This window comes from Pelodiscus sinensis, chromosome 20 (assembly GCF_049634645.1).
Source record: "Pelodiscus sinensis isolate JC-2024 chromosome 20, ASM4963464v1, whole genome shotgun sequence".
NCBI lineage: Eukaryota > Metazoa > Chordata > Testudines > Trionychidae > Pelodiscus > Pelodiscus sinensis.
This window is the reverse complement of record NC_134730.1, coordinates 8964512-9035494: the sequence shown is the minus strand read 5'-3', so window position 1 is coordinate 9035494 and position 70983 is coordinate 8964512. Positions and strand designations below refer to the sequence as shown.

At 51.4% G+C, this 70983-nt stretch overlaps 2 long non-coding RNA genes and 1 other non-coding gene across 12 annotated transcripts; 2 read left to right on the top strand and 1 right to left on the bottom strand.

Moving 5' to 3' along the window:
* Positions 1 to 7385: 7385 nt before the first annotated feature.
* On the bottom strand, positions 7386 to 11630 carry LOC142819169 (uncharacterized). Its single transcript, XR_012896963.1, has 3 exons — positions 11251 to 11630; positions 10317 to 10499; positions 7386 to 8739 (listed from the first exon to the last, which is right to left on the bottom strand). It is a non-coding gene; the product is annotated as an uncharacterized LOC142819169 (long non-coding RNA).
* Positions 11631 to 23456: 11826 nt separating this feature from the next.
* On the top strand, positions 23457 to 42014 carry LOC102455398 (uncharacterized). Of its 10 annotated transcripts, XR_012896789.1 has the most exons (7): positions 24232 to 25256; positions 25412 to 25523; positions 31807 to 31931; positions 32082 to 32147; positions 33504 to 33579; positions 36626 to 36989; positions 37298 to 38177. It is a non-coding gene; the product is annotated as an uncharacterized LOC102455398 (long non-coding RNA). The 10 variants fall into 10 exon arrangements; XR_012896788.1 differs by lacking the exons at positions 36626 to 36989; positions 37298 to 38177 and adding an exon at positions 23457 to 23685 and having other exon boundaries at positions 25096 to 25256; positions 33504 to 33627; XR_012896786.1 differs by lacking the exons at positions 36626 to 36989; positions 37298 to 38177 and adding an exon at positions 23459 to 23648 and having other exon boundaries at positions 25096 to 25256; positions 33504 to 33627.
* Positions 25634 to 25815, top strand: LOC112546335 (small Cajal body-specific RNA 16). Its single transcript, XR_003090013.1, has one exon.
* Positions 42015 to 70983: the final 28969 nt, after the last annotated feature.

The window sequence follows — 70983 nt, the reverse complement described above, 5'->3', positions numbered from 1 at the left end:
AAACATAATTTAAATAATTTAAAAACAAGTTAAATTTTAAAAATCTGATTTTCTTCCAAAAAATCACCAGTTTTTATCCTTTCCACACAAACATGCATTGACACTAGCACTCATAAGTCCTCTCAAGGTGAAAGACTCTCTTACCTAGTGGGCACAGGCCCAAAACCTCAGCTCTGGAATCCCATTTGTTTAGGATCCATCCACACATATTACCACTGATGCCTCCCTCACAATGCAGGGAGCTCACATGCAACATCATATGATACAGGATCTCTGGTCCATGACCAAGCAGTTTCTGCACATAAACATACTGGAACTCCTGGCAGTCCGGTACATTTGAATTCATTTCCTTCAACACGTTGTATGCACTACAGTTAGGTACTCACAGACAACGTTCCATGCATGTTTATATAAACATATAGGGCACATCTCGCTCCCCCTCCCTCTGCACCTCGCCCCCAGCCTTCCCTAAGCATCCCCAGCCCCACCCCAGAGCAATGATTTAAATGAAGCATGTACATTTTCATTTTATTTTTAAAAAAATAAAAATTGAGGTAAGGACCTGAGCATCGCCAGGTAAACCATCTAGTATTTCATAAAAAGATACTGTTATGGCAGTAATAAAAGGGAGTGCTTAATCAACCATGGGAAGAGAGCTATTTTGTAGGTATATTGCTTGGACTATTTATATTGAAATATTTTGAGAGGAGCTAACTTTGTGTTACCTTGATACATGCTGATAAATCCCATATTACTGCACAAGTCAATGTGTCAGGTACCATGCAGCACGAGGAGGGGTATCAGAATCAGAAGTGTAGACAGAAATGTAGACACAGATATTGATTTACTTCATATTAATGGAGTAATCTATCTCTGAATCCTCCCTCTATATCGATTTAATGGCTGTGGATATCTCCTTCCGAGGCTTTTTTTAACCCATAGTTTTCCAGAATGTGGATGTTGTTTTATAATAAATCATACTTTTTTTCTATTTTGACAGAAAAGTAGTCCTCACTCCTTTCCCAAATCTATTCCCAACATTTTTAGGGCCACAATGACATAAGTCACCCCTAGAAGAAATAAACAAAAAGGGGCAAAGGAAAGATTAGGTGGTTCCCTGCTATCTGCACCCCGTTGGGAGGTAAGTTCCTTGTCCATTAAGCAGGTTCCCATTTACCCCACTGGTTAAGAACCTCTAGTTCTGTAGAGTCTCCTTGCACACGTTAGGAACCTGAACATATTTTGTCTGGCCAAATGAACACTGACCTTTTTTAGCAAATCACATGGAAATGGAAAGTATTGGGGTAGATTCTTTTGATATTGTAGAATTTATTGTGTAATTTGATTCCATTTTAAAATACATTTTCTGTATTCTTCTTTCCCTTCCCTAACATTTGAGGGATGTGTGTATGTGTTTAATCACCTTTTTCATTAAAAAATCACTCCACTAAACTTCCTTCCTTCCTTCAAGAAGGAAAATGAAACAAGCCATTCAGCAGAAAGTGTTGGACTCCTACTGAAGTCTAAAACAGTGCAGCTAAACAATGCCAAAAGGGAGAACCAAATTTGTTGAGCAAAAAAAAAAGAAAAAAAAAGGTTGCTGCGCCTTTAAATTCCCGTGCTCCCCGCTCTCCCACCCCCACTAGACATGGCAGGGAAAAGGTCCCTGTCGGCATTCCATCCAAGAAAAACAGAAAATACCGGACATTTCCGGTATCCTGGAAAAGCGCTGCAGTCTAGACGTAGCCTCTATTTGAAAATGTTGGCCTTAAGCTCTCTGTGCCTCAGTCCCCCATCTGCAAAATGTAGAGAATATTTTCCAGTTGCAGGGAGTGGCATGAGGTGCATACAACATCTGTAAAACACAGGGAAATCCCCTGGTTCTATTTTAAATTGCTCATGAATTCTGTAAGATGCAAGTGAATAAGCAAACAGCCCTTTTGCTTTTCTCATGGGATATGTCTACACTACAAAGTTAATTCGAACTAACAGACGTTAGTTAGAATTAACTTTGATAGGCGCTACACTAGTGATCCGCTAGTTCGAACTTAATTCGAACTAGCGGAGCGCTTAATTCGAACTAGGTAAACCTCATTCTACGAGGACTAACACCTAGTTCAAATTAAGCAGTTCGAATTAAGGGCTGCATAGCCACTTAATTCGAACTAGTGGGAGGCTAGCCCTCCCCAGCTTTCCCTGGTGGCCACTCTGGGCACCACCAGGGAAACTCGTCTGCCCCCCTCCCAGCCCTGGAGCCCTTAAAGGAGCACAGTCTGGCTACGGTGCCCGTGCCAGATGCAAGCCTGCCAGCACCCAGCCAGCAGACCCTGCACCTGGCATGGCACGAACCAGCTACCTGCTGCCACCCAGCCCTCCGCCTCTTCCCGGGACCAGGCTGGCAGCTCCCGGGAGCCTGCCCGGGTCCACAAGAGGCGGGCGCCCACCTGGTCTAGTGCGGAGATTGTGGACCTCATCCACGACGTCCGCAGTAGGCACAGGAAAGTGGACGTCTAGGGCAGGATAGCTGTCAGCCTGGCCACCCAGGATAAGGTTTGCATGAAAATCAAGGTGGTCCAGTAAGACCCCCGACCCTGAGCCCTGAGCTTAGAATGGCCGTACTGGGTCAGACCAAAGGTCCATCTAGCCCAATAGCCTGTCTGCCGACAGCGGCCAACACTAAGTACTCTGGAGGGGATGGACCGAAACAATGACCAAGCCACTTGTCTCGTGCCATCCATCTCCAGCCTTCCACAAACAAAGGGCAGGGACACCATTTCTACCCTCCATGGACCCAACCTCCATGACTTTATCTCACTTCTCATTAAATTCTGTTCTAGTTCTAGCCTTCACCGCCTCCTGCAGCAAGGAGTTCCACAGGTTAACTATTTGCTTTGTGAAGAACAACTTTCTCTTATTAGTTTGAAGCCTGCTACCCATTCATTTCATTTGGTGTCCTCTAGACCTTCTATTATGGGAACAAATGAAGAACTTTTCTTTATGCACCCTCTCCACACCACTCATGCTTTTATAGACCTCTATCATATCCCCCCTCAGTCTCCTCTTTTCTAAGCTGAAAAGTCCCAGTCTCTTTAGCCTCTCTTCATATGGGACCTGTTCCAAACCCCTGATCATTTTAGTTGCCCTCCCCTCTTCCACCCTCTCTCTTTCCCTCTCCCACCTCCTTTTCCCAGTCTCCCTGAGTTTTGTTCAATAAAGAGAGTTTCTATTTTTGAACACATGTGTCCTTTATTTTTTACATGAGGAAGGAGGGCTAGGGAGGGGTAAATGGAAGGAGGTGAGGGAAGAATGGGGCACGAGCCCCCGATGGGGAGGACTGGGGTGGCTCTGCGGGCTCCTCGGGATGGAAGCTCTCCTGCAGCCCCCCGATTGACCCCCCCACCTCGGATGGCAGCCTGCGGTAAGTGCAGCCGGGCTGATGGCCGAGTGCTGTGATGTGCTGAGCGTGGGTACTTAGGGCACTCCAAGCCAGGACTGCTTTGCTGTCCCTCATTGAGTTAGACAAGCAAGCGGGGAACCCCTGAGAACTGTCTGTCTGGGGTGGGGGTTGGGTCCCTTTAAGCGCAGCCCTCAGCTAGCCTGAGACATTCCTGAGTCCTAACCTGATGCCCTGCCGGCACTGCTTCCGGCCATCCTTAACCCTGGTTCAGGGTCCACTCAATGTGGATATGCTAGTTTGAATTAGCAAAATGCTAATTCGAACTAGTTTTTAGTTCTAGACGCGTTAGTTCGAATTAGCTTAGTTCGAATTAACTAATTTGAATTAAGTTAGTTCGAATTAGTGCTGTAGTGTAGACATACCCATTGAGATTTACAGGCCTTTGGTGTGTTATACAGCTAGAAGCCTTCTGGCATACCTGAGAACTGTAGGATGGGGTTGCGGGTAGGGCGCTGTAGTGTAGACATACCCTTCCAGAATAAAATAAAATCCATGGCTGCATCTAGACTGGCAAGTTTTTCCACAAAAGCAGATGCTTTTGCGGAAAAACTTGCCAGCTGACTACACTGGCCGCTTGAATTTCCGCAAAAGCACTGACAATCTACTGTCCAAAATCAGTGCTTCTTGCGGAAATGCTTTGACGTTCCCGTTCGGGCAAAAGCCCTTTTCCAGAAATGCTTTTGCGCAAAAGGGCCAGTGTAGACAGGCAGCTAAGACATTTTGCGCAAAAGCAGGCTAAACGGAAAAAAGCCCTATGGGCACTCTGAGGCTCTGTAGCCAGGATCAGCTTCCCGGACTTCCTGGTAACACGAGCCTCCTTAAAGCAGACGCAGGCTACTGAGGTCACCAGGCAGGACCCTTATTCGGACCTCAGGACTGAGGTCTGCCATGTGGCCCCTGTGTCCTCAGCAGCCACCCCACAGCAGGATAGCAGCTCCAGGTGGGGATCAGGCACCCGCACCCCCAGCGCAGGAGGCCCCCAGGGCCGCAAACAAAGGGCCCCATCCTGGTCCTCAGGGGAGCTGGACAGCCTGCTCGACCTGTGGCAGGAGGAGGAGGCCCTCCACGAGACCCGCTACCGGTGCCGGAACGCCGACATCTTTGCCCGCATGGCCCAGGCGCTCGCCCAGCAGGGCCATCCAGCCTGGACTCTCGAACAAGTCCAGGCTAAAGTGAAGGAGCTGTGCATGGGCTATGTGCGGGCCAGCGAGAGCCAGGGGGCAGGAGCAGACACCTGTCCCCACTATGACCAGCTCCATGCCAACCTGGGCGAGCCAGCCCTGCAAGCCCCGGACGTCCCTGTCGACAGCAGCATGCGCCACCCCCCGTCACCAGGACCACTGAGGCAGGGAAGGAGACAGCAGTGCGTCGGAGGATGAGGCCAGCACTGCCACCCTGCAGGCCCCTCTGGCAGCGCTGACATCTCCCGCGCATCCTCGGAGGCCGGGAAAGGATCCACCGGTGAGTCTTGCACTTTGCCCTCCCAAGGTTGGGGGGAGGGAAGAGCCAGGCACCCGGAGGGGGGAGGGGGAGAGCATGTCACTCAGGCCACGTGAGCTGCACGCTGTGTAGCGTTAGGCAGGAAGCAGCACGTGCAACCACGTACAGCCTGGTGACGAAGCGGGATGTGGCCGCGGCAGGCAGCTCCAGGGCACACCTGGGACCATGCTGCTCTCACACATCCGGCAGGACTAGGGGGAAGGGTGGATGCCGGCTGGAACCAGCCAGGGCCCCAGGGACTCAGCCCAGAGCCTGTTCCTCTGCAGGGGTGCAGCACACAGAAAGGCACACTGTCCCATGCCTGGCTGTGAGGCCCAGCCAGCTGCTCTTGGGTAAACTGCAGCATCACAGTCCTGTGAGCATGGCCCTCACTGAGCCCCTCGCCTGCTCCCGGTGCCTTGGCTGGCTCCCTGAGGGAAGTCCCCACTGCGACCACACATGTCCCTGGGCTACGTGTGTGAGGGATAGCGGATTGGGCCGCCCCTAGGGCCACATGAGTTTTGCTGCAAGGATGGGACACTCCCCAGTCACTCTCCTGGTTCTGTCCAGGAGATATCCCACGCGATGGGGATCTGAGAGCCCAGACCATGTCTGCCAGATGTGCTCCCAGGCACTGTGTGGGGATTCATCTCGCTCCCTCTCAAACACCAGTGATTAGCCCAAAGCCTCACAGCCTCCACTGGCAGGGAGTTCCACAGCTTAACGCAACACAAGCGCCCTCCCGCCCTCCCCAGGGTCAGGACACAGACCGGTGGTTACAATACATAGAGGAGGACCCTACTCCAGGGGCGGTCCTCTTTGCAAACAGACAACACGGGGGGTGGGAGGGAACCGAGTGGGCCCAAGCCACACTACTGTGGTGTCACCTGGGCTCAGGGGTGGAGGGCATGAGGTGTGGGGACAGTGGCCGGGCTGCCTGACTGACCCATCCTTTCTTCTCTTCCCTGCAGCGGGACCAAGCACAAGCCGGGGACCCTCCAGTCTGGCAGCAGCAGCACCCCCAGATGCCCAACCACCGAGGCAGAGGCAGAGGCAGAGGCTCCGCCACCGGGACCAGCTTCTTCAATGCCATGTGCAGGCCATCGAGCACATTGAGGCTGCAATTACACAATGCATCGAGGGGGACCTGCAGTGGCTCCAGGAGGCCTGGGGCGCCTTCCAGGCCCAGTGCACGAGGATTGCCGACTCCATTGCCACCCTCACCACCCACATTGGCCATGCCGTCCACTATGGCATGGCCTTGCCCCACGCCCCCACCATCCCTCCCCTAGCACTGCCCCTGCCACTCCTGCAATGGCCCCTCCTGCTCCTGTCCCTACCCCTCCTGCTCCTGTCCCTGTGCAGCCTGCCCCTCCTGCTCCTGCCCCTCCTGCTTCTGTCCCTGTGCAGCCTGCCCCTTCTGCTCCTGCCCCTCCTGCCCACCTCCCCATGCAGCCTGCCCCCCATGTCCAGGTCTGCCCCCGCAGGAGCAGTCGCAGGGGCCACCCCTCCGAGGAGTAGCTCCTCCCCCTCCCGGTTGAAGGTCCCCTCCCCCTCCCGGTTGAAGGTCTCCTCCCCCTCCCCCTCCCAGTTCAAGGTTTCCCCCTTCTTCCCCTCCCAGTTCAAGGTCTCCCCCCTCTCCCTCTTGTAAATAAAAACATACACGTTTTTTTCTGTTGAAAACAAAACTGTGTTGGTTATTGTGTTACTTGAGGTAACTTAAATAATTGATTTGAGATGCCAATTAGCCAACTAAATGTAAGATGATTACAAAATGCGGACACCAAATACCACCAGTCTATTGTGGGGAAAATCCAATAACTCCAATTGTGTCTAAAGAGGGGACTGTGCAGGAAATCAAAACTCTCTAAAAGAAAACTGCTGTAAGGGTTAAAAAGTTTTCCAGACCTCTCTCCCTGTAACAGAGAGAAATCAAATTAACTCTAATCAAGACCCTTACAATGCCTCCTATCTCAAGTTCATGGATACTCCTAGTCTGTCACAATTTTGTCATGTAAACCCTTATCTTTGTCACAGTTTGCCTTGTAGACTCCTCCACTCAAGTTCTCATGTGGCTTTGTGTACTGTAAAAACTTACTTCTAGCACTCCTGGGGTGAACAGAAGTCTCAGAGTACTTCTGCTGAGACTTTGATATGTTAAAGAAAACAATCAACAACTGAACTGTCTAAGCATTCTGTATATAGGATCCCTGAATCTGTCTGTCAGTGCTGCTTCACTCTTGGAAGTGACAGCCTGCATGCATGCATCATAAAGTTTTCTCTTCTAGGTTTCTCTCCTGCCTCACTGATTTGACCTCCAGCCTCGGACCCTTCTGGGGGCTCTGTACCCCAGGGGAGCGAGATTTCCCCCTCATCTATCACCAGTCGTTCCTTTAATTGGTCATTGGTTTGTCGCGCATAAATAAATACTGACACTTGTAAGTAAAATTTAAACCACAAGACTATATTAACATAGATAACAAACAAGCAAGAAAGGTTAAAACACAAACACAAAGATTATGTACATAGTCTAGATGCAGGGACGATTGTAGTGTTGCTGGCGACCTCAATCCTTTGGTCCTTCCGGGCCTCGGAAGAGGAACAGCCAGGAGTCCCTCAATGGAAGACAATGCCAAAGCTGGCAACCTCAATCCTTTCATCCTTCCGGGCCTTGGGAGAGGAACAGCCAGGAGATCCCTCGAAGACGACTGGAATCAGGTACGCTGACTCGAGCCTTCCGCACGAACCACGAATCCTCTTCCTGTTCTTCAGGACAGCTCGGACAGGCGATGGTGGCCTAAAACCTAGCCTAAACTAAAAGAAAAACCCTAGCTACGTCCAACGCACCCGACGAACATGCACAATGACGGCCGATATGCTTCAAACCGACACTGCCTGACGAACAGTCACGACGATGATAGCTAATTTAACTAAACCTAACTAAAACAAGTATAACCAAGGTTGGTTTGTTGAATGCAGTAAATGTACAATTGGGAGGTAAGGGGAAGGGAGGGGGAAGGGTAGAGGATGGGAGGGAGTTGTAGGGGGGAAACCGAGGCGACCCTATTATGGGGCCTGTATGAACATGCCCGTCCGGGCATCTCGGATGCGCACCCCATCCTGGTGCACCTGGCGGATGGCAGCTGTGTGAGGCTGTTCATAAGTCTGTGCCTTGGCTGCCATCCGTGCGAGGAGGAAGGCCTCCCTACTCCGTTGCAGCATGCAGCACGTGGCCGTTACCTCCATTGCATTCCGCTCACCCATCTCGAGACGGGTGAGCAAACAACAGAAGCGGGCTTTTAAGCGGCCGAAGGTGCACTCCACTTGATTCCGGGCACGGTTGAGGCGGTCGTTGAACCGGGCCCGGTTCTGGTCCAGCCCCCCATGTAGGGCCGTATTAGCCAGGGCAGCAGGGGGTAGGCCGTGTCCCCGATGACGCAGATGGGCATAGGCACATCCCCGACAGTCAACTCCCACTGGGGGAAGTAGGTGCCTGCCTCCAGCCTGCGAAACAATCCGGAGTTGCGGAGGATGCAGGCATCGTGTGCCCTGCTGGACCAGCCTGCATAGACATCCAGGAAGTGGCCCCTGTGGTCCACAAGGGCCTAGAGAACAATTGAGTAGTACCCCTTCCTGTTCATAAAATGGGCTGCTCAATGCTCCGGGGCCCAGATGGGGATGTGGGTTGCATCCAGGGCTCCCCCGCAGTTGGGGAACCCGAAGGCAGCGAAGCCGGCCAGCGTAGCATCCACGTTGCGCAGGCGGATCACGCTCGGGAGCAGGACATTGATGGTGTGGACGACCTGCAGAAGGGTGCAGAGAAACACAGGGGAACACATCACTTAAGGCAGAGGTGAGTGTGCGCTCCCTTGGTCCCCCCCCCGTGATTCCCTCTGTCCTCACGCATACACACACACGCACACACGCATGCACAAACACACACACACCAGGGCCCCCTCGCCCTCTCCCCCCACCAGCAGGCCTGTGCAAGGAGGAACAGCCCAAACCCCTGGGTGACCCAGCCTGGAGTCTTGGTGACCCAGCCTGGACACTGACGGTGGATCTTCCCACCCCGAACTGGTGTGCCACCGATCAGTAGCTGTCCAGGGTGGCCAGCTTCCAAAGTGCGATGGTGACCCTCTTGTTGATGGGGATGGGTGCCCGCAGCCGGGTGGTGGCTCTCTGGAGCGCAGGGGCGAGCCAGGCACACAGCTCCAGGAAGCTCTGCTTTCGCATGCGGAAGTTCTGGAGCCATTGCTGGTCGCCCCATTGCCCAAGGACCAGCTGGTCCCACCAGTCGGTGCTGGTGTCCAGGGTCCATAGTGGCCTCTCCACGGTGGGGTGGGGATGCCACAGGGATGCCATGGCCTCCCTGGTGAGGGAGTCCAAAGCGATCTGTGCCTCCTGCTCCTGGAACAGGAGGGCACCAGCCTGGAGCAGCAGCTGCAGGCACTCCAAAATGGCCAGCAGTGGCCAGAGCAGACACATGGCCACCCCTGGCTCCATGGCAGACAAAAGAAAAAAAAAACAGGAAAAAGCACTAGGTGGCAAAAGGGTGGTGTCCAAAAGGCAGAGGGCAACCACCAAAACTGCTAGGGCTGTCAGTCCCTGCAAGAGGTCCTAAAGCACGGAGCAGGAGACAAACGGCTGTCCAGCGAGACCCCTTTAAGCACGTGTCTGAAAGGAGCTCCAGCCCCCACCCCTGGAAAGGGCTGGTGCCCTTTTGCCTTCTTCAAAATGGTTCCGGGCTTCTGCTTTTGCACAAAAGCGCATCGTTATAACGATAACTCCATGCCAGTCTAAACGCTCTTTTCCGCAAATACTTTTAACGGAAAAACTTTTCCGTTCAAAGCATTTGCAGAAAATCGTGCCAGTCTAGACATAGCCCATGCGATTATACTTACAACAGCCAATTAAAATGTTCTCCCTTTCTACCAACTGTAGAAAGAAAATACTGGAAATGTTTGATTTGTATGTATTTATTCTTTTATTGTTCTATGAATGTTAACAGAAATCAATACAGTCCTTCATTCTGAACTGCATTGCACATGTGATAAGCACAATAGAATATGAGTTAGGGTTGGAGAATCAAACTGAATTTTTATCCCGAACCCTTGTTTTGCTGGCTCCCTTGGGATTAAGTCGGATTTCTACACTGATTTCATTGCATCTTTTGTGTGTGGGGGTGGTGGTGGTTTCATTAATCAGACCTTGCACTGACTGAGGCAACCCCTCTGGGCAATCTTAACAGATACTGCCTGTGGGAGTATGGGAGAGGGGAGGAGGGCAAATTTCACTAAGAATCACTGAAGTTGCAGGGAACTTCAGATAATTAGCAGTGAATGTAAATCCCCAAAGCTGCATATACAGTGTACTTCACCAGTCAAGAGGCTCAGCTGTCTCCAGTAAATACTCTTCTCATCCCTTAAGGGCATCTGCAGCAGGCGGCGCATGATTAATTGTTCACGTGTGGGAGGATGAGAGCAGAAGGTCTGTCTGGCAGAGTTTGTGCTCATGAATATTCATCGGGGGAATCTGAAACAGCTGGGAAGCATGTTTGTATCTGGAGAAGATGCAGATGGAGTTAATGGGGCAAATGAAATGAAAGAAGTTAGATCACGTAGACACTTTTGTGTGTTTGCATCATGGCAGTGGTTACCTGGGAGGAAAATGTTGGTACTTCTGGGGAGGCAGTTGCTGAAAACGGAAGGTTATTTATGAAGGCCATTATTGTTAACCTTTGGTTCGGAGATGTGATGGGAGCCTCAAGGGTTAAAGCTGACTACCCAGTGAAAACTACTGGATGATGGTGAAACAAATTATTTTTATTAAGTGGAATGATTTTTTTTTTATCAAAACTAACAATTAGCAAATAGTTTTTTAAACTAGCAATTGCCCAATGCTTTTAAAGGGTAGAAAACCCTAAACTTAGCTGTACTTAACTAATTACAAACTTATTTTATTACAATTCAACTATACCAAATCACTGTCTCTAATTTGCTTAACGAAAAATACAAAAACAAAGCCAATATAATGATAATAAAAACTCCGTCCAAAGCCAGCCCCTCTATGGTTATTTTAGGACAGCTGGTGGAGTTAGTCATAAATCTACTTTTACAACTTAACGACTCCGGGGCTTCTATTTCTAACACTTATATTTAACCTAAATACAACACTACTATACAACACAAAATTATACAATTTACACAGTGTGGTTAACAGAACTTAGACACGCTTTACAGAATTACACAGTGAAATTAACACAATTTAACTATTAATTAAACCAATAACTAATACATTTAAGCAATACTTACAAATCCAGAAACGATAACAACACAAAGACACACTAGAACTCGGAGCATGCTCAGGACTCGTGCACCCCTATATTTGACTCGAAGGGTGGGGAGGCAGCCTCAGGGTGATCAATCCTTTAGCCGGTCAAAAAAAGATACGTGCCCTCAATACACGGAACTTCCGTTGAACAAAGGGGTAGAGGGTCTTTTATACAAAAATTCGATGTCTAATGCCATGCTAGGGTCTGCATTTGGCAGGGCCTGATAGGCTAGTGATGAGGTAGTATGACTATGCTGCCCTATAGGAATTTTTGTGATCCCCTCGTGGACAGGACCAGATGGGGCATAGTTAGTGTGAGACAGTTGTGTTTTATTACCCTATGTTTACTTTTTCCCTTGCCCCTAAGACCGGTCAAGCTACGGTCAAATGAGGCTTATCTGTAAGTGCAGCTAGGCACTATCTAGTCATGCTCACCTCCCTATTTTATGATGCCTGTGAGTCTCAGGATGCCTGTAAGGTCAAATTCCATTCACAAAAACTGCATTGCGCTTCCCATGCTCCTCTGAGTATCTGGGTTTTGTGTGAGGGGCCTTGTGTGGCAGGATGGGCTATACGTGAAGGCCGTGGCCAGAAAAAGCCTGCTTTACAACAATTATATGTCAAAAGAAGGGATGCAGGCTGAATATAAACAAAACCTTCTTGAGAGAACTAGACTGTGGGATTGCCTCCAAACGAAAATGCGGGAAGCCCCATTCCTGGAGACGTTTCAGACTAGGCAGGGCAAACCTCAAATGTCATATTGAACCAAATTGCATGTTTTTGTGAGTGACCAAACTGTGCAAGGTGCCCTGATCTAAAGACTGAAACACTCATATAACTACAGATAGACCTGAAATAAAATCCTCTATAATCTGAACAGCTGGCCTACGTTTGAAATCTGAACCTGTAGTTGAATATTGTAAATGATCTCTTTACAATATAACCTAGATTCAACCAGCCCAAAATTTTTGGAGGTTTGAAATCTGGAGGTGAAGTCTGTGGCTTGGGCCCATCACAATTTGTCATGGACCTAATGCTCCTTTTAAGGTGTTAGGGGAGGACCCTGTACTGAAGAGCCATATCCAGCCTTGCTGTATCCAAGCATGCACTAACTAGGGATGAATGAACAGGTTTGAATAATTTTTAAAAAACCACACGTCATGCAAAATACTTGCAGAACCCGTATCCATTTCTAGAACCAAAATCACTCTGAGGCTGGCTATGTCTATATTGACAAGATTTTGTGCAAATACTCTTTAACGCAAGAATTTTTTGTGTTAGAGTATTTAAATAAATTAGTTGAGATTGCCTATCTCCTAGAGCTGGAAGGGACCTTAAAAGGTCATCAAGTCCAGTCCCCTGCCTTCACAGCAGGATCAAGGACCATCCCTGACAACTTTTTGCCCCAAATGGCCTCTGCAAGGATTGAACTCATAACCCTGGGTTTAAGCAGGCCAATGCTCAAACCACTGAGCTATCCCTTCCCCATTGTGCAGCTATGCAAGAGCATCCATGCCAGTATAGACTCTCTCTTGCGCAAGAAAGCTCCGATGGCCATTTTAAACATCGGGCTTTCTTGCGCAAGAAATTGATGTTTCCTGTCTACACTGGCCTCTTGTGCAAGAACAGTTGCACAAGAGGGCTTATCCCTGAGCGGGAGCATCAGAGTATTTGCTCAAGAAGCACTGATTTTATACATTAAAACGTCAGTGTTCTTGCGCAAGTACTTGCGGCCAGTGTAGACAGGTGGCAAGATTTTGCACAAAAACAGCCGCTTTTGCGCAAAATCTTGCCAAAGTAGATGTAGCCTGAGTGTTTGAAAGCTTCAATATTTTTTCACATCTGGCTTTTGATTGTCCCCAAAAGTCCCAGTCTAGTCATGCAGAGTCAGGAAGTTCAGATAATTCTGAAAATCTTCAGCGAAGTATGTGAACATCTTGACTCTTCTGTGAGCTAAGCCCAAACTGCAGACATGGGAAGCTTTGTGCTGACCTGGAAAGCTAAAAAGAAAAGAGAACTTAGTGGAGCGCTCTTGGCATATTTCAGGTGCCTGCTGACCCGCCTCGACGTGGGGAAGTACAACATCACTGAGGCGGTCTCAGCATGTTGTGTCCTCCACAACATTGTGGAAAGGATGGCGGAGGCCTTCCTCCCAGGGTGTATGGCAGACGCCGGCCACAAGGAGTAAGCTTTCTAGCAGCCAAGAGCAGCTGCCATCTGATAGGCCCGTCAGGCCGGGATGAGCATCCAGGAGGTCCTGAGGGAGAGAGTCGCTCAAGGACCCCAGTAACTATCCCCAGGGCCTCCCCGCTAGGGGCCTCTGGCTTGCAACCCTATCCCTTCCCCACCACAACCCCTCCCTTCGCCCCTTCCCTGACCTCTCAATAAAGACAGCTGTTTGGTTTTGAACAAAACGAAGTCTATATTTATCTTACATTAAGAAAAGGTGGGCAGGGGAAGGGGGGCTTTGCTCCGCGTCTGCCTGGTCTGCTGGGAGTGCCCCCCATGGTCTTCTGGGCCCCCCCGGTCTGCTGGAGGGGACCCCCCAGCAGACAAGAGAGATGCGGAGCAAAGCCGCGGCAAGAAAAGCCAGGTAAGCGAGAGGGAGAGGGGGCGGAGCCCGCATGCAGATGAGCCCGGGGGCTGGCGGAGGCTGCCAGGGAGGTAGGGAGGTGAGAGGGGCACCGCCCAGAGGGCCCCTGGCGCCCCACCACCACCCAGGCCTCCCTGCTGCGAAGGAGGGGAGGCTGGAGGAGGCGCGCGGGGTTAGTGAGTCGGTCGGTCTCGGTGCGGTTGCCGTGAGCAAGGAAAGGGCGGCGGGCGGTGAGCGAGCAGGCAGGACTTAGAAAATTTCTATTCCCCCGCGCTGGGGGACGTCTTGGGAGGGGGAGAGTACATCTGTGTGCGCCATGAGGTGAGGCAAGGTAGGCCTTTTTCCAGGAGAGGGGAGGGGAGGGAGAGCCTGGCCCCGGCCCCGGCCCCGGCCCCGGCCCCGTTTCTCAGCCTTTTGGCTGGGATGGAGTGTAGTATATAGTAGGTCTGTCTGTTCTGGCTTCAGGGTAGGCTTCTTTCCTTCTCCTTTACCATCGCCGTCACCACGGCATTGCTCCGCATCTCCCTGGTCTGCAGGGGGTGCCCCCCCGGTCTGCTGGGGCCCCCCATGGTCTCTTGGGGGGCCCCCCAGCAAACCAGGCAGACGTGGAGCAAAGCCGCGGCGAGAAAAGCCACTCCGCGTCCCCCTGGTCTAATGGGGGGAACCCCCCAGCAGTCCAGGGAGACGCGGAGCAGCTTTTCTCGCCGCAGCATTGCTCCGCGTCACCCTGGTGTGCTGGGGGTGCCCCCCCTGGTCTGCTTGGGGGCCCCCCCGGTCTGCTGGGGGGGACCCCCAGCAGACCAGGGAGACGCAGAGCGGCTTTTTTCGCCGCGGCTTTGCTCCGCGTCTGCCTGGTCTGCTGGGGGTGCCCCCCCTGGTCTGCTGGGGGGCTCCCCTGGTCTAGTGCGGGAGCCCCCCCAGCAGACCAGGGAAACGTGGAGCAAAGCCGTGGCGAGAAAAGCCGCTCCGCGTCTGCTTAGTCTGCTGGGGGTGCTCCCCCTGGTCTGCTGGGGTGGCACCCCCAGCAGACTAGGGAGATGCGGAGCAAAGCCACGGTGAGAAAAGCCGCTCCGCACCTCCCTGGTCTGCTGGAGGGGAGGGGGAAGCCAGATGTGCCACCTCGGGTGTGGGGACCTTGTCTGAGTTGGGCCTTGGTGGGTCCGGGGAACACAGGGAGGTGGGCAGGTCAGGGGCTGGAGCTGGGTCGGGGGGATAGGGGGAGGGGCATCACATGGGGGGCAGGCAGAGGTGGAATGGGCAGCACAGGGGGAAGGAGGGTGGTAGTCGAGCAATGACAGCAGGCAGTGTGCCCTCATGCCACACATGATGGCATACATGCTATTGCACTGCTGCATGAGCTAGTGCCATGCATGGTTCTGCAACTCTGTGTCCTCACGGACCTTCTGAGCCACGATCTGCTGCATGTTGTGCAGGTCTTCCTGGACCTTGGCATGAAGTCTTCCTGGACCCTGGCACGCTTTCAGGTCCCCCAGGCTCTGGTAGCTGGCTCTGGTGGCATGGCTCTTCCCTCCGTCCTGGCTGGTCCAGCTGTGGAGAACACAAAAGGCTACGTCTACATTGGCCCCTTTTCCGGAAGGGGCATGGTAATTTTTGAAATCGCAGTAGGGAAATGCGCGGGGGATTTAACTAGCCCCCGCGGCATTTAAATAAAAATGTCCGCCGCTTTTTTCTGGCTTTTAGAAAAGCCGGAAAAGAGCGTCTACACTGGCCCCGATCCTCCGGAAAAAGCGCCCTTTTCCGGAGGATCTTATTCCTACTTTGAATTGGCAGTGCGCTCAAAAATATTGGCATTGTGCCATTTGGAGCAGAGATCCTGCAATGTCTCCTCATTGTCCCACAGCTCAAGGAGAGACAGGATTTCCGCTCTGGACCAGGAGGGTGCCCACATCTTGGTCCCCCTGGGTGGGTCCTGGGACCCCTGCAGCTGCTCCCTGCAAGGGCCGAAGGGCCTCAGAGGGCTTGTGGCTCCGCCATGGGTGGCAAGGCCTGTGGCAGGGAGATCTGCATGGTGAGGTGCTGCTCTCAAGCCAGCTTTTTGCCATAAGGCTTGTCCAGGGTGCCTGCAGCTTTAAGAGGAGACAGGAACTATAGAGTTCTGATTAATTTGGACAGAGTGGCCACCGGGGCACCTGTGTTATTTCCTGGAGGCCTCTTCTTTCGGAAAAAAACCCTCCTTCCCATCTACATGTGCCTTTTTCTGAAAGAGCTCTTTTGGCAAAAAGGCTTCTTCCTCCTAGACAGAGGATTACCAACGCCAGAAAAACCCCTCTGTTCTTTCGATTTACATTCAAAAGAATGCAATTAAAGTGTGGAAATGTCAGGTTTTGTTGGAAAAATGGCTGTTTTTCTGACAAAACTCTGTAGTGTAGAAATCCCCTCAGTCTAGTTCAGGGTGCCTACAGGTTTGGTTCCCATATGTGACTTAGATGTTTAGCTTCTTTGCTTGGTTTGTAAGTCATTCTGAGGCTTGGGTGGGAGATAAGTGTCCAGACAGATAGAGTGAGGCAGCAGTGTACATGGCCAGAGGCAGAAACAGGCACTGCAGGGACTCTTACCCTGAAAAAGACACTGAGGGTATGTCTACACTACAAAGTTAGTTCGAACGAACAGATGTTTGTTCGAACTAACTTTCATAGGAGCTACACTAGCGCTCCGTTAGTTCGAACTTAATTCGAACTAACGGAGCGCTTAGTTCGAACTAGGTAATCCTCATTCCACGAGGATTAAGCCTAGTTCGAATTTACTAGTTCGAATTAAGGGCTGTGTAGACCCTTAATTCGAACTAGTGGGAGGCTAGCCCTCCCCAGGTTTCCCTGGTGGCCACTCTGGCCAAGACCAGGGAAACTCGTCTGCCCCCCTCCCGGCCCCGGACCCCTTAAAAGGGCACGGGCTGGCTACGGTGCCCATGCCAGGTGCAAGCCTGCCAGCACCCAGCCAGCAGACCCTGCACCTGGCACGGATCGAGCCACCCACCCGATGCCCCCCAGCCCTCCCCCTCTTCCCGGGACCAGGCTGGCGGCTCCCGGGAGCTTGCCCGGGACCGCAAGAGGCGGGCACCCGCCTGGGCTAGTGCGGACATCGTAGACCTTGTCCACGATCTCCGCACTAGGCACAGGAAAGTGGCCAGCTAGGGCAGGAGAGCTGCCAGCCTGGCCACCCAGGAGCAGGTGTGCATGAAAATCAAGGGGGTCCACTGAGACCCCCGACCCTGAGCCCTGAGCTTAGAATGGCAGTCCTGGGTCAGACCAAAGGTCCATCTAGCCCAGTAACCTGTCTGCCGACAGCGGCCAACCCTAGGGACCCTGGAGGGGATGGACCGAAGACAGTGACCAAGCCATTTGTCTCGTGCCATCCCTCTCCAGCTTTCCACAAACCTTGGGCAGGGACACCACTCCTACCGCCTGGCTAATACCACTCCATGGACCCAGCCTCCATGACTTGATCTCACTTCCCTTTAAACTCTGTTCTAGTTCTAGCCTTCACAGCCTCCTGCAGCAAGGAGTTCCACAGGTTGACTCTTTGCTTTGTGAAGAAGAACTTTCTGTTACTAGTTTGAAGCCTGCTACCCATTCCTTTCCTTTGGTGTCCTCTAGTCCTTCTATTATGGGAACTAATGAAGAACTTTTCTGTATGCACCCTCTCCACCCAACTCCTGCTTTTAGAGACCTCTATCCTGTCCCCCCTCCGTCTCCTCTTTTCTAAGCTGCAAAGTCCCAGTCTCTTTAGCCTCTCTTCATATGGGACCTGTTCCCAACCCCTGGTCATTGTACTTGCCCTCCCCTCTCCCACCCTCTCTCTTCCCCTCTCCCACCTCCTTTTCCCAGTCTCCCCCAGTTTTGTTCAATAAAGACAGATTCCATTTTTTAACACAATTGTCCATTATTTTGTACATCAAGAAAAGGGGCTAGGGAGGGGTAAGTGGAAGGAGGTGAGGGAGGAATGGGGTACGAGCTCCCGATGGGGAGGACTGGGGTGGCTCTGCGGGCTTCTGGGGGTGGAAGCTCTCCTGCAGCCCCCCCAATTGCCCCCTCTCCCCAGATGGCAGCCTGCGGCAAGTGCAGCCGGGATGATGGCCGAGTGGTGTGATGTGCCCAGTGTGAGTACTCCGGGCACTCCAAGCCAGAACTGCTTTGCAAGCAGGGCACCCCTGAGAACTGTCTGTCCGGGGTGGGGGTCGGGACCCTTTAAGCGCAGCCCTCGGCTAGCCCGAGACAGCATCTCCACGCTCTAAGTCCTCCTCTGATGCCCTGCCGGCACTGCTTCCGGCCATCCTTAAGCCCTGTTCAGGGTCCACTTAATGTGGACATGCTAGTTCGAATTAGCAAAACGCTAATTCGAACTAGTTTTTAGTTCTAGATGCGTTAGTTTGAATTAGCGCTGTAGTGTAGACATACCCGTAATTCTTATACTGTCAGATATATATCTTTTTCAGTATTAGTTCCCAGTCCCCATAGACTAATACACTGTGGACCAGAGAGATGTAGAGGGATTCCTCCCACTATAATCCCAAACACAGCTGAAAGAGTATAGGGATCCATTAACATCCTACAGGATCCCAGGGAGAACTATTTATAGATTTCATGGATTCTCAGGACAGAAGGGACCAATGTGATCACCTAGACTGACCTCCTGTGTAACACAGGCCATTGAGCTTCCCAACATAATTCCTACAGCATCTCATTTAGAAAATAATTCCATTTTGATTTAAAAATTGACAGTGATGGATTGCTCTTAGGCTATATCTACATTGTGGGGCTTTATCAGAAAAAGGTACGCAAACTGTGCTCTGCAATTTGCTTACCTTTTTCTGATAGTTTTTTCGGAAGAGGCTTTTCCTGTCTACACTTGGCCAAATTTCAGGAAAAAACCCTCTTTTGGAAGAGCCCTTCTTCCTCACGGGAGGAGGAAGACAGGGCTTCCGAAAGAGTGCATCTGCTCTTCCACAAAAAAAAGCAGAAGAGCAGATGCGTTTCCCGAATGTGGCCAAGTTTTACCTCTGGTATCCTGGAAAAAACCCGTAGTCTAGACATAGCCTTACTGTTTAAAAATGTACGTCTTCTTTCTAGCCCAAATTTGTCTAACTACAACTTCCAGCCATTGTATTGTGTCATATCTTTCTGTGCTCTGTTGAAGAGCTCATTTATCATTATTTGTAGTTCCCCGGGTAGATACAGGTAGTTACAGACTTTTAGCAAGTCACTTCTTTGCCTTTTCTTTCTTAAATTAAATAGATTAAGCTCCTTGAGTCTATCACAATAAAGCATGCTTCTCTGAACTTTCTCTAATACATCCTTCTTGAATTGTTTGACACCAGATCTGGACACAGTGTTCCAGTAGCAGTCACACCAGAGGTGAAATAGCACCCCTATTCCAGATTCCCATTTATGCATCCCAGAATTGCATTAGCTCTTTTGGTCACAGTAGCCCATCATGCCTCCAAAACGTTTGCAGAACCATTGCTTTCTAGTATGTCTGTCCCCCACACCTTACATATGGCCTATATTCCTAGATGTATAAATTTGGGCTATGTCTACACTGCGCTAGTTTTGGACAAGAAATATGCAAATGAGGCTAAGCATGGCATATCGGTAAGCCTCATTTGCACAATTAACGAGCGGCTGCTTTTTGCGCAAGAGGCTTTTGCACAAAAAGGAGTCATCTACACGTCTCCTTCTTGCACAAAAACCCTCTCTAGCACCAGAGCCATTCTTCCTGAAAAAAAATGCGGAAGAACGGCTCTTGCACAAGAGGGGGTTTTTGCGCGAGAAGGAGCAGTGTAGATGGCTCCGTTTTGTGCAAAAGCCTCTTATGCGAAAAGCGGCTGCTCATTAATTATGCAAATGAGGCTCAGCGATAGTTCACTGAGCCTCATTTGCATATTTCTTGTGCAAAACCAGCAGTGTAGACATAGCCTTATAGTAAGCTATATTAAAATGCATATTGTTTACATATGTCCAACTTACTAAGTGATTCAGATCACTTTGTATCAATGACATGCCCTCTTCATTATTAAGCTCTCCCCCAGTTTTTGTGTTATCTATAAACTTTGTCAGTGATTATTTTGTTTTCTGCCAGATCGTTGATAAAAATGTTAAATGTCATAGAACTAAGAATGGATTCCAGTGGACAGGGCTAGATTAACTTTTCTGGGGGACTAGATTTTGTGGGGCCCGCTTGGCTCCAAGTGTCATGGCTCCCCATGCTTTATAAAAATTGTCTTATGAATATTAATATACATAACTCAAAAATGCTTTGGGCAAAATGCATCATGTGACATATCATTTTGAAATTTACGGTCTGTTGAATGGGTATATTCTATTTCTGTGCATATATCATTCTTGTAGGTGAAGTTAGAAATATGAAGTGAATATAAGAATTGCCATACTGGGTCAGACCAAAGGTCCATCTAGCCCAGTAGAGCAAGCTGGGATTCATCGGGCCACTCCTCTAGGTCATTCCCCATCAGCACTTCCGTAGGCAAGTGCAGGTGGACCCCCACTTCCTTGAGACCTTCCTTGGCCCCCCATTTCAGATGCACCCTGGCTACAGGCACCTTAAATGGGGATCCATCTATGCCCTTCAGGGTTAGCTGCATGTGGAGTAGTACCCGGTCTAGGCCCACTATGTTGGAACAGGCCAGCGTCACCTCTGCCCCCGTGTCCCAGAAACCCGTCACCTCCCTGCCATCCACCTCCAGGAGTACAAGGGACTCGCTCCGCAGGGGCCGTCCTGCCCCCACCCGGTACCCGGAGAAGTCTGCCTCCCAAGGGTCAGACCTCCCAGGGGAGGTGCACTGAGCATCCTTTCCCCCGCTCTGAGCTGAGGTTTGCCTGCTGGCCCCAGCCTTTGGGGCAGCCTGCCCTTTCTCCAGCTCCAGCCAGTTAACCCTGGAAAGTCCCAGGTCATGGGACCTGGTTCACTGAGCCCTCTTGTGGCCTTTTTTCCCACAGCGATGGCAAGTTAGGTCCTGTGGGCTCCTTTGGGCTGTCTCTGTCCAGGCCCTGGCTGGTTCTCTGGGGCGCCGACGACTTGTCTCTTGGGCTCGCCTCGTAGTTGACTCTCTCCGTCGCTCAGCCGAGATCCGGTCTCTGCGCGATTCCCTTTCTCTCCAGGACTCCCGTTCACACCCGGACCAGCTCTCCATGAACTTATCCACCAGTCTCCCGGCCTACTGAGGGTTCTCTGGTCTTCGTTCCTTGAGCCACAGCCTCAGTCTGGGTGTGCATGCTTCATAGAACTGCTCCATCATGATCAGCTTGAACAGTTCCTCTGCAGTCTGGGCTCCGACTCCAGACACCCACTTGCGGCAGTATTGCACCAGGCGGGAGGCCAGGTCCACATAGGTCTCCCGTGGCTCCTTCTGTACCCCCCGGAACTTCTTCCTGTACATCTTGGGGGTCATCCCAAACTTGTGCAGCAGGGCCTCCTTGACTCGGTTGTAATCCCCCGGCTGTAGGTCCTCCAGCTGACTGAGCACTCCAGCAGCCTCCTGGTTCAGTGCGGGGACGAGCTCCTGCAGCCAGTCCGCTGGGGGGACCCGTTGCAGTCCACAGGCCCTCTCAAAGGAGCTGAGGAACCTGTCTATGTTGCCCATGTCCTTCAATTGGGCCACCACGAGCCTCTCCAAGCGTCTGGCAGCCCTGGGACGTTGGGGCCCATCCGCACTCGGTGCAGCCGGGGCCTCACCGGTTCTCCGCTCTGCCATGGCCAACTCATGCTGTCGCTGCCTCTCTCAGTCCTGGCGGTCCCTTTCTCGATCTTGGCGCTCCTTCTCTCGGTCCTCTACTTCCAATTCCTTCATCCGCAGCTGGATCTCCAGCCACCGCAGCTCTGCTGGGCTGGCTCCTGCCCTAGATGGGCTACAGCTTGCAGGCCTCCCCGCGGAAGTTGTCCCATCTCTCCGGCAGGCTCCAGTGCCCCGCCCCCTCTCAGAGCCTGACACGCTCCCAGGTGGGGTCTGGCTGCTCCCCATGGGGACAAGATCCTGGCCCCATGGCTGGTCATTCTCTTCCAGCCGGGCAATCAGCTGGGCCTTGGTTGTGCTCCTCACAGGCCCCCTCTATGCACAGCTTCACCAGCTGGTCCCCTCGGTGCAAACTCACCAGTCTAGTGCTGCAGCACCCCACGATTCTCAGGAACCGCTTCGCTCTGTCTCCAGCACGCCTGGCTCCAGGGCTCTTACTTCTATTGCACCTTGTTGCTCGCCGCTGGAAGCTCCATCCACGGGGTGCAGTGCATCCCGCTCCTTACACCAGTGTGCTGCGCATTGGGGTTTTCCCGTCTCCTGCACTCCCGTAATCGCATGGACAGGCTCCACCAGCCAGTAGAATATAGGGTGTTTATTGCTTCTCCAGGATACAGCACAGCACAGGTGTAATCCGGTTACAGGAACTGGGGCTAGGATACCTCAGCCCCCCTTGAGATGGGGGAGACTGGGCCCCTAAATTCCAGCCCCTTTCCCTAGGCTGTCTCCTCCATGATCCCAGACAGAAACTAACTCATTCACTTCCAGCCCTGTCCCCCAGCCAGGGCGGCATTCCACCTTCCTTTGTTTCTCTCCCTGGGGGGTAGCTGGTCGGACAGTTTGAGAGATCCTCTTTGCATAATGACTCATCTTGTGCCCTGCTGGGCCATGCCGCAGCCAGCAGCCAGTGGAGGTCACTCACAACCCACTGCCCAGCATAGCAACCAGCAAGGTACCCCCACTACGTCACACCTTGCAACTGTGACTAGGTGACCCTTACATTATCCTCCTGCTCCCAGTGGGAACACTGCACCAGGGAGCAGAAACGACTTGCCCAAGGTCCCATTCTCCTTGCAGATGGTAGATGCCAGGCTGCTGGGGCCAGACCCAGCCTGCTCTTAGATAGTCCAAGAGATTTTTTCTGTGCCATGAGACAATGTTGCCCTATGACACTCTCCAGGGCTGGTTTCAATAATCCCTGGGATGTCAGGACTGCTAGACTCCAGGCCAAGCTGAGGGTTGGCTACCCCACTCTCACAAAATACAGGACTATGTAGCACTTTAAAGACTAACAAGATGGTTTATTAGATGATGAGCTTTCGTGGGCCAGACTCACTTCCTCAGATCAAATAGTGGAAGAAAATAGTCACAACCATATATACCAAAGGATACAATTAAAAAAAAAGAACACATATGAAAAGGACAAATCACATTTCAGAACAGAAGGAGGATGGGGGGGGGGAGGGGGAAGGAAGGTAAATGTCTGTGAGCTAATGATATTAGAGGTGATCATTGGGGAAGCTATCTTGGTAATGGGTAAGGTAGTTGGGGTCTTTGTTCAGCCCCCCGCGGAGAGTGTCGAATTTTAGCATGAATGCCAGTTCAGAGGATTTCACTCTCACCCTGCTCCCCTTGCGTGTTCAGGGGGCAGGATGCCCCTTGCATCACCCCACTTCCAGCCCTTCCCAGGGCTGCCCAGGGGCCGCCTCCCGGTAATTCCCTCCATCATTCATTGGCCGCCCCTTCCCGAAGCTCCGCCCACCCAGGCTGACACCCGGCTTCCCGCAGCGCCGCGGCCCGGCGGCCACAACAGGGTCACGTGTCCCCTGACTGCAACGCAACCGTGGAGTAGCCCGGCTGGCGCTGCTACTGGCCCTTTAAGGCGGCTGGGAGGACCGCAACTTCCGTGGGTCGCTCTTGGGCAACTTCCTCAGCAGCGCCCTTCTAGCCGCCGGCTCCGCTTTTTCTATCGTTTCCTCGCCTCGGCCTTCCGGTTTGCGGCGACCGAGCGCAATTGGCGGGTCAGAGCCTGCTTCTCCCTGGGCTGCGTGTAGGCGGGCAGGGCGAATGGGGGGCGGTGAGCGGGGCGGGAATCGTTGGGGCAGTGAGGGGAGGGGCGCATGTGGGGAGGGTGAATCGTTGGGGCCAGTGGGGGAGGGGCGCACGGGGGCAGGGTGAATCGTTGGGGCAGTGAGGGGAGGGGCGCACGTGGGGAGGGTGAATCGTTGGAGGCAGTGAGGGGGTGGGGAGGGTGAATTGTTGGGGCCAGTGAGGGGGTGGGGAGGGTGAATTGTTGGAGGCAGTGGGGGTGGGGCGCATGTGGGGAGGGTGAATCATTGGGGGCAGTGGGGGTGGGGCACACGGGGGGAGGGTGAATCGTTGGAGGCAGTGGGGGTGGGGCGCATGTGGGGAGGGTGAATCATTGGGGGCAGTGGGGGTGGGGCGCACGGGGGCAGGGTGAATCGTTGGGGGCAGTGAGGGGGTGAGGAGGGTGAATCGTTGGGGGCAGTGGGGGTGGGGCGCACGGGGGAGGGTGAATCGTTGGGGGCAGTGAGGGGGTGGGGAGGGTGAATCGTTGGAGGTAGTGGGGGTGGGGCGCACATGGGGAGGGTAAATTGTTGGGGCAGTGAGAGAGGGGTGCAAGTAGGGAGGGTGAATTGTGAGGGCAGGGGTTATAGTGGGAGCAGAAAGAGGCATCAAAGGAAATGCAGAGGGGAATATGTAATGGGGGTCAGCAAGAGGGATGGAAATAGGAAGCAGGGATTCCTGTTACTGAGTCTAGGACCTTACAGAGCCAATGGTCCCTATGTGTAACACTGCCCCTGTTGATAGTTTATTCTGGAACTTAGTTTTCTTTCATTGATTTAGCTGGTTTACAGTATCCAGTATAGTATGCCATCTTGTGTCTACAGCAGGGGTGGGCAGTAGTTTTTTTTTTGGGGGGGGGCCCTCTCCAGGAGTTTGGTAAATGATCAAGGATTGCCCTTTTCCATTATATTAATGGAGGTGGTGCTGGGTCTGGGATGGTGGTTGGGTGCAGAAGGGAGTTTATGGTAAGGGATTGACCTGTAGGAGAGGGTGTGGGGTCTGGGAGTGAGCTTGGGTGAAAGGCAATTGTGACCTGGGTCAGGGGACTAGGGTGCAGGTGGTTGGGTTGTGCCCTGAGGCAGGGTTTTTAGGTCCAGGATCTAAGAGAGGATATGAGTGCAGGGGTTTGCATTATGTGGATGGAGGTGGGGGTGTAAGGTTGGCGTGCCAGAGGCAGGCTTTGGCCAGGAGACTGTTGATTCCCAGCCAGCAGCCTTTTCAGGCAGATTCACTGGCTGCAGGGCCATGTGGTTTTTGAACAGGTACAAGCCTGAGAGGAGGGTGCTTTGCAAGCTGCCTGTTGACATTGGCCAGAAACCGGCTAATGGGACTGCTCTGGGCGTGGGAGCAGCACATGAAGCCTCTTTTCCCCTCGCTTAGGGCTCTTAGCTGTTCTTACTGCAGCAGCTGCTTTTCTCAGTGGCGTATGGGGGGCAGGCTGCCTCCCTGAGGCTCCCTGCTGCATCCACAGGCCAGATCTGGTCTGTGGGGTATATTTGCCTAGGCCTGGTCTACAGCATGGTGGCTTTTAAAGCACAGAGGTAAGTGGAGTAGAAACGAAAGTTGACTTGCTGTAACAGGCAATGAGAGAGGTTTATTGTCTATCTACTGTGACTCTCTCTCTTTCTGCGCCCCTCCCTCCCCCCCCCCCCCAATCCCCATTCTGGTTTTGATCTCTGATCATTGTGTGTCTCAGAATTTCTTGCCAGGTCCATTGCCTAAATAAAGAAACCATTTCCACCTCCATCCTGAATTGTATTGGGACTAAGGTGCAACAAACCCATTTCTGGTGCTGCAGCTCATTTGAGGTAACTCTTTAACCATTTAATTAAAGTTTGACTTAGGATTTGCTATTTCTTCCATGGCAACAGGCAATTGTACAAAAGGTTAGGAATTTGGCAGGCTTTGTAGAGAGCACAGGGCCTGGGAAAAGGCTGCTGTGTGGTTGGGTCCTTGCAAACACAACCTTGTACCAGCCGGCCTGATCTCTTGCCCTAGAATAATCTTATGCAGACTCCTTTCTAGAGTCTGCCCCATGCAGTAGCAGGTGTGAGCATTCTTGCAGCATTTTGATGGTCATGTATGATACTGCATACAAAATCTTTCCAGTATAAGTAAAGGAAAAATGTATGAGTAGTCACAGTTCCTCTATTCGTATTAATCTCTGTTCTGAATTTTAAAACTCAGAGGTTATACATAATGAGACCTAACACCAAATTGAGAGAGCCATTACCTCCCAATCAAGCACTACAGGTTTAAAAATAAAACCTAATTTTTGTAGATCACATTTTTTGTTTTGTTTTTTTAACACTGATGATTTCAAGGTAGCAATGTAAATCTGTGGATTTGCGTTCTCTTACATAGAATTTAATCCCTGCCTAGTTAAGTTAAATTTAAGGTTTAATTTTAAAAATGTGTTTGCTTTCTGCCTGTCCCTATTTGGTGCTGTCTTAACTGGATCTGCAGACCAATAGTGAAGAGTGAATTATCCCCATTTGTCTCAGTAGGGATTTAATGGAGGAACCTGATGATTACCAAGGTTTGTTTGGAGGTTTATACTTTCCCCTGGAAGTTAGTGCAATTTTTCCAAAATGCTTCCGGTCGGGCCTATGCTGGCTATGTAACAGTGTTAGTATGAGCCATATTTTAAGAGTGCCAATATATAGAGAGCCTGACTCTTGCTTTGTACTCCATTATAGCCAACATAATAAGCAGAACACTAGCTTTCTGAGAGTCGATAATACAGTTAACCATGTACAGTACATACATGGTCCCTGCTTTGTGGGAGTTAAAGCAGACTACATCCCAGTTTACTGAATGGAGGCCTGAATTTTAATATGATTAAAAGAAAATTAGACTGTAGCTCTTAATCATCACTGAAGGTTTCTTGGGAGAAGTGCAAAAGTCAATGTAGCAGCTGACTGTCTAAGTGTGTAGTCTTTGGCATCAGACCCACACACTTTGAAAGAGAGAACCAGAAAAAAGGGGTAAGGAGACACTGCTGCTCAAGTGCTATTAGAGGACATGTAAATGTGCCTCCTTGAGAACCCCCAGAAAGCCAACTGGGAGGCCTTTGGTCTCTTGGTTTAACCCTTAAAAGCAGGGATGTTAGCGTATAGCTGTTGAAACTGTTAACCGATAAGCCTAGGCTTTTCAGTTAATCCAAATGACTACACACAACCCTGCCCCCCTTGCTGCCTTTGTATCAAAGGCTGCAAAGGGAGGGAGGCAGGAACCAGTGCCCCTGGGGAGCCAGCTTTTAAGCCAGCACTGTACCCAGAGCTACTTGTTCCCACCTCCACTACCTTCTGCAGAGACAGCATCGCAGGGGGCAGGCGGGAGCCAGCTTTTAAGCCAGCTCCCAACAAGCACCAGATCCCACCTGCCCTCCAACCCCCACGCTGCTGCCTCTGATAGACAGCAATGAGGGGGGTAGGTTGGAAACAGTACACACGAGAAGCTCCACATGTATCAGCTCCTGCGGAGCCACCTGCCCACCCTTGCTACCTCCAACAGAGGCAGCGCAGGGGGGAGCCAGCTTTTAAAAGCTCTGACTGCAGAGCCACCTGCCCCCGCACTGTTGCCTCTGTTTCAGTTTTAAATGCTGTCTTTTTAAAAAGCAAAACCAAACAAAAAACAGGCTCCCCACACAGATCAGATCCCGCCTGCTACCTTGCACTGCTGCCTCTGATACAGAGGCAGCAGTGTGGGTTAGCACCAGCCCCTGTCCATGGGGGGCCCTCAAACTCCCTGCAGACAGAGGCTGCTCTGGCATCCTGCCTGCCCTCCTCCCCCCTCCCACTGCTGCCTCTGTATCAGTGGCAACAGTGCAAGGCAGCAGGCGGGATCTGATCTGTGTAGGGAGCCGTAGTTTTTTTGTTTGTTTTTTTTAACACCAACTCTCATTGTGGATTGGCTCCACCTGTCCCCCTCACTGCTGCCTATCAGAGGAAGCAGCATGCAGATTGGAGGGAAGATGGCTCCGTGGGATCCGGTGCTTGTGGGGAGCTAGCTTAAAAGCTGCCTGTGATGCTGTCTCTGTGGAAGGTAGCGGAGGTGGGGATAGATAGCTCTGTGGGAACTGGAATGCGCAGGGAGCTGGTTTAAAAGCTGGCTCCCCAGGGGCACCAGCTCACGCCTCCTCCCTTCCTTTTCCCCCCCTCCCCCTGCTTGCTGCCTTTGATACAGAGGCAGCAAGTGGGGTGGGGTTGCATGTAGTCATTTGGATTAAGCCCGATACACCAGCAGCAACACGGTGTGGCAGGGGTCCCCAGGAGTGGGGCCGGGAGTGCACTGGCTGCTGGCCTAACCCTGGGAGTATTTTAATACAGGCAGTCCCCGACTTACGCGGATCCGACTTATGTCGGATCCGCACTTACGAACGGGGCTTTCTCGCCCCGGAGGTCGAGGTAGCGGATTGCTACCTGCGAGCTCCGGGGCGAGAGCCCCGTTCGTAATCTGCTCCGGTGCTCCTGGTCTGCTGGAGACCGTCTCCAGCAGACCAGGGGCACCGGGCGGGTTCCCGTGCTTCTGAGGCTTTGCCAGAGCAAAGCCTCAGAAGCGTGGGAACCCACCGCTGCTGCCACTTGAGTCCCAGTGCCTGTGGTCTGCTGGGGGGGGGGGAGGCGCAGCTAGTGTGCCCCCCCCCCCAGCAGACCAGGCTTTTGTTTTGGACCCTGGAGCAGAGCAGCTGGGGCGCTGCGGATTGGTCCTGCAGCGCCCGCTCTGGGCACTACTGGACCAACCCGGCAGCACCCCAGCTGCTCTGCCCCAGGTCCTGATTCAGCCGCTGCTGGTCAGTTTCAGCAGTGGCTGAATCAGGACGCCTGGGGCAGAGCAGCTGGGGTGCTGCTGGGTTGGTCCAGTAGCGCCCAGGAGCAGTGCTACTGGAGCAACCCAGCAGCACCCCAGCTGCTCTGCCCCAGGCGTCCCCAAGTCAGCCGCTGCTGAAACTGACCAGCGCTGACTACAGGAAGCCCGAGGCAGAGTTGCTCTGCCCCAGGCTTCCTGGAATCAGCGCTGATCAGTTTCAGCAGCAGCTGACTTGGGGAAGCTTGGGGTTCTTAAGTTGAATCTGTATGTAAGTCAGAACTGGCGGTCAGTTTCAGCAGCGGCTGAATCTGGACGCCAGTTCTGACTTACATACAGATTCAACTTAAGAACAAACCTACAGTACGTAACCCGGGGACTGCCTGTAATGTAATTGTTAAAAATTGCTGCGGCTACACAATTACTAAAATACATGATATCTAACATCCTCATTTCAAAGTCCTTCCTGAATTCTGGGTAAGGCTAATGTAAAACATCCTCTTTTGCAACTGATTAGTAGAAGGAAAGCCCAGTAGAATGTTTCCTGCTTTTCTAGTCTAGTTAAATTTCCCACTAACCTCCAGTCCTTCTTTTAGCTGACATGCAGTGATGCTACCTCTCTTCCCTTAAGACTGTTCTTTAGCCAGATAGAGGCACAACCAATGAGGTCTCAGGCTAGTCTGTGTTTGAAAAATAACATGGATGAAAAGAGAATGTGAATTTAAAGCACAGTCATTCTTGACCCACTCAGTATGTGAAGACTTTTATTCCAGAACAGGAATACCTTTTTTCTCTATTGTTGAACCACTGTAAATTAAGATAGATAGAAATAAGTCATTCACGTTCCAGAATGGTCCGTTCTGAGTGGGGACATGCATAAATAACGCTGTGTAAACTAGGGTTGTTAAATTTAGTTTAATCAATTAATTGACTAGTATTGGATTTTCCATTGATTAGTCGATAAGCAGGAAAGCTGCAGTGGGGTTAGCTCTTGGCTCGGGAGTTAACCCCACCGTGGCTCTGCCTTTTAAAAGAGGCTCTTAATACATTTAAAAGGCTAAAGCACAATAGGAGGGACCCAGCATAAGCCACGACAGCTGATTCCCGGCTCATGCCAGGTCCGCCCTGCTGCGCACCAGTCTTTTAAATACATTAAGAACTGACAGGCCCTTAATACATTTAAAAAGCAGAGGTGCAGCATGTGGGACTGGGTACAAGCTGGGAATCAGCTACCCCGGTCCCCACTACCCCCTGCCCACCATGGAGCCAGTGCTGGGGGAGAACTGACTTTTAAGATGACTCCCCTCAGCACGGATTTCTGCTCTCCCCGCCTGCCTCTGATAAAGGCAGCAATGGGAGGGAAGTGACTAGTCTCTTATATCCCTAGTGCAGGCATTAGGGATGTGAGAGTGTAACTGTGTATACGGTTAACCAATGAGCCTAGTCTCATCAGTTAACGTTCAGTTACATGCATGTTCCCTGTACGCACAGGAAGCTAGCTTTTTAAACATGCTCCCTGCACATACCAGCTCCCAGAGAACTGCCTGCTCCCTGCATTGCTGCTTCTATATCAGAAGCAGCAGCCTGGGGGGACAGGGAGCTGGTATTTCGGGGGGAACCAGCTTAAAAGCCAACTCCCTGTGTACATTGGCTCCCAGGGAGCTGCCTCTGTAACAGTGTAACCACTGACATTTTCAACACATATATTGGTACGTAAAAGCATTTTAACATCCCCAGTGGACATACCCATAGTAAGCAACACAAGTGAAGGAAACCTGGAACAAATTAACAGGGCTACGTCTAGACTGGCATGATTTTCCGGAAATGCTTTTAACGGAAAAGCTTTCTGTTAAAAGCATTTTCAGAAAAGAGCGTCTAGATTGGCACAGGCGCTTTTCTGCAAAAGCACTTTTTGTGGAAAAGCTTCTGTGGCCAATCTAGACGCGCTTTTGTGCAAAAAAGCCCCGATCGCAAAAATGGCAATCTCAGCTGTCTACACTGGCCCTTTTGCGCAAAAGGGACTTTTGCCCGAACGGGAGCAGCATAGTATTTCCGCAAAAAGCACTGATTTCTTACAGTAGGAAGTCAGTGCTTTTGCAGAAATTCAAGCGGCCATTGTAGACAGCTGGCAAGTTTTTCTGGAAAAGCAGCTGATTTTGCGGAGAAACTGGCCAGTCTAGACACAGCCCAGGTGTTTGTCCAGTTGATGAACTGGGTATTTAAATCATCTGAGGCAGACAGAGCACACATGCCAACAGTTAGCCTTATCAGCACTCCCCTAAAGAAAACTGCTGCTTTTTCAAGGCTTAATTGCTACTGGGCACTGATTCACTTTGAGGCTGGTGATACAAACCAGTAGTCTGTGTTGGTAAGCAGGTTTGAGTGTTCCTTAATCGAGAGCAGTGGTTCACAACCTACTTACTATCTTGGGCATCATTCAACACTACCTGTATTGCCCTGAGGATGTCACATGGGCTGCAGCTCTATGCTGATTGGGCTACAAGTTGAAAACTAAGGCTAAGCAATCAGTTTGACCCTTTTGTTTGGTCAGTTACTGGCTGCTTTCACCCAAGCAACATCCTTGCCTCCCAATAAAAGGTGGCATTGATTAGAGGTAATCATTTTGTTGAAGAAGGAAGAGAAATGGGGAACACTGTTTTCTCCAAGTGAGAAAGTGACAGATGGCCACTTGGCAGTGGAATAGGAAGGTGAATTACCTTCCCTTCCAGGCAAAGCATTAAATGACGAATCTTTAAGAAAAGGGACACCTCAAAACTAGTGTTAAGACTGAGTGATTAGTGGTCTTTTTTCATCATAATGTAGTAATGATTACTTTATTTGTGCAAATGCCAGATAAGATATATACAGAGTACTTCCAAAAAATGGATATTCTTCCAGAGGGCAATAAAATTAAGTTGATATGCTGCAGAGAGCTTGCCATATTTTCCTACAATAAATCAAGGAAGCAGCTGATTTAAGCTGTCTACTTTTTCACTGAGCTTCATAGCAGTTTTGGCAAATAAAAAATTTCCCTGTGCTGTAAGGACCATCTGTTGGGCTACCTGTCCCTCTTTCCATTTTTCTTGTAAATAACCTGGGTTTTTTGAGAGTCTGGTATTAATCAGAAAATGTACAACCAGGTACAACTTCAGTGTTCCAAATAAATATATCTCCCAGTATGACTATAATAGTGATGAGACCTGACACATCCGTCTGACAACAGTCCAATGAAGATCAAGAGGAAAGTGTTATCACTCAATTTTTTCATCTATGTGTCACTAGGCATGTGTGTGGCAGTTCTGACTAGTGGAAGCACAGTGGGATTTTCAAAAGTGCCTGAATGACGTAGGGACACAAATGCTGCCCCTACGTTGCCTGTGAGTCAAGTGCCCTCAACTTCATCTCTAGTAAGTCTGCAACTAAGTTCCGGTTAAAACTAAATAATATTTCTAAAATCTAGAAACAGCTAACTGCAAAATGGCTTTTGACTCTCTTAAATGTGTTGTGATTAATGCATGATGCTGTCCCTGACTAACAGCTAACTCTTTCTTGTCTAGGTGCTCTGTGGTATAAAGATAGCAAAACTCTTCTGATTGGAAACCAGCTGGTTATTCTACTCCTGGGTAACTATTAATTCAGATGTAGCTACAAATCCAGAACTCTAGTTACAAGCATGGGAATTTAAACTTACAAATTAGGGCTAATAAAGTACAAGACTGTGGACTTCCAGTTGACCAGGTGAGGGCAGAGTAATGGAATCTGAGACAGCAGTTAATGCTGTTCTTGCCTGCTATTTATATGGCTTAATATGCTCTGTTCATTTTTCTTGCTTTAAGAGGCGTTCTTTTGATCTGGCAAATACTGCTCTTCCCTAGTGTACAAACCAACATCCTTCTTTTCTGTTTGTGGAGCAAAACGTATTTCAAGCAATGTGGTTTCTGCATAAAGTAGATCTCAGACATTTTATTAATAGCAGCAGTAAATGCATTTTTTTAATAATCAAAGATACACTTCCAACATTTGATAAGGTTGTGGGAAGGTTTGGTTTCTAAATTGGTGAAAGATATAGGTTTAGAAACACTCTTCATTTCCAAAGTGAAGTTACAACTGGTTATGTAATTGAAGAGTATTGGGCATGATAAAGTACTATATAAGAAACATGTATAAGACATCTTTCCCTCTGTTCAGCATACAGTGTAGTACAACTACCTAGAAAAGCTGTAGTTTAGAGGCTGCTATTGGAAGTCAGCAACTTTAAAATAACAAACCTGTGTGCATGTACAGCAGATGGGAAGATGAAGGCATTTACTAAGGAAAGTGCTATCCCTTTTAGATTGTATTATAACTTGATATAAAATTTCTCCATCTGTTAATGTAATATTTCACTAGCCAGTTACTAACATAAGAGATTTCAACATGAATAAAATACTTACAGGGCTTTATGTTTGGTAGTTCAGTGTATATATAAGGTTTCTGTAGCATTGTGCCTGTATAGCTCACCTGGTCAGAAATCATTCTCATCAGCCAGAGTAAGGGAGTGGTGCATTTTTACCTTTGCTTTGAAGTTGTCTATGTCCAGCCATTCTTTGGCACTCCTCTAGGCTAGCATCATCTTGAGCCACACAATCTGTATTTGTGGCAAATATGCTGAGAGTTTCTATCTTAGTTTACAGACTGATAAACTAATGGACCATTTTGGTACAGAGTACATGTAATCTTAGAATTCTTTTGTAATTGTGGTCAGCTGCTCATCAGAACTTCACCTCCTGTGAAACTTGCTCTATTTGATCTTTCTTCAAATCTTGCATCAGCTTCAGTAAGCAATCACAATGATTTGCAAACATAATCCCAAGGTGAATGAACTTCCTAGCTTTTCTTAGTTCCTTGTAGTGCACTCTGCACAGCTCTGACATGTCCATATGTGAAGCCTTTTGAACTGTTCTTATGCTCATCTGTGTGTCCTGATTATTGCTTTCCAGGTGACTTGACTGGGAGCAGGAGCAGGATGCCATCACTTCACTTTGGCTCTGCCAGCGTGGAGTCTTCTATCTTGTAGTATGTGGCTTTGCCTAAATATATGAATAAAAATCTAACTTTCACGAAGCCTGTGAATTCCTGTCATACAATATCACAGAATCCTAGGGCTGGAAGAGACCTCAGGAGGTCAAGTCCAGCCCCCTGCCCGAAGCAGGGCCAACCCCAACTAAATCAAATCTTTTGCATAAGGCAAAAGAGGTCCTCAGCTTTGCACATTTCTTCTGCACCTCTGGTACCATTAACATTTGTGCAGGGAAGTAGTGCAATTGTGGCAACTGAAACACTTTCTAGCTGGTGCTAGAGAATTTGGGGAAGTAATTCAAACCTTGCTGTCCTTGAATACATAAAGCGTTTGAGAATATATTTTTCATGTGGCACTTCTCATTTCCTCCACTAGAAGGTGCAAAGGTATGCTAAATGGCTGAATTACAATTAAATAGAGCAGATGCAGGAGACTTAAGCAGAAACACATGCAGTGGGGTGAGAGCTGGGTTGGGAGTCCTTCCCAGTTCAGGATGAATGTGGATTATGTAAGGGAGCAGCTGTACTGACAATGACATCCACATGCCAATACAGTGCTGCATGTTGTGCATTTAGGTATTAGTGCTAAGGAAACAATGTAGAAAGGAGGTCTGTTATACACATGTATTGAGGGAGAAACACTCAGTAGTGCCTGCAGAATGTACTAATTTTAATTTACACTGCTCTCTAAAATGTGTGGCAACCAGGAGACTTACACTATAGTGAGGGGAACAGCCTACTAAATCTGCAGCAGGTAGCTACTGCTGTCACTCCAGAGCAGGGCTACTCAACTTTGGAAGTCCCAGGGGCCACAACGATACCCACAGCACATGCCAAGGGCCGCAACTTAAGTGTGGCTGCATGTATATGCAAATATTTATGCAAATAGCATCTTTCACACTGATGGGCAAGACTACACAACACACAGGCCCCATTTAAGTCAGTCCTGCTGATATTAACAAAATCCAATATTTACCCAATTTCCACCCATATGACAGCACTTGTGGGGAGGCTCCTCCACCTGTTGCCAACCCCTGCCTCTCGCTGGCTGGCAGCTCCTGCTCATGCACAGACACAGCTTTTATCAGAGCCATGCCGTGCAGCTGTTTCTGGGGAGGCTCCACCGCCTCTTGCCACCCTCACTGACCAGCAGCTCCTCCTTATGCACCACATGGTTCTGCTTCTGGGGAGGCTGTGCTGTCTCTTGCCAGCTCCCCCCCCCCCCCCCCCCCCCCCCCCCCCCCCAGCCAGTAGCTAGTAGGCAGGCAGGCGGCCCAGGAAGCAGCTCAAGGTGCTGCGGGACGGGGGCTGCATGCAGCCCATGGGCCACATGATGAGTAGCCCTTCTCCAGAGGAAATGTGAGATGCTTCACACTTGACTGCTATCATGCAAGTCTCAACAATGCAGTGACTACATGTTAGCCAATGTGTTCTGGGTATAAGCAATACATTGCGTCCCTGCAAGTGCTGCAGAGACTTTTAATTGATGTATCATTAGCCATCTCCTTAGAGCAGTTGCAGTCTGTGGTGTTCTGTGTACTTGCATCTTATTCTGTGCTTCCTCTCCACCTTCAAATGGTTCTGTCCTGCTCAGGGATCCACATACCGATTGTGAGGGGGACTATGCCATAGCACTTGCAGATACTATAATAGAGAGTCACTCAGGCTTTGTCTACACTATGGCTTTTGCCCAAAGAGGCAATGCAAATGAAGCACAGATTAGCATTTTGGCATGCTTCATTTGCATAATCTAGCCTGAGCCATTTGCGCAAAACAGACATGGCCACACTACTTGTTTTTGTGCAAAAACCCCTTGTGCAAAAATGGCTTGGAATAGATTATGCAAATGAAGTGACCAAATGCTAATCAGTGCTTCATTTGCATTGCCTCTTCTGGCAAAAGCCATAGTATAGACATAGCCTCAAAGGACAACCCAGAGGATTGACTAGTATTACAATGAGCAACCTGGGTGATGCAACTTGAGGGAACAAAGAACCTGATTATATTGAATAGATTTGGATCGCACCCTGTTGTGTGTGGTTTGTCACTGAACTAACTTCAACTCGGAGCTACCTGAATACAAGCTCCAAACCAGTTGGCTCTACTTTTGCAGACTCTTTAAAGCAAAGTCTGTGTCCATAGCTATAAGGTGGGTTGAGATAGTAGCTTTCTGTAGCAGCACAGATTGGATTCTCAGGGCTCTAAGCCTTGTGGGCTCAGCTGATCTCTAAGGTGAAGTCTACATTGCCCAGTCTTGCACAAGAACATATGCAAATGAGGTGTGGTGATGAATATTGCTGCACCTCATTTGCATACATAATGAGCCTGCATTTTTGCACAAAAGGCTCTTGCACAAAAAGCAGTCTGCACTGCTCCTTGCGCAGAACCCTTCTCTTGTGCAAGATCTGTTCTGCCACTTACTTTCAGGCAGACTGCTCCTTTTTGTGCAAAGGCCTCTTGTGCAAAAATGGCAGCTCATTAAGTATGCAGATGAGGAACAGCAATATTCATTGCCACACCTCATTTGCATAAGTTCTTGCATGAGATTGGGCAGTGTAGACGTAGCCTTCGACTTCATCTACACTGCAGGGTTTTTGCGAAAGAAGCTTTTTGCGCAAAAGTTTTTGTGCAAAAACGTCTTCCGCAAAACTGCGTCCACACCTCAAAGTGCATCACTTTTGCAAAGACAGCGTCCACACTAGTGGATGTTCTGCACATAAAGCCACCCGGAGCCAGTTTTAGCTGGGCTAGAGGTCATCAGTTGCTCTCAAGTGCTATTGCCAGAGCCCTCCAGAGACACGCACTTAAAGGGACCCCTCGGACAGCCACTTCTCTATCTCTGCTTCCTGCTTGCTAGCCTCTTTGGCAAAGCAGAGCTTCAGCAGTGCCTGCTGTGTTTTCCCTTTGCTTTTTGGTGGCAACACAGCTTTCCACTACTCTGCTCTGTGCTAAGGAACCAGAGATGCCCCTGGGCATACAGTGGACCCCCAGGGCCATGCTGCACTCCCTGCAGTGCCTGCTTCAAGCAGGGGTCCTCTTTCAGATGGAGGTGGACCCCGAGATCTTCTTGATCAGACTGTCTGGCTGTGGGTGCTCCACTCTGGCTGCCCCAGCCCACCATACCCAGAAGATTCTGGAGGCTGGAGACCAGCTTGGACTGGTGGGACTGGCTAGTCATGGAACGGTGGGACTGCTAGCAATGGGTGCAGAACTTCCACGTGCAGAAGGCCACCTTCCAGGAGCTCTGTGCCTGGCTTGCCCCCGTCCTCCAACAACGTGACACCGCCATCCCACTCCAGAAGCGGGTCACCATCACCCTGTGGAAGTTGGCCACCTCAGACAGCTACTGCTCGGTGGCACACCAGTTTGGGGTGGCGAGGTCCACCGTCGGGGCTGTCCTGATGCAGGTAAGGAGATCGCAGGATGCAGCCCCTGCAAGGGGGGAGAGGGAATGTTGCATAAGGGGATCCTCAGGACAAGGGGGCTGGGCACTGTTATGTGGTGGACTGGGGGTGGGGGGAAAGGCCTGGCCCTAGGGGCTGGTGCCTTCTCGCCCTCACACTGGCCTGGTCTGGGGGGGGGCGGGCATGGGATCATGGAAGGGGGGCTTCTGCAGGGTTGGGTGGTCTTAAGGGGGGGTGGCCATGTCCCACTGAGAGCGCACAACCCCTCTCTCATTTTGCTGTTTTGTGTGTTCCCGTCTGTCTGTCTGCAGGTTGTCCGGGCCATCAACTCCCTGCTGCTGTGCAGTCATCCAGCTTCAGGACCTGGAGGGCACCATTGGTGGCTTTGCTGTCCTTGGGGCTCCCCAACTGCGCAGGAGCAATCGATGGCATACACATCCCTATCCGGGCCCTGGAACATTGAGCAGCCCAGTTTGTCAACAGAAAGGACTACTTCTCCATAGTCCTGCAGGCTCTGGTGGGCCACCGGGGCCACTTCACAAACATTTACGTGGCTTGGTTGGGCAGGGCTCATGATGCCCGAGTCTCCGGCCTGTGTGCCCAGCTGCAGGCGGGCACCTTTTTCCTCCACCGGGAGTTTCCGGTGGGCGACCAGACTATGCCAGTGTGCGTAGTCAGGGATGCAGCATACTCACTCATGTCCTGGCTGGCCAGCTGGATCGCACCAAGGACATTTTTAATGCGCACCTCAACAGAGCCCGCCTCCAGGTGGAGTGCATCTTCAGATGTCTGAAGGGAGGTTCCGCTGCCGCCTCACCCGCCTGGACGTCGGGGAGCAGAACATCCCCGAGGTGGTGACAGCCTGCTGCGTGTTCCACAACTTGGTGGAGCACAATGGGAAGGCCTTTCTCGCGGGGTGGGTGGCAGAGGCCGCCCGTGAGGGATGGGGCTTTGAGCAACCCCGGAGCTGCCACCCACCAGGCCGATCAGGCCGAGGTGCTCAACCAGGAGTCCCTGAGGGGGAGGTTCTCTCAGGAACCACTGTAAATCTCCCCATGGCCTCCACAACAGGGGGGGGCCTTCTCTCTTCCTTCTCTCTCCCTTTCCTGTCTCACTCCCTCTCCTTGCCCCTACTCTGGCTGCCCAATAAACACACCTGCTTGGTTTTCAAACAAAATTAGTCCTTTTCTTAATTAAACAAATGAGCATGGGTAGGTGGGGGAGGAGGGCTGTCTCAACTTGAAGGGGGGATCCTGCCTGGGAGGAGTGTTGGGACAGCTTGCTGAGTGCCCTCGGGTGCGGGGATGGTGTCAGGGTTGGTTGGGTCTGGGGGCCCCAGTAGGGTGAGCAGGAGGGACAGCTGGAGCAGGGCCAGGGTCAGCAGGAGGGGCTGTAGGCATGATTGGGGGGAGGAGGCATGGCCGTGGGGAAGGGAAGGAGCAGAGGCGTGGCATGGGGAGGGAGGAGAGGCATGGCAAAGTGGCCAGACTGGTGGGCCATGGGTATGGGTGGGGCAGAAGGTTGGAAGCAGCAGCAGACGCCTGTTCCCCCATGCAGGACAGGATGCCACACATGGTGTCACAGCGCGCCATTAGATAATTCCACACCTGCTGCCGCCACTCGAGGTCGGTGTTCACCCGAACATGTTAGTACATCAGCTCCTCCCCAGGCCCTCTGTCCAGCCCTCTGTCCTGGCTAGTCCAGCTGTAGAGAAGACGCAAGAGGAAGGAGTGGTCAGTCCACCCTGCACACATATTACCTGTGGCTTTTCCCTCCTGTGTGATTGGAGACCGCACCAGTCCACGGCCCGCAGGAGGGGGATGAACCGGGTTCAAGGTTATGAATGGGCTGCACAGCATGCCCCCTCTTTCACGGGCCCTGAGGTGGCCAGAGGACTGTGCTACTCCCTCTCCCACCCTGCACACACACACTATGCTCTCCCTTTGCCCCCTCCCTGCATACACACACCATGGCCAGGCAGGCAAGGGAAGTGTGTGTCCAGAGTGGGATCCCCGATGAGAGGCAGAGGAGCCGTGTGCAGCCTGCCCCTCCCTAAGGGGTGCGCACACAGCTTCGTCTCGTTGTTGTGTGTGTGTGCGTAGCTGCTTCCTCTCACAGGCAGGCATGCCCACGTGCTGTGTGCTGTAGCGCTCCAGGGCGTGTATGGGGTGATGCCTGCGCCCTTGCAGCTGGTTATGCCCCCTCTCCCCCCTGGGGGCATGAGGCTGCCAGCAGGCTCCCAGGCATGTTGAGGGGCTGGCTGCTGTGGCTGCTTGCTGCACCCCTCCCACTGCACGTGGTTGCACGTGCCCAGACTGCAGCAGCATATGCTGGCCTAGCAGCCTGTGCTACAGTGTGCCCCCTGTGCAGCCACCTTCCCCGCCGTGTGTGTGTGTGTGTATGTGTGTGCGCGCGCGCCAACGTACCTGAGGATCCCTCCCAAGCGTCCTCGGAGGCTTGGGAGATGTCCAGGCTGGCAGGGATTGTCTCCGGGGACAGGGTGATGGTCCTGCTGTCCTGGTCGTCATCCTCCTTCTCTGTCAGGGGCTGGACCTGTCCCCCATCTCCTCCGGCTCGGGGACAGGCTCCAGCCCAGAGTACACCATGATGGAGGGGAAAGAGAGTTCCCGCCCCCCCAAGGATGTGGTGGAGCTCCTTGTAGTAGGGGCAGATGTGTGGTCCTGCTCCTGAGTGCCCCCTCCACTCCATCACCCTCACATGTCCCTGATGGAGCTTCTTCACCTTTGCTCCGTGTGACCTCACTCCATCAGGGACATGCCTATGCGAGAGTATATGTTGGCGTTCCTGCACTTTGCTCTGCGTTCCTTCAGCAACTCCTCCTCACCCTACTATTCCAGGAGGGTCGTGATTTCTACGCTTAACCATGCTGGTGCATGGTGCTTGCTGCCCCTGGTGGGCAGAGCTTGGAGTCCTGTGGCTTCTCCCTGGCAGGGCCAGGGGGTCTCAGGCACCTGCTTGCTCTGCCATTAGTGCTGACAGAGCGCCATGTGGCAAGGCAGCTGGCTGTGGGTAAGCTTCCTGCCACAATGGCTGTGCAGAGTGCCTGCACCTGTAAGAGGGGCCAGCAGACAGGAACAAGAGAGTTGTGATTTCCTGCGAGGGAGTGTCCAAGAGGCCACCCATGTTTTTCCCTAGAGGCCAGTTTTTGCGCAAAAACCACTTGCTTTTTTTGCGTAAGAGCTGTAGCGCAAAAAGGAGTTATTCCTCATGGGGAGAGGAATAACTCTACCACTCTTCTGTTGATTGTCTTGCGCAAAACACACTTGAGGTGTGGATGCTCTGCTGGGTTTTGCGCAAAAACAGCCATTTTTATGCAAATGCCTTGTAGTGTAAACGTAGCCTAAAAGTAGCTGGGTGCTGACTAGAGGCTGTTTGGGGGACAATGAAAAATGATTTTTTTTTTGTTCAACATCTTTATTAATGACCTGGATGAGGGGATGGATTGCACCCTCAGCAAGTTTGCAGATGATGCTAGGCTACAGGGAGAGGTAGATACATTGGAGGGCAGAGATAGGGTGCAGAATGACCTAGACATATTAGAGAATTGGGACAAAAGAAATCTGATGAGGTTCATCAAGGACAAGTGCAGAGTCCTATGGTTGGGACAGAAGAATCCCAAGCATTGTTACAGGCTGGGGACTGACTGGCTAAGCATCAGTTTGGCAGAAAAGGACCTGGGGATTACAGTGGATGAGAAGCTGGATATGAGTCAACAGTGTGCCCTTGTAGCCAAGAAGGCTAATGGAATATTAGGTTGCATTAGGAGGAGCATTGCCAGCAGATCTAGAGAAGTGATTATTCCCCTTTTTTTGGCACTGGTGAGGCCATATCTGGAGTATTGTATCCAATTCTGCCCCCCCCCCCCCCACTCCCCCCACTATAGAATTCCCTTTTTAAAATACGGTCCCATTTATTTGTGTATGTTTAGCTTTTCTAAATAGTTTGTAACCTATTCTTTCTCCATCCAGGGGTGCTCACCTCCTTCCCATACTGCATTGTCTAGTGCAGTAGTCTGGGAGCAATAGCTCTATGAAGACAGAGACAAAAAAAAATGATATTTCAGTTTTTCCCACATCACCTGTCACTAGGTTACCTCCCTCATCCCACACCCTCCCTGAACACCGTATTATTGCTAACTTGCCTGTAGAAACCTTTCTTGTTACCCTTCACATCCCTTGCTAGCCGCAATTCCAGTTGTGCTTTCACCTTCCTGATTACTTCCCCGCATGATCAAGCAATATATTTATACTCCTCCCTAGTCATCTGTCCAAGTTTCCACTTCTTATAAACTTCCCTTCTGTGTTTAAGGTCACCAAGGATTTCACTGCTAAGCCAAGCTGGTCCCCTACCACATTTGCTTTTCTTACTGTGCATTGGGATGGTTGTTCCTATGCTGTCAATAAGGCTTCTTTAAAATACTGCCAGTTCTTGGTTGTGTGGATGCTCTGCTTATAAATTGGACTTATTATAAATTGGGGTTATTTGAAAAAAAAAGCCCTCATGTAGACCAGGGCCTAGTGTCTCACAATTTTCCTGCCCATCCAGCAATGGTCAATCATAGCTTAGAAGAGCTGTTTCTGTTAATGGTGAAGTCATTCAATTTTTGGTATCTTGGGAGTAGGAAGGAATGATAAAAGGGGAGGGAAAGCAATTAAATTGGTACTCAGCGACTTTCTATTCTGCCTCTTCCCTGACCCCACATACAAAAAGCCAGAACAGCAGAGGCCATGATAGAAAATATAGCTTCAAAATTTTGCTTTATGGAGGCTTATTTTGGAAGTGTCATAAGGATTCACTGAAAACAGAGAGAGAGGAGAAAAATTGTCCAGTCGTCACTGCTTGCATACACTCAATACTGCATTATATTGAAGGTTCCCATGACTGTTAATTTGTTACCCCAGCAGTGCTACTCTTAATGTACCTGCATTGTTGAGTGTGCATGTGCAGTGGCTGCTGAGCTATTAATTTCTCTCCTTTGTGTTCATGCAGGTGAATCACCAGAAGGTAATAGAAGAATGTAAATTATGGCAGTCTGTCTGTGGCCTCAGCGTACTCTGCCACACAGTCAGAATACACTCCCAACCTTTTATGTCCTAGTAATGCAGCTGGAAAACAAAGACAAAGAAAAGAAATAAATGTGCAATAGTGACTGCATGAACAAATGCAACATTGCATTTAAGAGTGTTGGTATGGCAGTCCGTTTGTTGTCTCATCGTATTTATGCAGTCAAAACACTGCTCCCAACCTGTTCTCTAGTAATTCCACCTGCTTTGCAATAGTGTCCAGCACTCACTTCTGTTGTCCTCAACTCAGGACCAATGCATAGAGCCCATTGCATTAAGTGACAGAACTGACTGAGATCTACCAATAGGCCTGGAAGGACATCCTCTCTCCAATCCATACCGCTACTATTTCTAGATCAAGAGGGGAACACAAGAGAGCCTTATGTATGTTATTTTCTGTTGGCAGTGGTGTATTTACTACTCTGTTAAATCATGAAAGTTCTCATTTGGGGCAGGCAGGCCACACATAGCCTCACTGAAGTCAGTAGCCTGTTAGGTGGCAGCAGAATCTACTCATATGAATCAACGTCCAGGATCAGGACCTTAGGCATACTCAATTTGTCTGAAAGGAATCTGGAATGGGTTATTGTAGATTTTATTCAAAAGGAAAAATTTTGCTTCTTTCTGAATGATACCAGACTACTATGTGAATGTTAACATTTTACAAGATCAAATTCAAACTTTTTTATTATGACTTGGTTTAAATGGTTAGTAATTGCTGTGTGCACTTATCAGATCATGTTCTTGCACAAGTATCTGACATGAGACACTTGCTATCTTGCAATGGTCATACTGGTGTGCTTATCGAGAACCCCTGTGACTTGCCTATGCTGGTCTCTTAACATTTTTGCTGTCAGTACAATGCAGTGTCTGAATTGCTTAGATATGTTAGGTATATTGCTGTAGTAACAATCCATCTTCTTGCCTATAATGGATCTTCAGGAGAGTGTACTTCCATACAGTCAATGTGCAGAGGCCTGTTTTTAATGCACTGCTGTAAAATTGCAGTAATTGGATGAGTGATTTGTAAACATCCTTAATTCTAAGAAAACAGAACTGACGTGCTAAAAAGGGTCAGTTGTGTATTCAGAACTGTGTAATTTGCAGAACATATTTAAGTAGCTTCAGAGGGTAGCTGAGTTAGTCTGTAACAGGAAAAACTTAAAAAATAACAAATAGTCTAGTAGCACCTTGAAGACTAACAAATCATCTACATGTTTATGTAGTCTCCAAAGTGCTACTAGACTATTTGTTGCTTTTTCATATTTAAGTAGCTCACTTGTTTGTCAATAGAAGTTATCCTTGCATGTTGTAGAACTGAGGTATGTCTGTTTCAAGTAGAGAACGGCACCAACCCTAACTTTTCTCCTCTGTGGACTTCAGCCATATAAAAGCCGTCACTCTTTGCTGGTCTGCTATGCGGCAGAATATGCCTAGATTTGCTTATTGATTACCAATCTTATTTTCAGCTAATTAGTAGTTACTAAGGGCCTTTAAATCACAGATTGCATTTTATTGTCAAGACTAAGAGGTTATCCAACACACAGCATCTCAGCATTGGTAAAATGTGTATTTTATTGTTAAACTGTTCTGCTGAGCAATCTCATTTAATTAACACAAAGTAAATTCATTAATCCATCACATAATTCTCTTCCCTAACTAGCACTCTGGCTGTAAGCACTCTGTTTGGCTTTTTAACTGAAGGAAAGCCTATTGGAATAAAAGCCGGTGGTAAATTTCATAACTGTAGCTACTACTCCCACCTTCACTTCCCCCAGCCACGCAGTTCAATGGAAGTTGGCACCAGACAGGGACTTGGGAGGCTAGGATTCTGTTCCTGACTCTGCAGTTGACTTGTGTGATCTTATGAGGGTCATGAAGAGTATGTGTTCACTGCTCCTTAGGGATTTTCTAGAACTTGTGAAAAGAAAAAGTGCTGCAGAAAGCAGAGCAACAGTGTGAATGATGAGAGAATGCATGTGTCCTTCTGACTACTTGTGGGCTGTGTCTAGACTGGCCAGTTTTTCCGGAAAATCAGCCACTTTTCCGGAAAAACTTGCCAGCTGTCTACACTGGCCGCCTGAATTTCCGCAAAAGCACTGACTTCCTACTGTAAGAAATCAGTGCTTTTTGCAGAAATACTATGCTGCTCCCGTTCGGGCAACAGTCCCTTTTGCACAAAACTTTTGCGCAAAAGGGCCAGTGTAGACAGCCCAGATTTGTTTTCCACATAAAAGCCCCGATCGCAAAAATGGCGATCGGGGCTTTTTTGCGCAAAAGCGCGTCTAGATTGGCCACAGACGCTTTTCCTCAAAAGGTGCTTTTGTGGAAAAGCATCCGTGCCAATCTAGATGTTCTTTTCCGAAAATGCTTTTAATGGAAAACTTTCCGTTAAAAGCATTTCCGGAAAATCATGCCAGTCTAGACGTAGCCGTGGAGAATAGCAAGAAGACATTAGAAAACTGTCTACACTCAAATAATGTAGCTTGCATCTTTGCTGTAAGGTAGGCAGGCTACTAGCACAAGTGCACATGGAATTCAGGCACCAACCCCCAGCCCCACCCAGACCAGTTACCTGGATTGAAAGAATCACATAACTTGGGTGAAAAGGCTTTGTGTTTGAAGCAACAGCCACATAAGAATCTGATCTAGACAAACCCCTAACCTCAGTGCCTCAGTTTTCCCATCTGCAGAGTAAGAGTGATGGGTTTTCCCATGTTCATAGAGTTTTTGGTTAACTGAGCGATAGGGATGTGAATAGATAACTGGTTACCTGGTAAGCATTGTCCTTTACCAGTAGCTGATTAACTGGTGCCCATGAACAGCTCCCGCCTGCAGGGCTAGGAGCCAGCAGCCCTGCGGGGCTGAGGGCTGCTTCAGCCAGGCCGGGCTCACCACTCTGTTTAAATGTAATGTTTAACCAGTTAACTGATTAAACAGAATTTTACATTCATAGTGTGTTATATAAGCTAGTCAACAGGATAAGCATCATCACATACATCAGGGTAAGCAAGCATTAATGCTTCTGTGGGTCTCTTTGATGTGGCAGATTGGAAATTCTCCAGGTCCAATTTTGAAAAAGTGTTGTACTGAAGAATAACTCATCTGCTCACTAGCATCAGTACAGTTCTTGTGCTTATTTGAATAGTAAACTCATTGGTTACGTCTACACTGGCATGATTTTCCGAAAATGCTTTTAACAGAAAAGTTTTCCGTTAAAAGCATTTTCGGAAAAGCACGTCTAGATTGGCAGGATGCTTTTCCGCAAAAGCACATTTTTGCGATCGGGGCTTTTTTGCAGAAAACAGTACTGTGCTGTCTACACTGGCCCTTTTGCGCAAAAGTCTTTCGGAAAAAGACTTTTGCCCGAACGGGAGCAGCATAGTATTTCCGGAAAAGCATTGACAATCTTACATGAGATCATCAGTGCTTTTCCGGAAATTCAAGCGGCCAGTGTAGACAGCTGGCAAGTTTTTCTGCAAAAGCAGATGATTTTGCGGAAAAACTTGCCAATCTAGACACAGCCATTTTATATTGGCCATAGGCTGGCTGCCTTGGCATGGATTAGAAAGAAACTTCAATTGACACTTCTAGCAGGGCATCCTAGGAACAAGAAATGTACGAGCCTCTAGTGATTAGGATTTAGAGAGACTGGGCAGAAGGAGGATTGACCCTGATCAACCATGTGCACCCAACAGCCTACCCCAAAGTCAGGATAGGTCGCACAGAACCAGTCTGACTCCCCCCATTTTGCATTGTAGCAGTTCAGCTATGAAGAAAAATAAACTTCAAGATGTGGAGACAAAACCCAAACACATTCCTCCCATTTTATCAACCTGGGGTACTGGGTGCCTGAGGGATTACTTTGTGTGGCTCCTGTAGCACACAGCAGCCATAAGGCCAACAGAGTTGGCTCCTGGAAGATCTCCTTGGTGGAAGGGAATCCTTAGCTGTTGTTGAGAGACAGTGAAACTGTTCCCATGCCAAGCCCCTCCCTGTGCCCAGAGGAAAGGATCACAGGCCTGATGCATTCGGGGCCACTGGCCACATGACTTAGAGCAATCCATAGGTTGTTAATTCTGGCAGGAAACCAGCCCTTTGCACAGCTATATCAGGATCATGAGACTGTGAAGACAGGACCTGCTCCAGTGCCCACTGAAGCCAAATCTTTCCTTACCCCTAGTTGAGTTGTACATGCTCAGCTGTGGATTGGGACTAAGGTCTCCCCTGAGGCTTTTTTGTTTCTTTCTCCCAGTGTTTCTGCTTTTGCCATGCAGTTAAATTCTCCGTGTTACATACAGAATGCCTTGGAGCTTAGTTTCTTTGGGAGAAACTTTCCGAAAAAGTTGTCTGAAAACAGGCAGCTGATTCTGATGAGATCTAATGCAGTCACGCTGATCCTTTTTGGATTGGCTGTTGCCTTTTCCCCACCATCCCTCCTTCCCTTGATCCACATTTCATTATGGCTGCCACAATCGCTCCTTGTTTCTGTCCATTTGCTCCCCCTCTTTTGCCTCATTCGCACATTTTTTATTCTCCTCCTCCTCCTCCAATCCACATTTGGATCTTGGCAAGCCCTCCCTGCTACCATTCTTGTTCTGCTTTCCTTTCTAACCTGTTTAATTACAAGCCATATTGTCTGCCAGTATTATGTAAATTAACCTTTCAAATCTTAGAACTGAATTCACCCTTCAGAGATAGCATAAATCTTCCATAAGGTTCAAACAATGAGGAGTCCTGTGGCATCTTAGGGTATGTCTACACCACCACCCTAGTTCGAACTAGGGTGGTTAATGTAGTCAATCGAAGTTGCAAATGAAGCCTGGGATTTAAATATCCCGGGCTTCATTTGCATCTTGCCGGGCGCTGCCATTTTAAAATCCCCTGTAGTTCGGACTCCGTGCCCGCGGCTACACGCAGCACAGAGTAGGTAGTTCAAATTAGGCTTTCTAATTCGATCCACCAGTACACCTCGTTCCACGAGGTGTACCGGTAGTTCGAATTAGAAAGCTTAATTCGAACTAGGGTGGTGGTGTAGACATACTCTTAGAGATTAACAGATTTATTATTAAAACCCATGCCCTAATAAAACCCGTGCCATGGTGTTTCAAAGCAGCAGCACTGAGTGGAGCCCGGGGTCAGCTGGGACTTCCCAGCTGATCCCGGGCTCCATTTCCGTGGAACCCGGGATCAGTGGAGGACTCTGAGTCCCCTGCTTGCTGCTGGCTCCATGAGGGCACTTCTACTTTGAAATGCACAAGAGCCTCTCACTGGGGACTCTTGTACATTTCAAAGCTCGCAGGCCGCATGTAGCCCAGAGTCAGCGGGACTGCACGTGGAGTTCCACATTCCTCCTTTGATTTCAAAGGAGGAATGCGAATGTGCCTATCGAGTAGTCGATGAAAATTCCATTGACTACTTGACTAGTAAATTACTCGATATTTAACATCCTTAGCCTGCACTAATGGCTGTGCTACGTGGTTTGTGATCTCTGCTGCCCTGCAGATAGGCACTCCTCTCCTTTCAAAGCTCCAGGAAATATCTGATAGCTGAGTGAGCTGCTCCGTTTGGAAAACAACAAAGAGCAAATTATTGGACTGCTCTTCCCTGTTTTGCACTGCTAGGAACACAGCAGCAGGCAGACTGCTACTGCAGTGGGAGGACTAGAGAGGCCACTGTGCTGCTTTGACATTCCTTGGCATGGAGAGCTCATAGAGCAGCTCTGCCTTCCCACAACACACCACGTTGCTTTGCCCTATTTGTTGGCAGGGGTGCTAGCAATGTGGCCATGACATGTCAACAATGGGAAGCAGTCACTTTTGGCAACTTTTGCATGCCGATAGCACTTTTGTCACCACACTTTCCCAGTGTATAAGACTGGATGTTCTTCCTTCCCAACCATTTGTGACAACACTGCCCCTAACCCACTTCCAAGGCATCAGTCTTCAGGATAAACTCCTTTTTAAAATCAGGGGCTGTGAGGACTGGGTCACTGCAGAGGGCAGTCTGCAGATCTGTAAAAGCTTCTTCCACTGCAGTGGTCCATTTTATTATGTCGGGGCCACGGGCTCTGGTCAGGTCACTTAAGGGGTATGCCCTAGAAGCGAAGTGGGGAATGAACCTGTGGTAATATCCAACCAGTCCTAGAAGTGTCCTGACCTGCTTCTTCCTGGTTGGTCGGGGCCAATTTTGTATTGCTTCCTCTTTGTTGAGCTGAGGCCTCACTACACCCCTTCCTACAATATACCCAAGGCATTTAGTTTTGGTTAGCCCTATCGCACACTTAGGGTACATCTAGACTACAGGCTTTTGTAGACAGAGGCAAAGCCTCTGTCAAAAAAGAGCGTCTAGACTACAGCCAGTTCTGTCAACAAAGCAAGCCACTTTTTCGACAGAGAGTCTAGACGCTCTCTTTTGGAAAAAGCACAATGGATGCAATAGCGCCTTTTTTCGACATAACTCTGTCAAAAAAAGGTGTTATTCCTCGTCGACTTATTGTCAACAGAACTTGGCAGTAGTGTAGACGCAGGTATAGTTTTGTCGACAAAAGTCCACTTTTGTCAACAAAACTCTGTAGTCTAGACACACCCTTAGTGGGGTCTGCCATAGGGCCAGCTCTCCTTAGGGTCTCTGTGACAGGTGTACCAACCCCACACTGGAAGGGAGTGGGCTCCACTCTGTTGGGCGAAAGAGCCCCTCCCCCACAGCCCTGCCAGATATGCTGTCAGTGGGACTTGGCTATAAGAGGCCAGGAGACAGCTTAGTCAGGGCAGACTGCCAGAGGGGAAGGAGCTTGGGCCCAAGCTCCCGAACAGCTTCAGCAGCTGCTGTCGCTGCCACCACAGCTGGAGCCTCAGCCACTTCAGCAGTAGCCCAAGCTCCTTCCCCTCTGGCAGTCTGCCCTGACTGAGCTGTCCCCTGGCCTCTTATAGCCAAGTCCCACTGGGAGCATGCCCCAACCACAGGGGCATACATACCAAACACTGTCTGGAAGGGTGAGCTGCCAGTCGGCATGGTAGGAAGCAACTCAGGGCAGAGGCTTGTTCTCCAGGAGTTCGGTGTGTTTTGATACATAATCCCGCTGGGCAGGCAGAGGACCACTCCACTGCCAACAGGGCCCTGGGTTGGGACCCAGTGGAGTGGGAGGGTTTGGGTTCCCCCAACCCCTCCCACCTCGCAACGAGACTCCTCCTCGATTTTGGGGAGGCTTACCTTTGGACTGGGCCTTAAGGCCATATAACCCCTAACAGAGGGGACTGTATTGAGGACTAGGTCTCCAGGCCCTATACCTCCTAATAGAGGGGATAGTATTTCAGGGGCTGCAGTTGCCCTGAACCAGGTGTTCAGGTCGTGTACGCCCAGAGAAGAAGGTGGAGACACAAATTTTGGGGACTTCAAAACAGTCGAGGAGCATGCCCCTCAACAGTCTCCAACACAGCCTCCACAGCCCTAACAGATAAGGGGGTTAGAGCAGTGGTCCCTAATGCGGTGCCCGCGGGCGCCATGGCACCCGCCGGGGCATTCGTGGGTGCCCGCCGACAATCTGGGCCAGCCCCGCACTCTGTGCACACTGCACTCCACTTGTAAGCTCCTTTGCACAGGCAAGAAGGAAATACTCATGTCTACTCCCCCCAGTCTCACTAAGTCCTGTAGTGATGGGAAAGGGGCAAACTCGGCAGGTGTAAGATGACACTGGCAGCCGCAGTCTCAATCCTGCATGCAGGCGGCTCAGGCGCTAGTGGTTGTCTGATGATGACCTGGAGACGACATCATCACTCGGCAGCACCCTGAGCGACCAAGCAGCCTTTTTTAGGGACAGCACTGCTTGCTCCATACGGAGAGGGGCCTAGAAAAGGTGGCCTAAACAAAACTTGTCTCCTCCTCCCCCAGTTGGTCAACGGGCATCTCCATATGCGGTTGAACTATATCAAAGAATCAACGGTGCATCCCACTCGCCTTAAAAGGTGGGAAAGGACTTAAACTCACATGCTGGAACATCACTCGACCTGACAGCACTCGACCTGAGCGACGATCCGCTTTAATTGCACACAAACTCACTAGGCTGGATGTTGACATCGCTGCACTCAGCGAAATTCGCTTTTCAGAGGAAGGCAGTCTAAGAGAGCATGGCGCAAGTTACACCCTCTACTGGTCAGGCAAACCAGCGACAGAGAGACGCCTTTCAGGTATCGGCTTCATGATCAGGGACTCCATTGCTATCAAGCTTGCAAGCCTGCCAACCGGCCACTCTGACCGCATCATCTCATTGCATCTACCACTTTGTGACCAGCAACACGCCACACTGTTTAGTGTGTATGCTCCAACTCTCCAGGCAGACCCTGCTGACAAAGACAAGTTTTATTCCAACCTACGCAGCCTTCTGCAGGATGTTCGAGCTGATGACAAGATTGTCATCCTGGGCAATTTCAACGCCAGAGTGGGCAGAGACTCGGAAACCTGGAAAGGCGTACTTGGAAGGCATGGTGTGGGCAGCTGCAACGATAATGGACGCTTGTTACTTGAACTCTGCGCGGAACAGCAGCTTTCCATTACCAACACTATCTTCCAGCAGAAAGACAGTCTGAAGACAACCTGAATGCACCCTCAGTCAAAACACTGGCATCTCATAGACTACATCTTAGTGCGCCAGCGTGATCTAAAAGATGTCCTTCACACCAGGGTAATGCCCAGCGCCAAGTGTCACACAGACCACCGCCTTGTCCACTGCAAACTCAGCTTCCACTTTGAGCCCAAACCAAGGAAAGGTGGCGCCCCGAGGAAGAAGCTCAAAGTCTGCAGCCTTCAGTCTGCTGCGGTCAAGGCGGTTTTCCAGGAGAGCCTATGATCCAGGCTAGAGGAACCGAGCTGCCTAGCAGACTCGCCTCTGGCTCCAGAAGTGCTGTGAGATCATATCAAAACCATTGTTCTGCAAACATCTGAAGATATCCTCGGATTCTCCACGAAGAACAGGGATTGGTTCGATGAGAACAACTTGGAAGTCCAATAGCTACTGTCTAACAAGAGGTCAGCACACCAGGCCCACCTGGCCCAACCATCCTGCCCGCACAAAAAAGCAGCCTTCCGCCTGGAATGCAGCACTTTCCAGCGCAAGCTTCAAGAGATTCAGAACGAGTGGTGGACCAACCTCGCAGTAAGAACTCAGCTTTGCGCTGATACTGGCGACTACAGGGGATTCTATGAAGCTCTAAAAGCGGTATATGGCCCCTCGTACCAAATCCTGAGCCCCTTGTGGAGTGCAGACGGGAAAGAACTGCTCACCAAAAAGGACTCTATCCTGAACCGCTGGTCTGAGCACTTCTACACCCTCTTCAATGCTAGCCACTCAGTCCAAGAACCAGTGATTGACCGCATCCCACAACAACCAGTGAAAACTAAACTGGATGTGGCACCAACATTACAAGAGACTGAGGAAGCCATTGAACAGCTGAAGAGTGGTAAAGCTGCAGGAGTTGATGGCATCCTTCCTGAGGTATGGAAGAACGGAGGCCCAGCACTGTACACCAAACTCCACAAATTCTTCGTCTGCTGTTGGGAGCAGGATAAACTCCCTCATGACCTCAAGGACGCAGTCATCATCACCCTGTATAAGAACAAAGGGGAGAAGTCAGACTGTTCCAATTATCGCGGCATAACACTTCTGTCCGTCGCCGGCAAAATCCTCGCAAGAGTACTGCTGAATAGACTGGCACCCGCGATAGCAGAAGATCACCTCCCAGAGACAGTGTGGCTTCAGAGCCAACTGGGGAACCACAGACATGGTGTTTGTCCTGAGGCAGATTCAGGAGAAGTGCCAGGAGCAAAACAAAGCGCTGTACGTCACCTTTGTGGACCTGACAAAAGCGTTTGACACCGTGAGCAGGCAGGGACTTTGGAAAATCCTGGAAAAACTAGGCTGCCCACTGAAGTTCCTCACTATGATCATCCAGCTTCACGAAGACCAGCTTGGACAAGTCAGACATAGCAGCGACCTCTCACAGCCTTTCCCTATTGCAAATGGCGTGAAACAGGGCTGTGTTCTTGCTCCCACACTGTTCACCATTTTGTTCAGCATGATGCTCCAGCAGGTCACAGAGGACCTCGATGATGCTGATGGCGTATACATCCGTTTTCGTCTCGACGGGAGCGTGTTCAACCTGAGGCATTTGCTGGCCCACACAAAGACCATGGAGAAACTGATCAGGGAGCTGTTGTTTGCTGACGATGCCACCCTCCTTGCTCACACAGAGGCAGCTATGCAGCGAATTGTTTCACAAAAACTGCTCAGATCTTCGGTCTTGAAGTCAGCCTGAAGAAGACTGAAGTTCTTCATCAGCCCGTACCCCACGAGGAGCACCATCCACCAAGCATCTTCATTGAACAAACAGAACTGAAAGTTGTCCACCAGTTCAGCTACTTGGGGTGCGTGATCTCGTCTGACGCCATGATCAACAAAGAAGTCGATAACAGGCTGGCCAAGGCAAACAGTGCATACGGCAGACTATACAAACATGTCTGGAACAACAGCAGTCTCAAAAGAGACACGAAGGTCAGCGTGTCTACAAAGCTGTTGTGCTGACCACTCTCTTGTATGGCGCTGAGTCCTGGGTCATGTACCGTTGTCACCTGAGTCTCCTCGAGCGTTTCCATCAGCGCTGCCTCCGCACAATCCTCATTGGAGTGACTTCGTCGCCAACACTGAAGTCCTCAAGTTAGCGGAGGTCACCAGCATCGAGGCCATGGTCCTCAAGATACAGCTTCGCTGGGCAGGGCACATCGCCAGGATGGAGAACCACCGCCTACCCAAGATCGTGCTGTATGGGGAACTGTCCTCTGGCTACCACGACATAGGGGCACCACAAAAGTGGTACAAAGACTCCCTGAAGAAGTCCCTCACTGCTTGTTGTATTGATCACCGTCAGTGGGCAACACAAGCAGCTGATCGCAACTCCTGGCGGCACACGGTCCACCAGGCCACCTCCTTCTTTGAAGATACCCGCAGGGCCTGTATGGAGGACAAAAGGAGAAGGAAGAAGAACCGTGACCCCTCAGCACCTATCCCGGATCAGATCTATATTTGCAGCCGTTGTGGCAGGACCTGCCTGTCCTGCATAGGCCTCATCAGCCACCAGTGTGCCTGCAGAAGACGTGGATTTCCTTCCTAAATCTTCGTTTGCGAAGCCAAGCCATGATTAAGGCCAGAGGAAAACAAGGAGATGGACTGCATGGAACCAGATAAGCTATTTGAGTGGTTGCTGGAGAACTAGTGGCAGCAGGCAACTCAACTACAACAACAACACAACCAATTATTGCAACAGTTAGCTGCTCAGCAGCAGCTGCAAGCTACACAACAGCAGGAACAACAACAGCAGCTACTGCGGGAGCTCACCAATCAGCAGCAGGCCCAACAGGACTGATGGCTCCAACAATTAACTGTGCTGGGGAAGCTGACACATGGGGTTAGGCCATCAGGCGAGGCCTCCACAGGGGTGGGGCAGCAGTTGTCCATTTGTCTTATGAAAATGGGACTGGGGGATGACCCGGAGGCCTTCCCTGTAACCTTTGAAAGGGTTGCAACCACAGCCAGATGGCCTGAAGAACACTGGTCCACGATATTAGTGCCATACCTGACAGGACCAGCAAAGCTGGCGTATCACAATTTGGAGCCCAGAGAGACTACCACAAGTTTAAGGGGGTGATCCTGGAGCAGACGAGTGTTAGCCCTGAGACCGATTGACAGTGGTTTCGGCAAGAACGCTCCCCCACCGGGAGGCCAGGCCACAGGCCATGGCACAGAGACTCTGTGATTGCTGCTGGTGGTGGATGGAGCCTGAGAGGCAGAGATAGTGGCCCATGTGGCAGAGATGGTGGTTCTCGAACAATTTCTACAAATTCTGCCTGCCAGGGAGCAGAAGTGGGTACAATGATACCACCCAGCCTTCCTTAATGAATCCATGGCCCTGATGGAAGATTATTTGGCAGCCAAAGGTCCAGAAGAGAATGGAAGAGGGGCAAGAGAACATCTGACCCCGAGACCCAAAATTGCAGAGTCCAGCCACCCATGGGAAACTGGAGGTCCAGAACATGCCACACCACACTGGCTGGGGCAAGCACGGGGGAGACGACCATCCCGAGTGGCCCACCCTGAGAGTGGGGGGCCACTGCCCCACCAGGTAATGAGGAAGAAGGGAAGACAGGAAGATTGGGAGGGTCCAGCCATAACCAATGCTATGAATGCAGACAGGAGGGACACTTTCAATGTGACTGTCCATTTATGGACCATAGTTATGGACAAGTGCTGATGGTGAGGCATAGGACAAAGGGGAGAGACCTAACTCCTAACTAAGGTGTTAACACAGGTAGTAGTTGAAGGGACCCCGGTTACGTCCTTGATTGATTCAGGATTTAGTCAGACTTTAGTGCAGGCTGACTTAGTGGAGTGCCCCGAGCCAGTGGGAGCCCCAATCCTAATGCAGTGCATACACAGGGATGTTAAGTCCTACCCCACCATCTGGGTGAGGTTGTCTGACACCCAAGAGGAGGGGGTTTGTCACGTGGGGCTAGCCCCGAAATTGGCCTACCCCGTACTGTTGGGACGAGACTGGCAGGGGTTCCATAGGATCCTGCAAGAATGGAGTCAACAAGAACCACCGAAAACAGGTAGACAGGCAGCGAGGTGGGGATTAGTGTCCCAAGGGAGCATTGGGGGCATGAGGGAAGAGCCCACTGACATCGCCCCCCGCCCCCCGCAAGAGACTCAGAGACTCAGACTTCAAGAGAGGCTGAAACCAACTGGTTAGATGGCACCGGAGACTTCTTGTGAGAACAGCGAGAAGACTACACGCTGAGTCGGGCCTGGGAGCAAGTAGCTGAGTCGGAGGCGGAAGAGAGTGTAGGACAGCGAGAACCCCAAGGACCCCAGTTCGAGGTATGTGTGGACAGTTTGAGGTATGTGTGGACAGGTAGACAAGGGCCCACATGGCTGGGGAGAGGTGCGACAGTTGTTAGTCCTCGCAAAATGCAGAAAACAGGTATTAAAGCTGGCCTGTGCAAACCCATAGGCAGGGCACCTATGAAGGGAGAAGACATTACAGTGGATGACCCAGAGGTTCTTTTGGCCAGGGATACACCACAAAGTTCACGACTTTTGTGAATCCTGCCCAGAGGGTCAGCAGATGAGTCAAAAAGGGGTACCTAGGGCCCCCCTCGTGGTGCTACCAGTAGTTGAAGTCCCCTTCAAGTGGATCAGCCTATAGACTTAGTGGGACCCTCGGAAAAGTTTAGAGGCTACCAGTACATTCTCGTGGTGGTACACTATGCAACCAGGTACCCAGAGGCCGTACCTTTACATAATACCACAGCACCCACCTTGGTGGCTGAACTTATAAAGATTTTCTCCCGGGTAGGGATACCCTGGGAGATTTTGACGGATCAGGAGACAAACGTATCATCTAAGTTGATGGCAGAGTTGTGTTAATTACTGGATATTAAGGCTCCAAGAACCATAGTGTACCACCCTCAAACAGACGGGTTAGTAGAGCATTTTAACCAAACCTTAAAGGCCATATTGTGGCAGTTCATAGAGGAGGACCCCCAGGATTGGGATAAATTGCTCCTGTCCCTGCTATTTGCAGTGTGCAAGGTCCCCCAGGCCTCTACAGGCTTCTCCCCATTTGAGCTCCTTTATGGGAGGCACCCATGGGGAATATTAGGTCTTCTGAAGGCGACATGGGAGGCACAGGAATCATGAGTCATCGAGTCCTTCCCATATATCCTTTGACTCCGTGAACATCTCTAGGTGTTGGGAGAATTTGCCTGAACCAACCTGGTGCACTTCCAAGAAGTGCAGGCCTGGTATTATAATCGTGGGGTGAAGTTACGCACGTTCGAGCCAGGGGACCACATCCTCCTTTTGTTACCATCTAAAGAGTTGAAACTGCTGGCAGAATGGCAGGGCCCCTTTGAGGTGGTGCAATGGGTGGGACCTGTGGATTATGAGGTGTGGCTAATGGGAAAGAAATGGGGTGTCCAGATCTACCATGTTAATCTCCTGAAGAAGTGGAAGCCACTCAAGGGCCGACTGATCACACCATACCCACCTGAGCTGGAGTTAGGACCCTGGACTGAAGAGGTGTTGAATCCTATACCAGCTACATTGGGTGAAGGGTTAGACTCCCAACAATGGGATGAAATACACCAACTAATCCAGAACTTCTCCCATGTACTATCGGCCCGACTGGGGTGGAACGGGGTGACCAGACACCACATAGCTATCCTGCCTGGCTAGAAGGTGCGCAACCACCATTGGCCCCTCCCCAAGAAGGTGTGGGGGCCGGTTCAACAGGAACTACAGGCTATGCTACAGATGGGAGTGATAGAGGAAACTAGGAGTGAGTGGAGACGTCCCATCGTGTTGGTCCTGAAGCCAGATGGAACTCTCCAGTTTTGTATTGACTTTCATAAGGTGAATGCCATATCCCATTTTGATGCCTACCCTATGCCAAGGGTTGACAAGCTGTTTGAACGTCTAGGTAAGGCAAGATACATTTCCACCCTAGATCTAATGAAAGGATACTGGCAGATACCCCTAACACCAGCCTCCAAGGAAAAGACTGCCTTCTCTACCCTGTTCGGGTTGTACCAGTTTATTACAATTCCCTTAGGGCTACACGGGGCAGTTGCCACTTTCCAACGATTGATGGACCAATTGCTACAAAACCACTGCCTATACACAGCCGCATATATTGATGATATAGTGATTTACAACCAGTTGTGGACCGAACATTTGCAACACCTGGAGGCGGTTTTACGCACACTGGGTGAAGCCGGCCTTCCAGCCAATCCTGGCAAATGTCATTTAGGATGCACACGAGGTGACCTACCTCAGCTACACTGTCGGGTAAGGGACATGTTGCCCGTTGATAGATAAGGTACGGGCCTTAAAAGAGTATATAGCACCCACAACCAAGAGACAGGTACAACAGTTCTTGGTGATGGTGGGGTATTACTGTCACTTTATGCCAGACTGTGTGACCCTTTCCGCTCCCCTGTCTGACCCGACTAAAAACTCCCAACCCTAAAGGGTCCAGGGGTCGGCAGAATGTGAATGAGCTTTTAATGCTCTTAAAGAACACTTAACAAATGCCCCCATTTTGTTCCAGCCTGATTTCTCAAAGCCTTTTATCCTACAGATGGATGCATCCAAAGTGGGGCTCAGAGCGGTGCTGTCTCAGGAGGTAGATGGGGAACCCAGGGTACGTCTAGACTATATCTCTCTGTCGACAGAGAGATGTAGATTAGGCACGTCGAAATTGCTAATGAAGCAGGGATTTAAATATCCCATGCTTCATTGGCATAAACATGGCCACCGCTTTTTTTCAAAACGGAGCTCTTTAAAAAAAATGGCAGTCTAGATGTGGATCTGTCAAAAATAAACCCTTTGTCGACAGATCCTGTAAACCTCATTTTTTGAGGAATACAGGATCTGTCGACAAAGTGTTTATTTTTGACAGATGCGCATCTAGACTGCCATTTTTTTTCAAAAAAGCTCCATTTCGAAAAAAAGTGGTGGCCATGTTTATGCTAATGAAGCATGGGATATTTAAATCCCTGCTTCACTAGCAATTTTGACGTGCCTAATCTACTTCTCTCTGTCAACAGAGAGGTGTAGTCTAGATAGCCCCAGTCCTATACATGAGCAGGAAACTGTTTCCGAGGGAGCAGAAGTATTCCACAGTGGAGAAAGAGGCCCTAGTGGTAAAATAGGCTGTTGATGCTTTACGTTATTACCTCCTGGGCAACCCATTCCAATTAGTCATGGGCCACTCCCTCCTGAGATGGCTACATGCCATGAAGAAGACTAACCCAAGAATAATGCGATTATATTTACCTTTGCAGCCCTAGAGTTTCACCGTTGCTCACAAACCTGGTAAGGCATATACAAATGAGGATTTCTTCTCTCAGGCCATGGGGAAAGAATCAGAATCAGGACAGACATCGGAGACCCCATTAAGGGGGAGGGTGTGTGATGGAGTGTACCAACCCCACACTGGGGAAGAGGGAGTGGGCTCCGCTCTGTTGGGCGAAAGAGCCCCTCCACCACAGCCCTGACAGGCATGCTCCCAGTGGGACTTGTCTATAAGAGACCAGGGGACAGCTCAGTCGGGGCAGACTGCCAGAGGGGAAGGAGCTTGGGCCCAGTCTCAGGAGCAGTCTCAGCAGGAGCCTCAGCATCTTCAGCAGCAGCCTGAGCTGCAGCCTCAGCAACAGCCCTGACCACAATGGCCATCCAGGAGGGGAATACACACCAAGCAACATCCAGACGGGTGAGCAGCCAGTCGGCATGGTAGGAAGCAACCCAGGGCGAGGCTTGTCCTCCAGGAGTTCGATGTGTTTTGGTAGATAATCCCACCGAGCAGGCAGAGGACCACTCCACTGCCAACAGGGCCCTGGGTTGGGACCCAGTGGAGTGGAAGGGCCTGGGTCCCATCCTCCCCTCCCCCTCCCCGCCCACCTCACAACAAGACTCCTCCCTGATTTTGGGGAAGCTTATCTTTGGACTGGGCCTTAAGGCCATATAACCCCTAACAGAGGGGATCGTATTTTAGGGATGTCAATTGCCCTGAACCAGAGAAGAGGGCTGGGACACAAAATTGGGGACTTCAGAATGGTCAAGGGGAGTGCCCCTCGATAGTCTCCAACACATCTTCCACCTTCTCCAGGTATGCATCCCAATCTGGGTTATGGACAACACCATCATCTAAATATGCAGCTGAATACTTGGCATGTGGACGTAATAGCTTGTCCATGAGCCTTTGGAATGTTGTGGGGGCCCGAGGCAGGCCAAAGTGGAGGACCATATACTTGAAGAGGCCTTCTGGAGTTGAAAAGGCTGTCTTTTCTTTGGCTCCTGGGACCAGAGGGATCTTCCAGTAGCCCTGGGTCAAGTCAAGGGTGCACAGAATCCAAGCTTTTCCCAGTTGATCAATGAGCTTATCTACTTGTGGCATGGGGTAGGCATCAAATTTGGACACCTCGTTCAACTTTCAGAAGTCATTGCAAAATCGTAGGCTTCCATCGGGCTTGGGCACCAAAAATATGTGACTGGATCACTGGCCATGTGACTCCTCAATGACTCTTGAGTTCCAGAATTTTCTTAATCTCGGCTTGGATCTCCTTGGGTATTTGGTATCGCTTAACGTTCACCTTCACGCCTGGATCAGTGATGATGTCATTGTAAAGCTCAGTTGTTCTCCCGGGCTCTGCAGAAAACACTTCATGATTTCTCACAGTCATGTTAGCTACTTCTGCCCATTGGTCCAGGGTCATTTCAGGGGATATCCCCACCAGCCTTTACTGGTTCTCCTCTTTGGGTGGTACTCTCAGAGCAACCAATTGCATTTTTCTGTTTTGCCAGGGTTTCAACAAGACCTTTTATAAATACATTAGAAGCAAGAGGAAGACCAAGGACAGGGTAGGCCCACTGCTCAGTGAGGAGGGAGAAGCAGTAACAGGAAACTTGGAAATGGCGGAGATGCTCAATGACTTCTTTGTTTCGGTCTTCACTGAGAAGTCTGGAGGTGTGCCTAACGTAGTGAATACAAGCAGAGAGAGGGTAAGTTTAGAAGATAGGATACACAAAGAACAAGTTAAAAATCACTTAGGAAAGTTAGATGTCAGCAAGTCACCAGGTCCTGATGAAATGCATCCCAGGATACTCAAGGAGCTGATAGAGGAGGTATCTGAGCCTTTAGCTATGATCTTTGAAAAATCATGGAAGACAGGGGAGATTCCAGAAGACTGGAAAAGGGCAAATATTGTGCCCATCTATAAAAAGGGGAATAAGAACAACCCAGGAAACTACAGACTTTAAACAGTTTAACGTCTGTCCCAGACAGATCAGGTAATTAAGGAAATCATATGCAAACACTTGGAAGGTAATAAAGTGATAGGGAATAGCCAGCATGGGTTTGTGAAGAACAAGTCATGCCAAACTAATCTGATAGCTTTCTTTGATAGGATAATGAGCCTTGTGGATAAGGGAGAAGCGGCGGATGTCATATACCTAGACTTTAGTAAGGCATTTGATACGGTCTCGCATGATATTCTTATTGATAAACTAGGCAAATATAACTTAGATAGGGCCACGATAAAGTGGGTGCATAATTGGCTGGATAACCGTAGTCAGAGAGTTGTTAACGGTGCTAAATCCTGCTGGAAAGGGATAACAAGTGGAGTTCCGCAAGGGTCTGTTTTGGGACCCGTACTGTTCCATATCTTCATCAGTGATGTAGATATTGGGATAGAGAGTACGCTTATTAAGTTTGCAGATGATACCAAACTGGGTGGGGTTGCAACTTCTTTGGAGGATAGGGACATAATTCAAAATGACCTTAGCAAGTTAGAGAAATGGTCAGAGGTAAACAGGATGAAGTTTAATAAAGAGAAATGCAAAGTGCTCCACTTAGGAAGGAACAATCAGTTCCATACATACAAGATGGGAAGCGACTGTCTAGGAAGGAGCATGGCGGACAGGGATCTAGGGGTCATAGTGGACCACAAGTTGAATATGAGTCAACAGTGTGATGCTGTTGCAAAAAAAGCAAATATGATTCTAGCTTGTATCAACAGGTGTGTTGTAAGCAAAACTCGTGAAGTCATTCTGCCGCTCTACTCTGCACTAGTTAGGCCTCAGCTGGAGTACTGTGTCCAATTCTGGGCGCCACATTTCAAGAAAGATGTGGAGAAATTGGAAAGGGTACAGAGAAGAGCGACAAAAATGATTAAAGGTCTAGAGAACATGACCTATGAAGCCAGGCTTCATGAACTGGGCTTGTTTAGTTTGGAAAAAAGAAGATTAAGGGGGGACATGATAGCAGTTTTCAAATATCTAAAAGGGTGTCACAAGGAGGAAGGAGAAAATTTGTTCCTCTTGGTTTCTGAGGACAGGACAAGGAGTAATGGGCTTAAAGTGCAGCAAGGGAGGTTTAGATTGGACATTAGGAAAAAATTCCTAACTGTCAGGGTGGTCAAATATTGGAATAAATTGCCAAGGGAGGTGGTGGAATCTCCCTCTCTGGAGATATTTAAGAACAGGTTAGATAGACATCTGTCAGGGATGGTGTAGACAGAGCTTGGTCCTGCCTTGAGGGCAGGGGGCTGGACTCGATGACCTCTTGAGGTCCCTTCCAGTCCTATGATTCTATGATTCTATGATATGATGCATTTGCTCTGGTTTCCACCAGTCAGGCTGGCAAATCTTGTAGTCCACCTCGCCAACGGCTTCTATTACTTCATATGGCCCCTGCCACCTGGCCAGGAGTTTACTCTCGGCCATTGGCACCAACACCATCACCTGGTCTCCCACTTGGAACTTCTGGGGTGTCGCTTGACAGTTGTAATAGGCCTGTTGGGCCTCCTGCACCTTCTCTAAGGCTATGTCTACACTGGCAGCTTCTTGCGCAAGAACAGCCGTTCCTGTGCAAAAACTTGTCTGCTGTCTACACTGCATGAGCATTCTTGTGCAAGTAAATGTACAGTATAGTGTTGTAAAACAGGGCTTCTTCCGGAAGAGTTATTCCTCTCCCCACGAGAAATAAGCCCTCTTGCGCAAGAGCTCTTCCACAAGAGGGCAGTGTAAACAGGCAACATGAATTTCTTGCGCAAGAAACCCCTGTGGTTAAAATGGCCATCAGAGCTTTCTTGTGCAAGAGAGTGTCCACACTGCCATGGATGCTCTTGCGCAAAAGCACATTCCAATGTAGACGCACTCTTGTGGAAGACTTTTTGTGCAAGAACTCTTCCGCAAAACAGTTCTTGAACAAGAAGCTGCCAGTGTAGAAGTAGCCTGAATGTTCTCATACTATGGAGGTGACTCTTCCTGTCCTGTCCCTCATCTGGAGCAGATGATCAATGATGTTCCTCCTTGGGCTGAGTTGCTCTTCCCACGCCTCTTTGGTGAGGTTCAGAATACCCCATGGGTTACGCCCATACAAAAGCTCTAACAGGGAGAACCCAGTAGATGCTTGAGGGACTTTTCTTATGGCAAACATGAGGTATGGCAGCAGAGTATCCCAGTCTTTGCTGTCCTGGCTTACCACTTTCTTTATCATATTTTTCAGAGTCCTGTTAAATGGCTCAATGAGGCCGTCAGTTTGGGGATGATAGACTGATGGCCTCAGGGCAGTATGCGGTGCAGAGTACAAAAGTCCTTCATGAGCTTGGACACAAAGGGTATCCCTTGATCTGTTAGGATTTCTTTGGGTATCCCTATCCTAGAGAAAATTTGGATTAGCTCCCTCGCTATTGTTTCGGACAGGGTATTGCATAGGGGCACCACCTCTGGGTACTGGGGGACGTAGTCCAAAACAACTAGTATGTTCTGAAGGTCCTGTGCAGACTTCTCTAGCAGCCCAATTATGTCCATGGCAATCGTCTCAAAGGGGACTTCAATGATTGGTAAGGGTACCAATGGGGCCCTCAGGTGCAGTGTAACAGACATTCAGGGCAGGAAGCACGATATCTCCAGACTTCCATGTAGATCCCTGGCCAAAAGAACCTCCAGGATTTTGTCTATTCCCAGATGCCCCCCAAACAAATGACTGTGAGCTAACTCCAATACCGCCCTCTGGTGCTTCTGAGGTACCAAGAGTTGTTCCACCTTTTGGTCTTGTAGAAGAGATACTCTATATAGCAGATCCCCCTTAATTATATAGTAAGGCCCAGTACCCTTGCTCCTTTGCTCCACGGGGACCCATTAACCTTGACCACATCCTTATGGACATTTTGATTGACTGGGTCATTGGCTTGATCCTGTCCAAAAGTTTCCCATGAGGATCCAACGTGTCCAAGCTGAAGGGGGCCTACCTCACTTCTCTCCCCTGATGAGCTGGGTCCTACTTATGGCTCATCTATTTCCAGGGTTTCCCTCCTAATAGTGAGATGGGCACCTGCCCTGAAAACACCTGCTTCAGATTTTGAGCCAAGATTCTTGTCCCCAACCTCTTAGCTGCCCTTCTCTCCTGCCTCACCTTCCAGGGTTTCCCTGGTACAGAGAACAGGTCCTGAGAAAATGTATGAAAGATCGGGAGACCTTCTTCTGCCCTATAGTAGCAGGTCGTTAAACCTGGGGAAGTCTCGTCTTATGACAACAGGATAGGGAAGCCTTGGGACCACCCCCACAGCCACACTTGTAACACTTCCTTGAACTTCTATCTTCACAGGGATGGTGGGGTAATAATTAACATCCCTATGTACACAAGAAATCCTGGTGCGCTTGGCTTGGGTCAGCTGGTCCTGCCCCATTAGCTTCCCCCAAGTACACTAACATGATGGTTTCTACACCATTCATTTTCACTGGCTGGGTATACTGATGGGGGGCCATTGCAACGCCTGCAAGGTTGATCAGGGCATTGGGGTCTTACAGGTTTCCCTAAGTCACATTGCATGGGCTCTTCTATATTAGGGCACTGAGCTACTATATGCCCTATTTCCCCGCAGGCGTAACACCTACCATAAAATCACAAGTATAATGTGCACTTTTCCCCCTGGTTTTTTAGGCTCAAAGCCGGGGTGCGCATTATATATAGGAGCAACTCCCCCTCCCCTCTGCACAGAAACTTTCCCGCTGCAACACAGCACGGGGGCTGACGCCCCGTCAGGCTCCCGGACAAGGCAGGGAGCTGGCAGCGCCACCAGGCTGTGCCTGGGGGTTCCCGGGGGTCCCTGCAGCAGGTGCAAGCTCGGCGCGGCACGCGGGCAGCTGTCTGCTGCATGTGCATTTCCTGGGCAAGCCTGCAGGTAGGAGCGGCATATCCTTCCCTTCCACTCTCCTGCAGCCTGGGGCCGCCTCTGGGAAGCGGGCAAGGCTGGGCTTGGTGCTGATGGGTCAGCTCTTGGCTCCTGGCACAGCGGGGTAGGCCGTATTGCCTCCCACAGCACCTGGGCAGAAACCAAGAAATTCTGGACTTCAGAAACAGGTTACCTCCTGTTCTCCTGTACGACGAGGTGTGCATTGTACATAGGAGTTCAGTTTTTTTCATTATGCTAAGATTCTAAAGTCAGGGTGCGTCATTATACATAGGGGCACATTATACTCATGATTTTATGATATATCCTCTATGGGGCACTCCCCCTTTTCTTTGGGCTGTTGGGCCTTGCCCCCTGGCCCTCTCTACCCCAGCCCCCAAGTCCCTTTGCATCTTCTAGTCGTTCCTCCTCCTCCTTTCTCTCTGTCCGTGCTCGGTCTTGGATTTCAGGAGCATGGACCCTTGGAGTAAGGGCGGGTCTCTTGTTCCAATGCACCACCTCTCCAGGGAGCCGGGAAAGTTCCTTGGCAGTCAACTGCCTCTCCATGAGAGCCACTAAATCATCAAAGGTAGAGGGGTCATTCTGCCAAACCCACTCCCGCAGGTCTGGTGGTAACCCCCTGGTATACCTGTCGAGGACAATGATTTGGATGATCTTCTCTGGGCTGTGGCTCTTGGGCTGCAACCATTTCCGAGCCAAATGAATCAGATCAAATAATTGGATTCAGGGGGTTCTATCTTCCCGATATTTCCATTTGTGGAATCTTTGTGCTCTCACAGCTGCGGTGACCCCTGCCCATGCCAGAATCTCAGCCTTTAACTGGGAGTAATTGGAAGTTGCTTCCTCTGTCATGTTGAAATATGCCTTCTGGGCTTGCCATTTCAGCTTGGGACCAGGCTGTTCTTTCGAAGACCGAAAGACATCATCGTCCCCTGTCATCTTCTATAAGTAACAACTGGCACATAATGGCTAGGTCCTCTCTTCACTCTGCATCTGGACAGCCAGGACCTTTAGCTAATTCACGACCTCCTGCACGGTGGCTCGGTCTTGGGCTGCCTGGCTTATCAGCAGCTTGTTTGTTTCCTGCTGGAGCCACACTGACTCTTGCTGGGCAGTCACCTGCACCTGGGTAGCCTCTTGCTGGGCCACTATGGCCTGCACCAGTGCCTTCACCACATCCTCCATATGTACTTCTCCTTTAAGAGGGGTCAGGTTAACCAGTTTAGGGTCGCTGTGAGGCCTCACCCCTGATACCATGTGTGGCAAGGGCCCCCCTTACTCAGGCCACTGTCTCTCGCCATTCTCCGCAGGGATTGGGGCTTGGAGCAGGTGTCTGTGGTAGGGAGCACAGCCACTCCTCCTGGGACTCCCTACCCTGCTGTTAGTGCACTGAAGGTGGTATGACTCACTCTCAAACTTTTGCTCTCTGTGTCTCCTATACCTCTTCTCCCGTCCTCGGTGGCTATGTCTATACTGGCGGTTTCTTGCGCAAGAACATCTTGCACAAGATGTCTTGTGCAAGAAAACGTCCACGCTGCCATGTGCGCGCTGTGCTTTTGCGCAAGAGCTCCCATGGCAGTGTGGATGCTCTCTTGCACAAGGAAGTTCTGATGGCCATTTTAGGCATAGGGCTTTCTTGCACAAGAAATCCCTGCCAAGCATCCACACTGCCCTCTTGCGCAATAGAGCTTACACCTGTTAGAAAAGAGTGTAACTCTTGCACAAGGAGCCGTCTCCTAGCACGCCGTACTGTAATTTTCATTGCACAAGAGCGGGTGGGCAGTGTGGATGCTCGGCAGATTCTTGTGCAAGAACGGCCGTACTTGCGCAAGAAGCCGCAAATGTAGACATAGCCTTACTCTCCCCTCCACCTTACAACTGTGGAGGCTTTTAAAGGCCTTCAGCAAGCCAGCAGTGGAGTCAGCTGGCCCCAGTCTGCCTGAGCCAGCTCCCTCCCAGCTGCTTCTAATTGTTCTGCTTCCCTCTGTTTCTATTTAGCAGGTCTTTTCCCCTTTTTGGGCTGCCTTTTCCCCCCCTCTGCACTTGGGTTCTGTGGGTGCGGCCGCCCCTCCTCCAACCGACGGCCCTGCTCGGGAGCCGGAGGCGCCCCCTCCGACGTGCCCGAGCGGGCAGGCGGGCCCCGCCTCTACTCAATCTGTCCCTGCGGGGCCCGAGGAGGAGAGGGTGGCGCGGTTGCCACCGGGCAAGGGAGAGGGCCCTCCCCAGGTGGAGGTATCCCCCTCCTTCCCTCCTTTGCCACAACGCCCTCCCCGAAAGTCAAACGTGCCCCCCGGCCTTGCCCCTGCTGACCAGCCCTCCACCTCCACCTCGGAGGACTGGACGCTCGTCCGGGGGAAGCGCAAAGCCCGCCGTTCGCGGGCTTCCTCTCCCCCCTCCGATGCGGAGGGCGGGAAGGCCCCCCGAAAGATCCCGAGGGGGGCCAGCGCTGTCAAAATCCCCCCCGGCGAGCGTCAGCAGGAGGCGCCGGCCGAGGAAGCCGTGGCAGCGAGGGGGGACAACCATGTCCCCCCTGAGGAGCCTATCCACGAGGAGGCCTCTGATGGAGCCCCCCCGGCCCAGGCTTCAATTGCCCCCCCTTCCGTCCCCGCCGAGGTAGTTGGTGCCTTGGCGGCCGGAGGGGAAGGCTCCGGGGCCGAGGGGATGGAGTTGAGCTCCATCTTTGAGGAGATCGAGGCCCTGGGTCTGACCCCGCTCACCCAGGGGGAGGACGACCCTCCGCCAGCGGGCCTCGGTCTGGGCGGCGACTCCGTGGCGCCGCCCCCTCCTCTCCCCAACCCCGTGTCCCAGGTGGCCGACCCCATCCTCACGCTCGGGGCACCGCTGATACTGCCCACTGGCCCGGCCAACTCGAGCGCCGGAACGGATGCTGCCGAGCCCCCCGGGGCGACAGCTGGCGCCGAGCGACCGAGTCCAGGGGCTGAGGGTGCCCCCCCTCCAGTAACCGGGGTGGGGCGGTCATCCTCCCTTCCCGTTGGGGGCCCACCACAAGATACCATACTGGCCGACGCCGAGGCACTAATACTAGCTTTTCCATCTGAGCCCGGCGTCGGCGCGGACCCCCCCGTTCCTGATCCCGACCCCCAGGTCCCCATCCGGGAAGCGCCGCAGCCTGGTGGAATGGCCACGGGGGACCCCTTCCCAGACCCTGCCTGGGATTCCGATGCCCCCCCACGTCCCGATCCTCCCCCCACCCCCGCTTCTGCCCTTTACGAACCCATCTCCGGTACCGAACCCTCCCCTGTTCCCGATCCCTCTCCTACCCCCATGTCTGCCCCTTTCCCCAACCCTGACCCATCGTCCAGCCTAGAGCCCACCCTCCCCCCCACCCCTACCGTGGAAAACACCCTTCCGTTGCTGTCCCCCCACCCTTTTCCCATCCCGGCCCCGGTCGTGTCACCCGATTCACCCCTACCACCTCCCCAAATGTCCGCTAGTGCCACCCCCGCGAGGGCCGTCTCATTCCCGCTAGCTATGGGCGGCCCTCGGGGGGTTGTTTTTGTATCCCCAGTCCCCGATCTGTTAGGGGCTGCCGTGTTCCCTCCGCCGCCTCCTCCCTTGCCGGGGTCGGGGGCGGGCAGCTCGGCGCCAGCCGTGTCGGCGCAGCGACGGGGATCAGACCCCTGTCTGCCCGCCTCCGTGGCCCGTGAGCTCCACCTGGGGGCCCGGACGGAGGAAAACCCCGGTTCCCCCTCGGCGCTGAGGAGCGAGCTGCGCCAATTCCTCGCGGACAACCGCGGGGCAAGAGGAAAGGTGCAGCTCGCCCTCCAGCGCTGGGGGGACTTTCACTCCATCCTTCAGGCCACTAGAGCCTTGTTGCAGCAGGGGAGAGGGGCCGATAGGCAGGACGACGCGGCCTTCCGCCGGGCCCGCAAGTTTCGAGACTCTCTCCTGACCTTCGGGTCGGGGAGCGGTCTGCTGCCGGGCCCGCGGGGGGCCGCCGACTCACCTGCCCGCAAGGATCCACCCCAGCCCTCAGCATGACTTACGCCACCATCGCGACACTGAACGCCCGGGGCTGTAGGGCGGGTCTCCGCAGGAGCCGGGTGCTCTCCTTCCTCCGGGAGGGGGGGTACTCGGTGGTTTTCCTGCAGGAGACCCACACGACTCCAGCCGTCGAGGCTGGCTGGTGGCTGGAGTGGGGGGACGGGGTGTATTTTAGCCACCTCAGCGCTCGCTCGGCCGGGGTGGTCACCCTGTTCTCCCCTGCCCTACGGCCCGAGGTGCTGGGGACCGCCGAGGTTGTCCCGGGCCGCCTGCTGCACGTCCGGGCCCGCGTGGAGGGGCAGACGTTGAACCTGGTCAACGTCTACGCCCCGAACGCGGGCCCGGACCAGGTCACCTTTTATCGGCAGGCGGCCACCTTCCTCGGCACTTTGGATCCTCGCGAGTGCCTGGTCCTGGGCGGAGACTTTAACACCATCCTCGATGACCGGGACCGTGTAGGACTCGCGAACTGCCAGGCCGCGGCGGACGTCCTCAGGGAGATTGTGGAACATCACTCCCTGGTGGACGTCTGGCGGGACCACCACCCGGACGACAGTACCACCTTCACTTACGTCCGGGTGGGGAACGAGCGGTCGAGCCACTCCCGGTTGGATCGCATCTACCTTTCGCGATTCCATCTGGCACGAGCCCACTCCTCCAGCGTCCGGCCGGCCCCGTTCACGGACCACCATTTGGTGGCCGTGAAAGCCTCTCTGACGGCGGAGAGGCTGGGGCCGGCCTACTGGCACTTCAACAATAGCCTGCTGGAGGATGCGGGCTTCGTGGCGTCCTTCCGGGAGTTCTGGCAGGCCTGGCGGGGGCAACGGCCCGCCTTTCCCTTGGCGTGGCGCTGGTGGGACGTGGGGAAGGTGCGCGCCCGGCTCTTCTGCTGTGACTACTCCCGGGGCGCCAGCCGGCGGAGGGATGCGGCGATGGAGCAGTTGGAACGGGAGGTGTTGAAGCTGGAGGGGCGCCTGGCGTCCGCCCCCGAGGATCCACTCCTCCGCGAGGCGTACCGGGAGAAGCGGGAGGAGCTCCGGGCCCTGGAAGATCACAGAGCCCGGGGCGCTTTTGTTCGATCTCGCATCCACCTCCTTCGGGAGATGGATCGCGGCTCCCGTTTCTTCTATGCCCTGGAGAAAAGGAGGGGGGCTAAAAAGCACGTCACCTGCCTCTTGGCGGAGGACGGCACCCCCCTCACGGACCCGGCGGAGATGCGCGGAAGGGCCAGGGCCTTCTACGCCAGTTTGTTCTCCCCGGATCCGACCGAAGCCGACGCCTGCAGGGCGCTCTGGACCGAGCTCCCGACGGTCAGCGCGGGCGACCGAGACCGGCTGGAGCTGCCTCTCACTCTGGCCGAGTTCTCGGAAGCCCTCCGTCTCATGCCCAACAATAAAACCCCGGGCATGGACGGGCTGACCGTGGAGTTCTACCGCGTGTTCTGGGACGTCCTCGGCCCGGACCTCGTCACCGTCTGGGCCGAGTCCTTGGAGAGCGGGGTCCTCCCTCTGTCGTGCAGGCGAGCGGTGCTCGCCTTGCTGCCGAAGAAGGGGGACCTCCGCGACCTACGGAATTGGCGTCCCGTCTCGCTCCTCAGCACGGACTACAAGATCGTAGCGAAAGCCATCTCGCTGCGACTGCGGTCCGTGCTGGCGGACGTGATCCATCCCGACCAGACCTACACCGTCCCGGGCCGTAGCATATTCGATAACTTGTATTTGGTCCGGGATCTCTTGGAGCTCGGGCGTAGGGATGGCTTGTCGTTCGCCCTCCTGTCCCTGGACCAGGAGAAGGCGTTCGACAGGATGGACCACGGGTATCTCCTGGGCACCCTGCAGGCCTTCGGCTTCGGGCCCCGGTTTGTGGGTTTTCTCCGGGTGCTGTACGCCCTCGCGGAGTGTCTGGTCAGGCTCAACTGGACCCTGACCGAGCCGGTCAGCTTCGGGCGGGGGGTGCGCCAGGGGTGTCCGCTGTCGGGCCAGCTGTACGCTCTGGCGATCGAGCCCTTCCTCTGTCTCCTCCGTAGGAGGTTGACGGGGTTGGTGCTTCGGGAGCCGGAGCTGCGGCTGGTCCTGTCGGCGTACGCCGATGACGTGCTCCTCGTGGTCCAGGACCCGGGCGACCTGGCGCGGGTGGAGGCTTGCCAAGCCGTCTACTCGGCAGCCTCCTCCGCCCGAGTCAACTGGGTCAAGAGCTCTGGCCTGGTGGTCGGGGACGGGTGGCGGGCCGGCTCCCTCCCGCCCGCGCTTCAGGCCATCAGGTGGAGCGCGGGTCCGCTGCTCTATCTGGGCGTCTATCTATCCGCCACGCATCCTTCTCCGCCGGAAAACTGGCAAGGTCTGGAGGCCAGGGTGGGTGAGCGGCTGCGGAGATGGACAGGACTGCTCCGGTGTCTCTCCCTTCGTGGGAGGGCGCTGGTGCTCAATCAGCTGGTCCTGTCCATGCTCTGGCACCGGCTCAACACCCTGCGCCCGCACCCGGAGGTCCCGGCCAAGCTCCAGAGGGCAGCTTTGGGGTTCCTTTGGCTGGGACTGCACTGGGTCTCTGCAGGGGTCTTGTCTCTCCCCCTGGAGGAGGGGGGCCAGGGCCTGGTCTGTGTGCGCAGCCAGGTCCGGACCTTCCGCCTCCAGGCCCTGCAGAGACTCCTCTTTAGTGCAGGTAGTCCGGCATGGAGCATTTTGGGGCACGCCTTCCTCCGCCGCCTCCGAGGGCTCCGATACGACCGGCAGCTCTTTTTTATCCACCCGAGGGGTCTTCCGCGAGACCTCTCAGAACTGCCGGAATTCTACCAGGACCTCCTCCAGACCTGGAAGCTCTTCTCGGCGACCAGGTCCGTTGTGGCCTCCGAGGGAGCAGACCTCCTCGCGGAGCCCCTGCTCCACAATCCAGCCTTGTGCGTGCAGGTGGCGGAGTCTCCCTCGGTGCGCCGGAGGCTGATCCTGGCAGAAACCACCATGGTCGGGGACCTCCTGGACTACGACAGGGGGGACTGGGTGGATCCCCGAGCGCTCGCTCAACGCATGGGGCTCTCCACCCTTCGAACCCCCCCTGCGCCTACTCCAGGAGGTGAAGGCGGCTTTGTCGCAGCCCGCTCGCGATCTCCT